This window comes from Hemitrygon akajei, chromosome 29, assembly GCF_048418815.1.
Source record: "Hemitrygon akajei chromosome 29, sHemAka1.3, whole genome shotgun sequence".
NCBI classification, from domain to species: Eukaryota; Metazoa; Chordata; class Chondrichthyes; order Myliobatiformes; family Dasyatidae; genus Hemitrygon; species Hemitrygon akajei.
Genome location: NC_133152.1, coordinates 16,191,367 through 16,263,455, shown reverse-complemented (window position 1 = coordinate 16,263,455; position 72,089 = coordinate 16,191,367). Strand labels below are relative to the sequence as shown.

General features: G+C 40.0%; 1 protein-coding gene across 3 annotated transcripts; it reads right to left on the bottom strand.

Moving 5' to 3' along the window:
• Positions 1–35,067: 35,067 nt before the first annotated feature.
• cdc42 (cell division cycle 42) lies at positions 35,068–66,820 on the bottom strand. 3 transcript variants are annotated; one of them, XM_073031749.1, is made up of 6 exons: positions 66,707–66,820; positions 45,752–45,911; positions 44,369–44,441; positions 43,358–43,467; positions 41,185–41,382; positions 35,068–37,321 (listed from the first exon to the last, which is right to left on the bottom strand). In XM_073031749.1, exons 2-6 carry the CDS (start codon positions 45,854–45,856, stop codon positions 37,229–37,231), a joined length of 579 nt encoding a protein of 192 aa, XP_072887850.1. In that variant the 5' UTR covers positions 45,857–45,911; positions 66,707–66,820; the 3' UTR covers positions 35,068–37,228. The 3 variants fall into 3 exon arrangements, with proteins under 3 accessions (XP_072887850.1, XP_072887851.1, XP_072887852.1); XM_073031750.1 differs by lacking the exon at positions 66,707–66,820 and adding an exon at positions 66,566–66,675; XM_073031751.1 differs by lacking the exon at positions 35,068–37,321 and adding an exon at positions 38,671–39,028.
• Between the last annotated feature and the right edge of the window lie 5,269 nt (positions 66,821–72,089).

Here is a 72,089-nt window from a genome sequence, read left to right as displayed (position 1 = left end):
GAATCTGAGGAAGTTACAGGAATATGTCAGGAGAATAAACTGGGATTTCTGTGGGACTGCTCTGAGCGGGCGCTTTGGAAATGGAATTGGAACTGGTTTATTATTGTCGCATGGACTGAGATACAGTGGAAAGCTTGTCTTGCATACTGCTCGTTCAGATCTGTGGCGAGATCTGTGGACTGTGGTGAAACAAGGTTCAACAATAACAACACAGAATAAAGGGCAACAGCTCCAGAATTATTCTAAGAGATGGAGAATATAGATATAAAAGAGAAAGTTCATTACAATAGATGTAATAGGAGGAGCAGCTCAAACAAAAGAAAATTCGCAGATGCTGGAAACCTGAGCAACGCACACAAAATGCTGGAGGAACTCGGCAGGCCAGGCAGCACCTATGGAAACGAGTACAGTCGATGTTTCAGGCCAAAACGTCGACTGTACTCTTTTCATTAGATGCTGCCTGGCCTGCTGAGTTCCTCCAGCATTTTGAGAGGGAGCAGCTTGCAAGTGCGGCTCCAGCAGCCACCTTGCAGCTCTAGCCTTGGTAGTCGGTGCAGATTCTGTGGGCCAAAGGGCCAATTTACATTCTGCAAATAATCACAGCCCTACTTCTTCAGTATCGGCACGAGCACATGGCCACAATCATCATGAGGCAACGTTGTAGATGGATTGGCCACATGATGAGAAGTCAGGCCAACTCCATCACCAAGGCAGCATGCCATTGGACCCCTGAAGGGCAGAGGAAATGCAGGAGTCCAAAGACAACTTGGCACCAGGCCTGAACCACACCTGGGACACCACAGAGAAGGTGGCCAAGGACAGACAAAGAGGAGGGCCTTTATGGCTGCCCTAAATGCCAGTGGTGTAATGGGCAATAATTAACTAACTAACTTAATGTACCCTGTGTATCACTCTACACTTCTGATTCCAGAATTGAAAGGCTTATCATATGAGGAGCATTTGATAGCTCTGGGCCTGTACCCACTGTAATTCAAATGAATGAAGTGGGGGATCTCATTGAAACCCATCTGATGTTGACAGGCCTTGATACAGTGGATGTGGAGAGGATGTTTCCTATGGTGGGGGAGTCTAAGAGCTGAGAACACAGCCTCAGAATAGAGGGATATCCATTCAGAATGGAGATGAGGAAGAATGGCTTTAGCCAGAGGGTGGCAAATCTGTGGAATTCATTGCCACAGGCAGCTGTGGAGGTGAAGTCATTGGGTATATTGAAAGAAGAGGTTGATAGATTTTTGACTAGTCAAGACATTAAGGGATATGGGGAGACGGCAGGGGATTGGGGCTGTGAGGGAAATGGATCAGCCATGATGAAATGGTGGAGCAGACTCGATGGGCTGAGTGGCCGAATTCTGCCCCTGCATCTTATGGTCCTGTAAAACATGGCTGGTGGTGAGAATCAGAGAAGGTTGAGCACATACAGTGTAGCTAACTGCAAAGGGTTTATGACACAAGGGACATGTAGTGAAGATGCAGATAGACTGGTGGCATGACTTTTGAGGTAATATCAAAATCTGCTTCAAAGATGAAGGAAGTTTCCATCTTCTCCTTGTGATACCCAGATTTACCTCCACATATCCAAAGATGTGTTAGTTGGTAGGTAAATTGGTGACTAAAAGCTACCCCTTTGTACAGCAGAATGAAGTTAATGGGAATGTGAGAGGGAATAAGCTGCAGTAAAATGATTGTGAGAATGGGATTGAGGGAATTTCTTCGGGCCAGCATTGACCTGGACAGGCTAATGTCATAATGAATTTCTATGTCATAAGGAAATCTGAAATATAGAAATGGCATCTTAATGTTCCTCATTACTGATAGTTTAAGGCAATAAATAAAGGATAGACATCAGAAAGTCTGAGGCAGCATCGACGGAAATGAATAAGCCTTTGACGTTTCGGCAGAAACCCTTCTTCAGGGCTGAGAAGGAAGAAGGAAAACACCAGAATAAAGAGGTGGGGGGAAAGAGGATAGCTAAAAGATGATAGGTGATGCCAGGTGGGTGGGAAAGGTCAAATGCTGGAGAAGGAGGAATATGATAGGTGAGTGGAATAGACCATAGGAGAAAGGGAAGGAGGAGGCGACCAAAGAGGAAGTGATAGGCAGGTGAGAAGAGGTAAAAGTTCAGAGTGGGGAATAGAATAAGAGGACAGAGGGACATATTTATACAGCGGAAGGTTGGAAAGTGCCCAGGCGGAATATAACGTGTTGCTACTCCACCCTGAGGGTGGCCTCATCTTGGCACAAGAGGAGACCATGGACCGACATGATGGAATGGGAATGGGAATAGGAATTAAAAGTTTGGCCACTGGAAGGATCTGCTTGTGGCGATGGAGTGGAGGTGCTCGATGAAGCGGTCCACCAATTCATGTCGGGTGTCACAATTCATGTTGGGTCTCACCAATATAGAAGAGGCCACATCAGGAGCACCGGACACAATATATAAATGAGATGGTAAAATTGGTTAAAAGAAGACAAACACATCAATTAGAATGGATATGATGAAAGATCATCAAAATTATCTATATGAATTGAACTAAAGAGACTGAGAAATGGTGAAATGTATGTTACATCACCAAAATGTCTAAGGAGCTGGAATCACAAATTTTTGTCAAGTGCAAAAAGACTAGTGAAGTAATAGAGAGATTTTTGTTCACCTTAATAATACCAATGTTGTAGACAGTACAGAACCCCTAACTTGCATTCTGGACAAGATTTTTAGCCAATATGTAGCCAGGTCAACAAGAAGAGATGACAATGCTGGATTTGGCTTTAAGCATGATACTGGACACTTGGTAGGAATATCATTGGAAGAGGAGTTTTTGTAGCTCAAATGTCATCTACAAATTTTCTGACAACACAACTATTGTTGGCAGAATTTCAGATGGTGACGAGGTGGTGTACAGGAGTGAGATATATCAGCTAGTTGAGTGGTATCACAGCAACAACCTTGTATTCAATGTCAGTAAAACCAAAAATTTGATTATGAACTTCAGAAAGGGTAAGATGGGAACACACGCCTGTCCTCATAGAGGGATCAAAAGTAGAATTATAAGTTCATAGGTGTCAACATCTCTGAGGATCTATCCTGGGCCCAATATATCAATGCAGTTATAAAGAAGGCATGACAACAGCTGTATTTCATTCAGATTTCCCACAATACATCGGAAATTTCTGCAGAGGTATTGTGGAAAACATTCAAATCAGTTGCATCACAGTCTGGTGTGGGGGAGGGGGGCACTGGGTGGTAATAAGAACTCAGTCAGCTCCATCATGGGCAATAGCTTGCCGAGCATCCAGGATATCTTCAAGGAGAAATACCTCAAAAAGGCAGCATGTTAAGGACTCCCATCACCCAGGACATGCCCTCTACTCATTGCTACCATAAGGGAGGAGATACAGGAGCTTGAAGGAACACACTTAATGATTCAGGAACAGCTTCTTCCCTTTTGGAATCAGATTTATGAATGGACATTGAACCCACGAACACCACCTCACTACGTTTTATTCTCTTTTTGTACTCCTTATTTAATTTAACTTTGCTTCTTTCTGTACTTTGTGATGCATCGGGCAGCAACCTTGCCATTTCTTTAGCAATTTGTCTATTTTTTATGAGGCCGAGTTGCTAACTCAATGCTCAACGCAGCAGGGATGGAAAGCTTTCAAGGAGCCAGGAAGGTTCAAAGCCAGGATGACTCTTTTCAGCGTCTGGTGTGGATGCCAGTGATATTAATCCTGATTATGATAATCATTCAGTTAGATGTAACATAATTATGGAAAGTGAAAATGAATAAATTAGGGCTAAAGGTTCTAAATTAGGGCAAGACCAATTTTGCTAAGAAGTGATTCAACGGAAAGAGGTTGGAAATAGCAATGGGAGGCATTCAAGAAGATTTAAGGGAGTTAAGGTAAAGATGTCCCCACCAAGAAAAGGGTTGGAACTGCCACAGGTAGAAAGAGACTAACATAACAAAAAGCAAAGGGAGGTTAGACCAGCAGAAAGCCAATAGAAGCTTAGGAAGCAAAAGAGTGAAGTTGAAAGGAAAGCTTAAAAAAAACAAAGAGAAAATGAAGAAAAGCATTGGCAAGAAAAATGTAATGAATTCCAAAGATGTTTGTGAGCATATGAGGAGGAAATGGATAATAAAGGAAGGAGTAGGATCTAAAAAGGACCAAACAGTTCATTTGTAGAGATAAATGATGTGGATCAGGGCATTTAATAAACCTTTTGCAGTTATCTTCACAAAAGAAGTCAATGATTCGGATACTGTGTTTGGGGATGGTGAGTGTGAAATACTGGACAGAATTATCACTGAGAGAGGAAATTTGAGTGGGGTTTAGCAATTTTGAAAGTGGATAAATCACCGGGTCAAGTTGAAATTTATCCTAGGCTGTTCAATGACATTGGAAAGGCATTTACTCTAATTTTCCATTCCTTCCCGGCTACACAAATGGTGCCAGAGAAATTAAGGACATCTACTGTTTGTATTGTTATTTAAAATGGAGAAAAGCAAAAGACCAGAAATTACAGGCTAATGACTTAATCTATGGTGAAAAGCAAATTCAAAAGGATGGTATAAACCTTCATTAGAACGATTCAACTGAGACAATCAGAATTGATTTGTTAAAGGAGGTCCTGTCTAACTAACTTGATTTGTTTTTTTCCCAAAAGTAAATATAATATTAATGAGTGCAGTGCATTAAGTGGAATCCACATAGATTTTAGGAAGGGTTTAATAAAGTCCAAATGAAAAACTAGTCAAAAAAGTCAAAGCCCATGAGGTCCAAGGCAGGGTGACATATTGGATCCAAAACTGGTTTGGTGGCAGGAAACAAAGGGTATTGATTGACAAGTGACAAGTAGGCTATTACTAGTGGGGTTGCACAGGGCTCTCATCACACGTCCTTGCTTTTCTTTTAGTATATATAATTTGAATGCAATGATAAAGATGATACAAACTGAATTATTGAGAATGAAGAGCAAAGAGTTAGACTGGAGAAAGATGCAGATGGGTTTGTCAACTGAGCAGGAAAGTGGCAAACTGGAATTTGCAGAGAGAGATAAAGCTTTGGGAGGTGCAACAGATGAAGGAAATAGTATAGTGCCTATAAAGGTATTCACTCTCCCCCTTTGAAGTTTTCATGTTTTATTGTCTTACATCACTGCATCACAGTGGATTTAATTTGGCTTTTTTTTTTAAACTTTTTTTATTGTGTTTTCAAGTAGTTACAGAATAAAAGTGTATGAAAAAGAAAATGTATGTTATCCATCCCCCCTCCTCTTAACCCCTCCCCCTAACATCCCTGTAGAAAAAAAAAGAAGAAAGAAAGAAAAAAAAAGGAATGCCTGGATATTGGAAGATCCCCACATGCTCCATGGAGTTCGTAATAACTTTAGTATATATATTTATTTCTTTCCCCAAGTAACCAATTATTTCATCTTCGGAGCACCTATATATTTAATCCTATCTTTTGTAAATAAGGGCGCCAAATTTTCAAAAATGTTTCATATTTATCTCTTAAATTATAAGTAATTTTTTCAAGTGGAATACAGAATTTGGGTTTTTTTTTAACACAGATCAACAGAAAAGACTCTTCCGTGTCAAAATGAAAGCAGATCTCTACAAATTAATTACAAAAGTGATCTAAATTAATTACAAATATAAAACACAAAATAATTGAGAGAATATCTATTCACCCCCTTCAAGTCAGTATTCAGTAGATGCACCTTTGGCAGCAATTACAGACTTAAGTCTGTGTGGATAGGTCTCTATCAGCTTTGCACATCTGGACACTGCAATTTTTCCCCATTTTTTTTACAAGACTGCTCAAGGTCTGTCATATTGCATGGGGATCATGAGAAAATAGCCCTTTTCAAGTTCAGCCACAATATTTCAATTGGATTGAGTTCTGGACTCTGACTTGGTCACTCCAGGACATTACCTTTGTCATCCTTAAGCCATTCCCATGTAGCTTTGGCTTTATGCTTGGGATCATTGTCTTACTGGAAAACAAAATCTTCTCCCAAATCGCAGTTCTCTTGCAGACTGCATCAGGTTTTCCTCCAGGATTTCCCTGTATTTTGCTGTAATCATTTTACTCTCTACTTTCACAAACCTTCCAGGGCCTGCTGCAGTGAAGCATCCCCACAGCATGATGCAGCCACCACCATGTGTCACGGTTGCTTACGCCAAACATAGGGTTTAGTCTGATGCCAAAGATCTCAATTTTGGTTTCATCAGATCATAGAACCTTCTTCCAGATGACTTCAAAGTCTCCCACATGCTTTCTGACAAACTCTGGCTGAGATTCCATGTGAGTTTTATTTAATAGGGGCTTTCTCTTTGCCACTCTCCCATAAGGATGTGACTGGTAAAACACCTGGGCAACAGTTGTTGTATGTGCGGACTCTCCCATTTCAGCCACTGAAGCTTGTAACTCCTCCAAAGCTGTCATATGTCTCTTGGTGGGCTCCCTCACTAGTTCCCTTCTTGCACGGTCACTCAGTTTTTGAAGACAGCCTGCTCCAGGAAGACTTACAGCTGTGCCATATTCTTCCCACTTCTTGATGTTTGATTTACCTGGGAGCAAGGGATATTTAGCAGTTTGGAAATTTTCTTGTATCCATCTCCTGACTTGTGCTTTTCAGTAACCTTTTCACAGAGTTGCTTGGAGTGTTCTTTTGTCTTCATGGTGTAGTTTTTGCCAGTGATGCACCATCAATAACTCACTCTGAGACGTAAGAAGCGAGATATCGGCTTTTATCGACTGGAAGAATGAACAACACTACATCCTGGAGAATGAGGCCGGGCTCAGGCCTCAATCACCTTTATACAGGGGTCTGTGGGAGGAGCCACAGGAGCAGTCAGCAGGGGTCTGTGGGAGGAGCCACAGGAGCAGTCCAGACAGGGGTCTGTGGGAGGAGCCACAGGAGCAGTCAGCAGGGGGTCTGTGGGAGGAGTCAGCAGGGGTCTGTGGGAGGAGCCACAGGAGCAGTCAGCAGGGGTCTGTGGGAGGAGCCACAGGAGCAGTCAGCAGGGGTCTGTGGGAGGAGCCACAGGAGCAGTCAGCAGGGGTCTGTGGGAGGAGCCACAGGAGCAGTCCAGACAGGTATATGTAGTTCACCACAGCCAGGATACTGACTGACCTGCAGTTGGACCTTCCAGATACAGGTGCATTTTTACTGCTATCAGTTGAAACACCTTGACTTCACACAGGTATCCAAAAACAGATCTCCATTTAACTAATTATGTTACTTCTAAAACCAATTGCTGCACCAGTGATGATTTTTGTGTGTCATATTAAAGGGGGGTAAATACTTACGCAATCAATTATTTTGTATTTTATAAATGGAATTAATTTAGATCACTTCTTAGAGATCTGTTTTCACTTTGACATGAAAGAATTTTTTTCTGTTGATCTATGTCAAAAAAGACAAATTCATTGTGATTCAATGTTGTAAAATAATCAAACATGGAAACTTCTAAGGAGGGTGAATACTTTTTATAAGCACTGTAACTGACTAGTGTGTAGGAAATAAAAGATCATATAAAGACCATATTTTGTGCATGTAAAAATTATGATATGAATGCATACAGCATTAGCTAGAGTCCCTTGGACAGTTCTGGTCACTGCATTACAGGAAGGTTATAGCTACACTAGTCAGGTCACAGAAGGGGCGTTGCCAGCATTGGAGAAATTTAACCACGAGGAAGGACTGGATAAACCAGATTTGCTTTCTTTTGGACATAGGAGGCTAAGGGGGAGACCAAACTGAGGTATATAAAATTATAAGCGACCAAAATCAAGAACACAGGAATGGCATGTTTCCCTTTGCCGGGCGGTCAAAAATTTGTGAGAAAAATATAACGGTAAGTCTCCATGAAAAGAACAATGGCTGGGAACCTCTGATCTAGAAGGTGGTGAGGTCTGGAACTCACAGAAAGGCTGATAGATGCAGAACCCTCATAAATTATGAAATGGAACTTGCATGTATACTCACGGGGCATGACCTACAAGGCCAAAGACCAATTGCTGTAAGGTAGGTTCGTTCTTAACTGGCACATCTGTGATGGTCTGAATGCCCTCCTTTGGTACTGTAATCGGTTTTGTTCCTATGATGTTAAGCTGGCACATGATTGGATGAGGAAAAATGGCATCTTCTTCAATGCCTAGGTCTTAGAAGCTATGGCATGTGTGCCCAGGGTGGCACATGCAAAAATTTTGTTGGCAAGCAGTGCCTCCTCGCAACGCTTTAAACCCCACCCATAATAAAAAGATACATAAAGATTACTAATACTGCTAAATGAACCAGGAAATTATTTTTTAGAACCAGAGTACAGTGAAACGTTTTCACAGGAAACATCTCATGCCGGCCTTGTGCCAGCCAGATGGTTGCGAGAACATGTGATGTTGGATGGTACATTTTGAAATATTTGCAGAGCTGCTGTACACATCAGTATTTGGACAGTAGGAGTAAACCGACTGATAAAATCAGAGCTAAGTGCATAGCTGTCAAAGTAACCAAATACAATCAGATATATAAAATACTTGTCATCGTCAGTGCAGGAACAAAAGTCTCACTAAGAGTAATGGACGCTTATCTTCCATTCCTTTATCTTTTATGAATATGCACCAAAGTTCATGTTCACATTTCTTATGTTATATATGAGGTATAATAACAATACTGTTTAGAAATAATTTTATTTTTCAAATGTCTTTTTAAAAGATTAATATTAATCATTTTTGCGCAAGTTTTCTAAAAATGCTCCATTTATTTCAATCATTCTCTGCTATCTTTTACTAAGAGCAAAACAATGAAAACAGATAAATAAGCAACAGGACTCATCATTTTTCCCAAAGGTTCCAAATTATTCTTTAATTAACAATAATCTCTGCCCAAAATTACCACGGCATGCCTAAGGATGATTTTGTAGATTATCACCAATTTGGGCACCCATCCTCAAAAAGGTTCACCATCCCTAGCCTAGGAGGTATAGCATTTGGCATCTGTTTACTGGATTTACACTACTACCACCAGTGGAAAGCTGACAAGAGACAATAATGGTATAGAAACAAAAGTCCAAGAAAAAGGCAATTCTTAGAGTGAATACTCCCTGTCAATGATTATCATACCTGCCAGTTAATTAGAACATTTTTACTTGTTTCATTTTAACTGATTTTAGTGATGAAGTTGAAATAGGGAAATGCATAAACAGGATCAATCTCCTTTAAGTATATTGATTATTCCAGGAATGTTTCATAAAAGCTAACATTTTCAAGAGCCCAAAATTCATAAGGTCAGTATTTGAAAAAAATCTAGAAATATCCAATCCAGATAATGTGGGATTTGTATTGTTTATTTAGATCATACTTGGAATTAGGATTGGAAGCTTCTAAAGTTTTTTGAAACATCATTCTACTGTATGTGTCATGTGCTTGAAATGCAGGATAGGTCTGTTGTTTCAATAAATGTTTTAGAACTTTTCAGGGAGGGAAAGTGGAACTGTTATAAAAAAATGCAGCGGTACGCAAAATCAGCAAAAATCCAGACATTTTGTAAATAAAGAAAGATGAAAAAAAACAGAAGGATGTGCAAGGGAAGAGGAGGGCCAATTAGAGACAATGTGTGGAGACAGAGGATGTGAGTAAGGATCTTAATGAACATTTTTTGGCTGCCTTCACCAAAGAGAGGATGTTGGTAATGTTGTGGTTAAAGGGGAAAATTGTGAAATATTGAAATGAACAAAAGTGGAACTTAACGGAGTTCTAAAGGGCAACCATTGCTGATCGGCTCATGAGAGTGTGGGAGGGAAGAGGGACCAGATCAAATATATCACGAAGCAAAGAGGAAATTGCCATTATTTTTCAATCCCCTGGCTACAGGGGAGGTAAGGGAGGCTTTGGTGACAACAGATGTTTAAAATGAGAACAGATATGCTAAATAATAACACATTGTCTGCTAGTTACAAATTCCCAGCTTATGGATGCCCGTGTGAAAAAGCGCACAAAATATTAAATTCAAATATCCGATGTACGTACATATATTTGTTCCTAACACCAGTAGAATGAATTTCCTTTCTCTTTCTCTGTGCTTTCAGTAGCTTGTCTTTATTATCAGTCTTATATGGTTTTGATGCCATCCATCACAATACTGGACAAACGGTGACCATATCCAGTGACTTCCATGTATTTTATGACTTCTGTACAAAATCAGCTGAAGGAACCTGTTCCTATCCCAGGGATGCCCTGTACTTAGTTTAACATTTATGGTGGGTATTCCATTCTGAGTCAGAAGCTTGCCAGCTTGATTTCTGCTCCGGCTACAAGCACACAAATCGAAGCTCAAGCACCATTCTCAGAGAGGTCAGCACAGGAAGGGTTTTGCACTGTTCGCAGTTCTATTTTTTGAATAAGCTGTTAAAATGAAACTGCGTCAGCTCTTACAGTAGCCATTAAATGACCCTAAATGGTAACTGATCATTTCCCTTCACAGATACTGCCTCATCTGCTGACTTCCTCCAGCACTTTTTTTTTGCAGGCTCGTATCTCCAAGCTATTGCTCTATTTCTGTTAACGAAACAATCAGTGAAGAGCCAGTCCACTGAAGGACAATAGCAGAGTTTAATAGAAGGCAGAGTGAACTGAGGTGAGAACACCAGGATGAAATCATCTCAAATTCAAGGGAAAGAACAAAGACGTTAACAGATTTGATGATTACCTCCTTCCTTCTCTCTATCACCCACAACCACTCTCCTTGGCTCCATCTATCTGAAGAACGACTGCTGGCATGACAGGGCAGCAGTGTTTCCTCATCTTGGTTACCAACTTCCCTTCCACCGATTGGTATGTGTGCCATCTGTCCCACCAGCAGGTGTACTGAAACAGTGCCTCGTGCACAATTGGATCTTTGATTTCCTCTCTTGCAGACCCCAGTCAGTTGGGATTGGCAACAACATCTCCTACGCAAACTCCATCGGCGCAGGTGCACCAAATGACTGGGTGCTTAGCCCCCTGCTCGACAAGTGTGTGGCTAAGCACAGCTCCAATGCCATATTCGAGTTTGCTGATGACACCATTGTCGTAGGCCAGATCAAGAGTGGTAACGAATCAGCATATAGGATGGGGACTGAAAATCTGGCTGGGTGGTGCAATAGCAAGAAACTCTTCTTCAATGCTAGCAAGACCAAGGATCGGATTATCGACTTCAGGAGGAAGAAACCAGAACTCCATGAGCCATCCTCATTGGAGCATCGGAGGTGGAGAGGAACACAACTTTAAACTCCTCCATGTTATTATTTCAGAGGACCTGTCCTGGGCCCAGCACATAAATGCAATTACAAAGAAAGCATTGCAGTGCCTCTACTTCCTTAGGGGTTTGCAAGGGTTTGGCATGACATCTAAAACCTTGACAAACTTCAAAAGATGTGTAGTGGGGAGCATATTGTCCAGCTGCATCATAGCCTTGTATGGAAACACCAATGCTCTTCACCAGAATATCCTACAAAACCTAGTGGATTCAGCCCAGTATATCACGGGCAAAGCCCTCCCCTCCATTGAACACATCTATATGAACTGTTGTTGCAGGAAAGCAGCATCCATCTTCAGGGGACCCCACCACTAAGGACATGCTTTCTTCTTGCTGTTGCCATCAGGGAGGTGGTACAGGAGCCTCAAGAATCACACCACCAGGTTCGGGAATAGTTATTATCCCTCAACCACCAGGCTCTTGAACCAAAGATAGTAACTTCACTGCATCGTTGAAATGTTCAACCTATGGACTCTCTTTCAAGGTCTCTTCATTTCATGGTCTAGATATGTACTGCATATTGATTTATTATTATTGCTATTTGCTTCTATTTGTACTTGTGTAGTTTGTTGTCTTTTCCACACTGGTTAAACACCCAAGCTGGCGCGATCTCTCATTGATTCTGTTATGGTTATTATTATTATGGATTTACTGAGTATGTCCACAAGAAAATGAATTTGGTGGTTGTATATGGTGACATATACTGTGTGTACTTTGGTAATAAACTTTGAACTTCCATACTCATCTAGAAGGTCCGTTCTCGTTCATCTCCTTCGAGAACATAAAGCTTTATGAGCCTGTTTGATGAGGAAAAACACTGACAGACAACATGACCAAAGTAGGTGTAACTAAACAGAGAATTATTGTGATAGATGGAAGGTTCTGGAAGACAATTAGAGGATAGAAATGAGAACAAGAGCTTCATAGCATAATTCCTCAAGGTACCATGTGACAGACCTTTATAAAGACATGTACCAGAATATACACTCAGTAATACTAATGATTATACATTAAAATATGTGATAAGCTCAAAATAGCAAAGTGATTGCACTTACAATTAGACTTTAAGAGTGATAGAGCATGGAAGCAGGCTATTCAGCCAATCAAGTCTACACGGACAAGTAAGCACCATTTAAAGAAAGGCTAAGTTACCTACTTGAACCTGAGGTTCACTGATTAGATGTATCACAAGCATCCTTCATAGAATGGAAATGAATACTTAAAAAGGGATTTGGAAATGAACAGGGGAATGCCTATTAGGCAACAGATTTTCTTTACATCTGGACCCAGGAAGGTGCTGTGATTTGGACTTTATGCCAAATCCTGAAGCAAAGGCAGTATCACCTGATCCACGACTGGGAAACCTATCAGTTGTACAAAGGATTCAATCCTGAAATTAGCACTCCAAATTAAAAATACGCCAATCCTCTTTTACCCAAAATAAAATATAAAAAAACGCTGAACATATTCAGCGAGTTAGGCAGCACCTCTGGAGAGAGGAATAGAGTTCTGCTTCAAGTTCCGGTTTAAGATGGCGCCGGTGAATCTCAGTGACTTTTGCCTGCTGGGCACGGAAACAAAGAAAACTAAATACATTATTAATCCCTCTTCTGCTGGTAAATGATCATCGCAAACAATAGCCTGCAACTTCCCTTTGGAATTTGAGGCAATTTGATGAGGCAGAACTGAGGCGAGGTGAGGCAGTAGGCCTGCCGCCGAGAGCAAGAGTAAGAAAGACCCAACGTTTGATCGACTTAAGCACCAGGACAGATTGTAAAGGTCAGTGTGTCGGGGCCTGAGGTGAGGGATGGGCTGCTTCAGCTCAGTGCTCTACTCTGTGCTGAATTAAGGTTCTGCGGACAGATTCTCTTTGCGGACCAGTTGAGAACGCCATTTAATTGTGTTTATTGCTTGCCTGGGCTGTTTTTGATTTGTTTTTTTTCCCTCTCTGCACATTGGGTGTTTCACAGTTTTATTTTTAAATGAGTTCTTTTCGGTTTCTTTGTTTTGTGGCTGCTTGTTAGGAAAAGGATCTCAAGGTTGTATGATGTTACATACTTTGATAACAGTTGCACTTCAAACTTTTGAATTTGAGGTCAATGAGTTTACATCAGAACTAAGCTAATTTAGACCACAAATCTGCTTTTAAGTTGCAGTCACGGAGCAAGGGTGGTGAGAACAGAGGGAATGGAGCCCAAGAGATACCGCAATACGTTCAACAGTGGTACCAAATGAGTGCCACTGACAGCTTGGTCACTATGGCTGATCTCGGAGGAGGAGTAAATGGGAGGTGGTAACTGAGGACAAAGCAGAGGAAGAAAAAACAAAGCAGGTACCATGTCATGCAGAAGGGGAAGTCGAGGGAACACATACCAGTCCTCAATGAGGGTGAGCAGTTTCGAGTTCTTGGGTGTCAACACTGATGAAGAGTTTTCCTGGATCCAACATACTGATGCAATTACAAAGACTCTGTCACTGTATAACACTGGAGTACAGCACTTATGGGTGCAGTTCTATCACTAAATATGTCCAGTGCTATTGTGGGTAAAGGTCAGTCACTGTATAGGAACTGGCTGGACCATTGTTGGTCCAATTTGTCTCTGTTATAACACAGAGGGACATTACTGTCTACTATATAAAAATGGGAAAACAATACAGGGTGCACTGGTCCACTGCGGTACAGTATTGGTGGGTACTGGCCTGTTGCTGTAGTACACTGCGTTACAGTACAGCTTGCAGGGACCTACTTGATATAACTGGACGAAAGGCTTGTCATTGAATCCGGGGTAGAGTATTGGAGGATGGGGGGAAAAGATTGTTCTGAAACAAGCTCAGCGCTGCAGGGTGCAGAGCAATAGTTGGGTAGAAAAAGGTCACTATAGAACAGTCTTGATGCCTACTGTGTCAAAATATAATGCCAAGAAACAGTACTGTCTAAATCTACAGTATTACAGTAGAAGATCAGGATTGAATATGGGTTGTCATACATCTATACAACATTGGCACTGTACTAATGACTACAGAGGAACACTACAGGGGGTATGAGTCATTCAAAATTGATTGGTACACATCACTGTAATGTAGGTACAATACTGATGATTGTTGCTTCATAGTTGAGACAGGACTATGGCTGGGAAATGTGAGTTTCCGCTATTAGTGCTTACCCATCACTTTAAAACAATTAACAATGCATGGCTACTGGTCAGTTGCTTGCCAATTCAGCTCCAATGAGATGGAACAGACCATTATAGGTGTGGTGAACAGACTGGAACAGGGAGGAAGCATTAAGAGGCAGAACAGCACTGAGTGGACCAGACCAAACAGCAAGAGAGCAGCGACCAGATCACTGAGGTGACGGTGAAGCTTTATCTCTGGAATGGAACATTGAAGTAGTGAGTGGAACGGGAAGAAAATGGAGAGGGAGTAACAAGACCTACAGCACTTGTGACTTTTGACAAGGGGGAAGTGGAGCAGCAAGGCAGTTCTCCACGGCATACTCATGGTTGGGGGACATTCAAAAGTCATGAAAGAGAAAGAATGGAAAATCTTCTTCCAATGACAGAAGACTTGCATAAACAAAAGAAAGTCTGCAAATGCTGGAAATCCAAAGCAATACACACAAAATGCTGGAGGAATTATTGTAAGGCAGCATCCATGAAAAGAATGAACAGTCAAAGTTTAGGGCCAAGACCTTCTTCAGAACTAAGGAAGGAGAAAGATGCCAGAATAAAAAAGGGGAGGGGAAAGAGCCCAGCTGGAAGGTGATAAGTGAAGCCAGGTAAGTGGGAAAGGTCAAGGGCAGGAGAAGAAATAATCTGATAGGAGAGGAGAATGAACCATAGGAGAAAGAGGAGGAGGAGAGGACCCAGGGGGAAGTTATAGGCAAGTGAGAAGGAGTAAAAGTTCAGAAGTGGGAAGGAAATGGTGGGGGGAAAAGGGTGAGTTTACTTACCGGAAGGAGAAATTGATATTTATGCCACCAGGTTGGAGGGTATACAGACAAAATATCAGATGTTGCTCCTCCACCCTGAGAGTGACCTCGTCATGGCACAAGAACAGGCCAAGGACAAACACATTGGAACGGGAATGGGAATCTGAATCGGAATTAAAGTGCTTGGCCACTGGGAAGTCCCGCTTGTGGTAGATGTTGTGGAGGTGCTCAGCAAAGCAGACGCCTAATTTATGATGGGCCCCAAGAATTTGGAGAAGACCCACATCGGGAGTACTGGACACAGTGGATGACACCAGCTGATTCACAGGTGAAGTGTTGGCTCGTCTGAAAGGACTGTTTGGGCCCTGAATGGAGGTGAGGGAGGTGGTGCATGGGCAGGTATGGCACTTTGGCCGCTTGCAGGGATAAGTGTCTGGAGGGAGATTAGTGGGGAGGGACGAATGGACAAGGGAATCATGGAAGGAGCAATCCCTGTGGATAACATAGGTGGGAGGGGAGTGATAAAGATAAGTTTATGGAGATGGCAGAAGTTGCGGAATATAATGTACTGGATGTGGAGGTTGATAGGATGGTAGATAAGGACAGAGGGATCTACCACTATTAAGGCCGTGGGAAGATGGAAAGAGCTCAGATGTTTGGGAAATGGAGGAGATACGGATGAAGGCAGCATCTCCTCCATTTAGTACTTACTAAACACAGGACTCACTCAGTGATTAAACAGAGGGATGTGATCTGGAACGTACAACCTAAAGAGGTAGCACACGCAAATCTAACATTCACATTCAAGAAGGATAAACAAAATTTTGCAGAAGCTTATCAAAAGGTTAGAGAAATGGGTCCAATTGAATCCCTCTTATAGAAGCTGGCAAAGGTCCAGTGGGACAAATGGTCTCCCTCTGTTCAGTTTATTTCATTTGTAAGCTAACAAAGTGTAGAAGTTATGAGCTGCATGAAAAACTCTACCTGTTAGCTGAAGCTGATGAAGAAGATATCAAAGGAGTTCTGTTTTCAGTACAGGAAAAGACCCTGCAAAAGGCATTGCTCGCCTGACTTGGCCTAAATGTTAGGCTTTGCTAACATGCCAGAAAAGATAGTCTGTTTCCTATCAGCTCTTCAAAGTCTGAGCCATCATGACAGGAAAAGTACTATTTTCACTTAATAAATTCCTCCATTTATTAGATTTTAGGGCCAAAATAAGCAATAACAACTTTTCTTAACAAACAAGTGAGACATTTTTATTACTTTCAGTAGACATCAAGCAATAACTTCATCCTTTCAAGTTTAGGTTGAAAGATAAAAGGTGTTTTTTCTTGACCAACAAATGCGCTGAAAATAGCACACACAGCTTTAGAAGAATCCACATAAATATATACCTGAAATATTTATTACCAAGAGAAAAATTGCAATTTTTGCTGCTCTTCTGTACTCAGTCCAGTTCCTCTATAACAAAAAGTTGTTTATCATTTCTTAGTTTAGTCCAAAGTAAATAGTGGTACATGCTTATTGAAAACACTTAATAGATGGAGGTGGTGGAATGGTGCCAATGTTGATGTATCTTTGGCCCGAGGTTGCTCTCCTCTTCTTGATCCATGGACTCGTACACTGTTTCAAGTTTGCTCTGGTCCCCAGCTCTTCATCCAAATGTTAACCTTCTTACTAGTGAAGGTTGAGGAGTATTTGACATGAACAGGAGGAGGGGAAATTGGGTGTGCAGTGGAACATATCAATCTAGTTCATTTTAGCCTTTTGTACTCAACAGTTCTACAGCAGAATCATCATTGGAGCAATGCAACGGGTTAAATTTTATACAGCATCGCAAATGCAAGGTGTCTTACGAAGCTTGTACTTGTGTCATTTACCACAGAAAAAGGCCATGCACCAACGAGCAAACATCAGTTTTACACTAATCCTGTACTGTGTTCATTTTATTTTCATCCCCTTGCCCAGACTCTACAACTCAGCTATACACTAGGGCTAATTTAGACTGCCAGCTATAACACACGTTTGAGATTATGGGACAAAATGCAAATAGTCACAGGAGGAAAATGCAAGCTTCACACAAACAGCACCAGAGGCCAGGATCAAACCCTGGTCACTGGAACTGTGAGGCCACAGCTTATACCAGCCACTGTGATGCACAGAGCCACGAGTGTGTGCTCAAATAGGACTACTTTATAGAGCATTAAGACTGCAAAGGAGAGAGGGCAGAGTGATGGGGGGGGTAGTGAGGGGGTTGTGCTGTAGTGCGGGGCGGGGGAGGAGGGAGAGTGGGCAGATCAAATCTTAGGCATCTCTGTTCAAAGTGACTCCAGCAGTTCACTTACACAATGTGTAACATTATCAATTCCAGCAATCGTTTGCATTTAATCACACTGGTGACTCATCACATGCTGTTGTAGGGGTTGTGCAATTTTAGAATCTCTAGCTGAATTTTATTGATCTAACCTCACATTGATTCTTGAAGAAAACACAAATATCAGGAACGCAAACAAGGGAAAATCTGCAGATGCTGGAGATCCAAGGCAACAGACTCAGCATGCTGGAAGAACTCAGAAGGCCAGGCAGCATCTACGGAAAAGAGTAAGCAGTCTACGTTTCAGCCCAAGACCCTTCATCAGGACTGGAAAGGAACGTGATAAGTCAGCATAAGAAAGTTGGGGGAAGGGAGGAAGTGGTACAAGGTAGCAGGTGATAGGTGAAACTGGGAGGGGAGACGGGGTGAAGAGCTGGGAAATTGATTGGGGAAAGAAATAAAGGACTGGAGGAAGGGGAATCCGATAGTGATAGAAGAGGATCGTAGGCCAAGGAAGAAAAAGAAAGGGGAGGAGCACCAGAGGGAGATGATGGGCGGGTAGGGAGATAAGGCAAGGGAAGATAATGGGAATGAGAAATGGTGACGGGGGCAGGGTCAAATAACCAGAAGTTCGAGAAATTGATGTTCATGCCATCAGGTTGGAGGCTACTCAGGCGGAAGACAAGTTGTACCAATACTCTTCCAACCTGAGTGTGGCCTCATCGTGGCAGTAGAGCAGGATTCACATGTCGGAATGGGAATTGAAGTGGGTGGCTACAGGGAGATCCCGCTGGTGGGCAGAGTGTCGGTGCTCGATTCACCGACATACAGGAGGCCGCAACAGGAGCGCCAGATAGGAATTCAACACCGGACTCAGTTCAGAGGAAATGTGGAGGATTAAATCATGTTTTCAAGAGCAAACTGGATAGACACTCAAGGAAACATAATTTGCTGGACCTTGGGGATGAGCAGGGCAGTGCAACCATGTGATTTTTTGACAAGCTTAAGCTCGACCTGAGTGCGGAAAACAAATCTGTGTTCAGCCCCACGACTCCTTGTCAGCCACGATCCCCCATCAGTGCCTGTCTCATCTGCTTGTGTTTGACCCACTTCTCTCTCTTCTCCCTACCACCATCGGGTGGAAGATACAGGGGGTCTGGGTCGCATGCCACCAGGTTCAGCAATTGTGGCCCTACAGCCATCGGGCTCACGGGCCAGTCGCCTTCGCCTCAGTGCTGAACTGACTCTGCAGCCTGTGGACTCACTTTCGGGGATTCTGCAACTCATCATCTCAGAGCTGTTTGTTCACTTTTATTATTTGCATGATTTGTCCTCTTTTATGCATTGGATATTTATTGCTCTTTGGCTTTATTCGGTTGCATTTCTTTGCTTTCTTGTAGGTTCCTACAAGGAAATGAATTGTGTATATGGTATACATACTTAGATAATAAATTTAATTTGATGGCCTGAATGATGTCCTACAGTCCATTAGGATTCTATGATTTTACTTTGAAAACCAGTAAATATTGAAGTTGACAAATTGATACGTTCATGATATGTACAGCAGTTGCAGGTAAAGAAACTGAAATTCTAGCAGGCTCTACCAGACACTTAGCAGAAAACCATCAGAAACATGGCCACCTGTGAGTGAGTGAGTGAGTGAGTGAGTGAAAGGGTTCAAACACTAGGAGGCACTAACTGAGGCAACTGGTGGAGAATTCAGAGCAGTACTTCTCTCAAAAGATCATAGATACTTTAAAATACTGAGTCTGGGATATTAATAGGTTCAAGAAACAATGAGAAACTAGTCAGTGAGCTCAAGATGCACATAAAGGGAGCAATAGATCAGAATTCCAGTTACACGCCATACTCATTCACCAACCCATGAAATCAAGGGGAAATCATCAATGGCAACACTGCAAACTTCACTTTAGATGAGTTTATAGACAAACAAGGAACTAAGCAACAGGAAGGGATGGGTAATTTATCCACAAGGATTTAAGTGTGAATCACAGAATCTTTTCCTGTTTCTAAAAATTCTTAAGTGCTTAATATGGCAGTGTCCAGTCAGACTAAATTCACGCCGACTTTCTTCCTAATTTTTTGTTTAAAAAGTGTTTCATGATGAGATCATTGGGAGGATATGGTTGGAATGAGTTGTTAGGCTCAAGGGTGTTTATTTCTGAAGTCTCTTAAACTTTTCTTTGGAATAGTTTCTTTAAGTGGCAAAGGCTAATTAATGCCAAGCAGTGGGGTATGAAGCAGGGACTGAAATGCCAATATGCGAGGGGTGCATGACGCTGACCCCCAGCCCAGCTCAAACAAATGTCCTGTTGAATTACTTCAGTGAATCTCTGCCTTGGCTCCAGTCCCTCAACCCCCAATCGCCCCACCACTGGTACCTATAGCTAAATGTGGAATCAAGCCTTAATGACCTGTATTTTTAATTGATTTTTTTTTTTTGGAATACGAGTTTCACTGGCAAGGCCAGTATTTATGGAACATCACTATCAGCTTGAGAAGGTAGTGGTGAATCAGGTTCTGGAACTATTATAGTTTGTAACATTAGAAACAGATGCCATTCAATAAGGTCTTTTACCTGCTCCAATCACATTATCTCTTGATTATCTCAATGCCCAAAGGTATATCAATCTCAACATTCAAGTGAAGGTATTCCTACAGGCCAAATGATGAAGATACAGCTAAGTATTTCCAAGTCATGATCTTGTGCAATTTGGAAGGAAAGCCATAGGATGAGGTATTCACTTGCACCTGCTGTATGTCATTCTTGGTGGTGGATAATCATGGATTTGGGACTAAACACCATACATTCTGTCATCTCTACACACTGTAGAAAGCAGTGCAGGTGGTGAACGCTTTAGATCATGGACAGGCTGTCGATCTTCTGAGTGGTGTTGAAGCTCCTCTCATTCAGGTAAAAGGGGAGTATTCCATCACATACCCAACTTGCGCCTAGTCAATGAGCGTTAGAAACGTACACAGCCTCTGTCCTACTCTCGTCAGCATGGTATTTGTGTAGTTGGTCCATTTGAGTTCTGGCCAATGATAGTCGTAGGATGTTGAAAGTGGGGGACTTGGTGACATTATTGCTATTATGTAACAAAGGTGAGTAGTTAAGACTTCCTTTCATGGAAGATCACTGGCTAACACTTGTAGCGTAAATGTTACTTGTTACTTGCCTGACCCAGCAGCTGTTGTCTAGGACCTGCATGCAAAGTGAATTGTAAATTGACCAATAACCACCAAACATTCTCACACCTGACCCAACCATGGAGGTAATTGATAAAACAGCCAAAGATTGCTAGGCCCGGAAGAATCCCCTGAGAAAGTCCAGCAGTTATGGCTGTAATACAACAAACACCTACATTTGGGTCAGGTATATCTCCAACCTCAAGCATATTTTCCCTTTGATCTCAGGTTTTACCAGGTCTCTTTGGTGTCTGCAATGCCCTCAGTCTATTTCTGCCAGGCCACTCTCACCTTCGCTTGGGACTAGTCAAAACTGTGTTGAGATCTGGAGCTAAATGGTCTGGATGAAATGCAGCTGGGTATCAGTAAGCACATAATTGGAGAATGCTAATAAGTGCTGCTTGTACAAAAAACCATAATAACCAATACTTTACATTACTGATCAGCATCTTATTTAGAACAGGAAAACTATAAGTAAACTATAATGAGGAAGGAATATAAATCAACCAAGATTTCTGCTCTTGACTGTTTCACGTTGATTCAAATTGAATATAGCATTCCCACACATATACTGGATGGTGACTGCAGTATTTTGGGCTGTCAGCCCCCTCCAGCTTTGAAACATTCAGTATCCTAAGATCATACTTGAAACACATGCACTTTAAGGCAGAGGATATCTGGTAATATTTTGGGGTCATTTAACTCAGCAGGTAACACTGTTTTCTGGAGGAGAGAAATGGGGTTGGAGTGATTCTCCTAGGACCCATGCTCCCTTCCCCAAGAAATTAAGAACCATGATTTATGCAAGATTAGTCAATGCCTGGGTTTTAAAATCATACAAGATTGAAGAGCTACCAGGAAAGAAAAAAGAAAAAGATGAAAAAAAATGTAGCAAATTCTCAGTATTTTCCAAACCGCAGCTGTTATTGTTTGGCAGATAAACATGACAGCCAGTTGGAATGCAGCACAGTCCAATTAATAGTAAATGCATAAAAGATCAGTTAATTGGTCTGATTAAGTCTTGGATGAGAGATAGAGAACACCAGAACACTCAGCTCTTTCCTTGAAAGAAAGCCATGAAAATGTAATTAAGCTTACAAATGGGCTGTGCCTAGGCCAAGTCACAATCTTTTCATAAGTTTAATCATTCTCTGTGGCATTTTTTCCAACAGCAGGGAAATCTCCAGGTGGTATCTTCAATATTATTAAGAATATGTTTAGCTTTTGTTAACAATAAATATTTTACCAAAGTACAAGTGCGCTACATTTGAAATTCATACAATTTGTAAACTTGTTCTCCATACAACTGTTGCAATAATTTCTCAATCCATTCAGCAGAAGAATTTACCATTACCTGACATACAAGACCCATAAAATATAGGAGCATAATTCGGCCATTCAACCCACTGTCTGCTCCGCCATTCTATCATGGCTGATATTTCTTCTATCCTATTTTCCTGCCTTCTCCCCACAACCCCTAATCCCCTTACAATCAAGAACCTTTCAATTTCTGCCTTAAAATATAGCTTATGACTTGACCTCCACAGCCAACTATGGCCCATATTCCAGATTTTAACCCACTGGCAGAATAAATTCTGCGATATCTCAGTTCTAAAGGGGTATCCCTTTATTCTGAGACTATGCCTCAACTTCTAAACTCTCCCACTAATGGAAACATCTTCTCCACAACCATTCAACTCAGGGTTTTCAGCATTCAGATTTCAATGAGATCCCCCCTCATCTAGTGCAGCAACCACAATGTGAACATTTCACTTTACACATTGGCCAATGATTAAAAGCAACAACTGAAAAACTGCAGATGCTAGAACCCCAAAATAAACAGAGAATGCTGCAGCCATTCTGCAGGTTAGACAGCATCTGTAAACGGAGTAAAAGAGTGTTCATGTCAATGGCTGCTCAGAGATGAAGAAGTGAGAAAACATGTTTGTTGCATTGTAGGGAAGAAGATGGGGAAAGAAGAAACGACATACCCATGTTGGGATAGAGACTGAATACATCCAGGTGAGAAAATTCTTAGTCTTTTTAGTCATTGGCCCACACTCAATAAAGAACACAGTGGTGTTGATGCAGAGAAAGAGGAATGCAGTCAAGTGAATGGACAATGAGGGACAGTAAATCCTGAAGATGGCAGTAATGCAACAGTGTGGATGCCAACTGCCATAAAAACTCAAGGAAGGAGAAAGGAATATTGGTAGTTGATAGAAACAAATATGTTGGAAAGATGCCACTAAACTGGGGGGAAAAAATCAGATGAAATGCATGAAGATGGTGCTGGGACTGTTGGAACTGAGTTTATTGAAAGAGGTTAAGCTGGCTGAGAGTTAATTCATTGGAGAGCAGGAAACTAAGGGATGATCTTAAAGAAGTGTTTAAGATCATAAATAGTATATTTTACTCATATAACATAGAACAGTAAGGGTGAAAGGGGAAAAATTTAATGGGAACCAGAGAGGCAACTTGATTTACCCAGCTGTCAAAACTGTTGAAAGTTTTGAATACAACTGAATTTCTCTAGTATTCAAAAAAAATTGAATACAAGCTACTTGAAAAATGGAAATGACATTATTATCCTTTTGCTTACCTACCTTCCTCTCCATTCAGGTGAAGAGAGATGCTGCTTTTGCACAAGATCCAACACATTCCTTATTTTTTCACCAAATGGAACAAGATTTGCAGGTGCTACTTGCCATATTTCACACATTATACCTACTAGTACTTTTGATGACAGGTGTTAAGTGCTTTGAGTAATGTAAGATTTGTGAAAGGTAGTTTACTAATTCTTATGTTTAATGACTTCATGTTAATTTTACTGGAATGGGTTGAGCCAGGCCAAAGATGCAGGGTAAATGGAATCCTGCATCTAAGACAGATGGGAGTTTAACTGCCAATAAAGTGGGATCCCATTTTTAGTTCGGCAGAGAAAAGCACTTTAATCTTTTAGTTCTAATCTTCTGTAGTGAGGGGCGGGGGTGGAATCACTGAATCTGTAGAGCAGCCAAGTTAATGTAACAGGTGACAGCGTTATAAATAATTGGATGATGGGATGAAAGAAATAAGGCAATAACTCATTGTCTGTATCAAGTCATATTAACAACTAATGAATTTTTAGGAGATGGGGCCAGAGTACTTCAGGGAACTAAAATTGAATTAGATCACCAAACCACAAGCAAGGAGTCAGAGCACTAAATCACTGGTGTGGGAGTGTGTTCAATACCTCAGTATCTACTGACATCTAGTGGATACTTTGTCCAATGCATTTTCACCAATTAAAAATGGTGAACTGCATTATCTACATTTTGCATGGCTTGATGTTGACGCTCTCAGTAAAGTTTGCCTACAACTATCGCTGTTGACTTATCTCAGTGTGGGATACTTTAACTGGCCTCTATTCCGTCTAGTGACACCACGTCACAATTTCAAAGTATTTTGAGGCGCCAAGGTTGTTAAAATCCTAAAGGTTCTTTCTTTCAACGTCCCTGAACTCTGGATCCTGTAGACAGATGTAACTGGCCAGTGACAACAAAATCTGAAGTTTCAGTGGCATGAAAAGGCACCAAGCTGACATAGAGGACTAAATACACTAGCTTCTAATGCAAATCACCTCAGGCAGTTGCTCTGATGACTTGTTTCCAATCCAGTTTTGTGGGGTCTGCAGTAGCTAGTGATGCCGACATGAGAACCAGATTCTTCCTCAGATGGAGTGGGAGATTCCTGAAGAGACAGGTGTGTAGTTTGCAAAGTGATGCACTCCTTCTGTCACTAAAGCTCTGCGGGCTCTTGATGCACTGACATAAGATTCTCAATATGATCCCTAATTTGTTATGCCTGCTTTGTACTACTGCCACAAAACAAACTTCATGATTAACATCAATGATAATACACCCAATTCTGATTGTGCATCAATGCTCCATTATGACTTTTAAGAATTGTGATCTGAAGACTTAAATAGGGGGTGATGCTATTTTTTTTCCTCAAATACCCTTGAATGTGTGTTTCTTTCCAGTAATCACACCCCATAACACATTCCATTTTGAGCACCGACTCATGAATGATTGACGTTTCTTCAGGTATCCACTGCTGTGTTGTTGAAAACTGCGTTTGGTGCCAGATGTTTTCTTGACCCTCAAATACCCTTAGCATAGCAGTTAGTGAGATGCTATCACAGCTGGGGACGTCAAAAGTTCAGTTCAATTCAGGCAACCTCCAAGAAAATTTGCATATTCTTACCAGGTACACATATGGGATTCCTCTGAGGCTTTGGTTTCCTCCCATGGTCCAAAGTTGCATCATTCGTAGGTTAATTGGTTATTGTAAATTATCCTTTGATTAGGCCAAGTTTAAATCAATGGGTTGCTGGGCAGTGCAGCTCAGTGGGCCTGTATCTCTCCATAAATACCCTTTTCAACATGTGTAAGCACATTGATGACGATGGCACATTTCAGTCAGGAGTATACAACATGGAAACAGGCTCTCCTCATCCATGTTGATCAAGTTGTCTTTCTGAGCTACTCCTTTGGTCAGTATTTAGCTGATATCCCAACTAACATTTCTTATCCATGTACCCATCCAAATGGCTTTTTTTTTTAAAGCAATGTTATTATAACCGGACTCTACTACCTCATCTGGCAAGTTATTGCAGTTATGCACCACATTGAGTCAGAAACATGCCTCTTAGGTTTCCTTTAAACTCCTTCCCCTCAACTTGAACCCATGCCCTCAAGTTTTGAACTCCATTGCCCTGGGAAGACTATAATCATCTAGTATCTATGCCATTCATGATTCTATAAACCTCTATGAGATAACCCTCAGGCTTCTTCACACCAGAAGTAGCATGCAAAAGTTTGGTCAAAATTTCTGTTGTTGTGAATAGCTAAGTGAGTAAAAGATTACCTGATTTCCAAACGGCATAAAGTTAAAGATGACATTCCTTTAATATTTTAAGCAAGATTACTTTTATTTCCCTTTTACAGTTTCAAAATGACAAAAAAGGAAAAGGGCCCAAAGCAAAAGTATAGGCACCCTGCATAGTCAGTATTTAGTAACAACCCCCCCCCCCCTCCCCCCCTTGGCAAGTATCACAGCTTGTAAACACTTTCTGTAGCCAGCTGAGTGTCTTTCAATTCTTGTTTGGGAGATTTTCACCCATTCTTCCTTGCAAAAGGCTTCTAGTTCTGTGAGATTCTTGGACTGTCCTGCATGCACTGCTCTTTTGAGGTCTATCCACAGATTTTCGATGATGTTTAGGTCAGGGGACTGTGAGGGCCATGGCAAAACCTTCAGCTTGCGCCTCTTAAGGTAGTCCATTGTGGATTTTGAGGTGTGTTTAGGATCATTATACTGTTGCAGAAGCCATCCTCTTTTCATCTACAGCTCTTTTTTTAAACAGACGGTGTGATGTTTGCTTCCAGAATTTGCTGGTATTTAACTGAATTCATTCTTCCCTCTACCAGTGAAATGTTCCCTGTGCCACTGGCTGCAACACAAGCATGATCGATCCACCCTTGTGCTTAACAGTTAGAGAGGTGTTCTTTTCATGAAATTCTGTCCTCCAAACATACCTTTGCTCATTGCGGCCAAAAAGTTCTATTTTAACTTCATCAGTCCACAGGACTTGTTTCCAAAATGCATCAGGCTTGTTTAGATGTTCCTTTGCAAACTTCTAACGCTGAATGTTGTGGTGAGGACACAGGAAAGGTTTTCTTCTGATGACTCTTCCATGAAAGCCGTATTTGTGCATGGTTCGCTACACAGTAGAACAGTGCACAACCACTCCAGAGTCTGCTAAATCTTCCTGAAGGTCTTTTGCAGTCAAACAGGGGTTTTGATTTGCCTTTCTAGCAATCCTGCGAACAGTTCTCTCCGTAAGTTTTCTTGGTCTTCCAGACCTCAACCGTTCCTGTTAACTGCCAGGAACTGAGGAAATGGCTACCTGAAAACACTTTGCCATCTTCTTGTAGCCTTCTCCTGCTTTGTGGGCATCATTTATTTTAATTTTCAGAGTGCTAGGTAGCTGCTAGAGAAGCCCATGGCTCTGATTGTTGGGACAAGGTTTGAGTCAGGGTATTCATAAAGCTTTGAAATGGAATCACCTGGCCTTTCCTAATGACGACTGTGAACAAGCCATAGCCCTAGCAAGCTAATTAAGGTAAAAGTTATCTGACAGCTCAAATCTTATGGGGTGCCCAAACTTTTGCATTGTGCTCCTTTCCTCCCCCCCCCCCACTCTAAAATTGTACAAAACAAAAATAATACACAAATCTTGCTTAAAATGTTGAAAAGGATAGTTCATCTTTAACTTTATGACTTCTGGAGATCAGTTCATCTTCTACTCACTTAACTATTCACAGTAACAGAAATTTTGACCGGGGTGCCCAAACTTCTGCATGCCACTGTAGATCACATACAGGAAGAAGAGATTGTTTGGAGCAGACGTTGTGGTTGCAAGGGTTCATTCCTGTACTGTACTGTACTATTCAATGTTCTACAATGAGAAGGTCCTGGAGAAAGAGTTTAGTGAAAAATGAATGAGGGATTACATCCACAGTAAAAGTGAATTCCTTAGAGTTTTAATCATTGCCAGTTAATCATGAATACTCAAGGGTATAGAAGGGACAGGAAATACAGTATTATACAGTACTAAATGAGCTACAATGTCAGTAAAGTAGGGTGTCAGTACTGCAGAAACTTAAAATCAACTTTCAATTAACTTATTGCTAGTGTTGTATAAATTTTCCACTTATTACTACACTACAGTGCTCGATAATGTTTGCACCTTGCTTCTAGACATGAACAACATGAGCAGTTGATGTTGACATAGAATATGATACATAATGGAGAAATACAGCAAGTTTTTTCATGTCTGACTAAGCTGCCTTTTCATAAATCTGCTGTAAACAATACGCTTGTACAGTGGAACAGAATTAAAATTCTCAATGTGATGAATTAGGTTTAATATCACTAACACAAGTCATGAAATTTGTTGTTTTGCAGCAGCACATTACAATACATAATGAAAACTAAATTAGAAATAGTATATATAAAAAACAATAAGTAACAGTAAAAGAGAAAAAAAATCCAGCATTTGCCTGCGATATGCTTGGCTGGTTAAATTTGACATTGCGTTCCACAATCTTCAGTTGATGCCATGGCTTGCTCAGAAATAACATTAACTGATAACCAAACCTTCCCAAAACACCTTAAGTGACTTCAGCATCAGAGTTTGTATTCAGATTTTCCAAATTTTTCCTCCAACTTCAGTGAGTTAGCTTGGGCTTCAGTGTGCTTGAAAACATCATACTTTTCACTAATTGGCTTCATATGGTTCCTTTGAAACCTTTAAACTTTTCTTCAGGAATAAAGTATTCTCCAACATAATGGACAATATGACTTCAAGTCCTCCTCAAATTTTAACTTCCTACAGAATTCCGGCAACATGTTAAATTGATCTTTGATAGCATTTAAAAATAAATAAATAGACCTACATAGTTCAGCAACTTCCCAATGGAATCCTTCCCTGGACCTTTTTCCTATTTTGGAGCATTTCTTTAACCAAGTTACATCAATTGGGAGGCAATTATGGAAACCTTCTCAAATACAATGTCCAATGCTAAAGGGTGTTTACACAGAGAACAAGAAATTGATTCTTATTCCTTCCCTCAAATATTTATTAATAGCACCAATATCCATTAATGGCACAACAAACATGATAAAACCAATACAAGAACATTTCCCCATCCATCCGGGTATCAAGTTTATTATTCCACTAGTAGTATACAATGCCCTTGGAAGGTACTTACTTTTGTATTTTACCAGTACTTTACCTGGTGCCTGTTATATTGGCATTTCCAAGGACAGCAAGATAATCCTCACTTTACTTACAACCTTATTGGCGTTTCCTCATCTGGACCTGCAAACATAACTCTGGAGGACAATACCATTGATGGTCGATTTGTTTGAGGAACAAACCATGCTCTAACATGAAAGAAACTTGATCAAGATTTTTGTTTCCTTCCACCTCCCCCCGCCACCCCCCATGCCACAAAATTCTTTTGGATATCATCACCAAAGCTGGAAACAAGAGACCTGATCATCCAATAACTTCCTGGTCCCATTATTTATCTTCATGAGATGGAAATGATAAATTTTCGCCTTTGAATAGCACAGATCTAAAAATTGTTGCAATTTATAAACATTTCAAATAAACCACTTGCACAAAACCTTGTTCAAGGGCTACTTTCAGTTTTGAAGAAAATAGCCAATTGTGAGAGCCTTGCTCATATTCACAGCGGCAACAGCAAAAACTCCATTAAAGCCATGAGCTTTTATAGCAGGGTACAATTTGAACTCCTTCATCAGGGTATTCTTATTTTCACCTTTCACTGGTTTTAGCTCCAATTTCTGGTCACGTAGAAGCACAACACTTCCATTTTTATCCACCACCCCCTCCCCATGAAGCCATGTCAGATGGGGGGGGGGGGGGAAGAGAAGAACAGTGAAAATGTACACAGATGGATTTGGAAATTTTCAGAAAGTGAAGGATAAAGCAGTTTTGCCATTTTGAGTGCTCTGGTTAAATGGAAACTAGATAGCAAAACTTTTGCTATAAGATTAAACAAGAGACACTGGGGACATGTTGTCTGAAGCAAAAGAGGTTAAAACCAAGTTTGATAGGAGCACAGAAGAGCATAACTAGCTTAGATAGCTAAAGAGAAAATCTGATCCCACCAGCAGCCAGTTAAAGAACCAGGAATATATATTTAAAATGTTAGCTTCTAATACCTCCATTATCTTTGTCATGGGGAAAAAAAACAATTGCTTAACACCATTTTCCTAGAAAACTTGCTTTCAGATGTACAATTTGAACTTGATGCTGTGTCATGTTAAATGCAAAAGCAATTTCCTTTTATAAAAATCAGACTCAATGTAGAAGTGTTTTCCCAACCTTTTAGCGATATTAAGCAATTAGGTTTTTTTTTTAGAGCTATGGGGATACAAGTTGGAGTTGGTAATGGATAGGCAAGAGCTTTGAGACCTAAACCAAGCATTATGTGTAAGATCCCCAGAAAGTCTTTACAACTACTGAAGCTATTCCAAATGATTATTACTGTTACAATGTTACAAATGAAACAACTTGTCTCCATACAAGATGACTGGGAAGAAGTATCAGCCAGAATACCAGGCTCTTCTTCAAAGAATCTGACCCATTTTCAATGGGGTAGAAAGGCTACCTTATCCCACATGCAATTAAAAAAATGTCAAAGTTATTAATGCAGTTCTCTACTCCTAATCACTGCCTAAGCTGTTGTGCAGTTTTTAAATCTGTTTACTGAACTCCAACAGTCATGTTTTTTTTTTAAATATGCAAGTTTACATTACTCCAAAGATACTACAAATGCCTGCTGCAATCAGAGGCCCAAGCTGAATTCACCACCAAGTGCCAAGGTGTGAAAATCCATGCAGGAAGATATTATTTTGCCTTCTGCTAATACAACAACTTGTTCTGGAATTACACTGATGTACACAATAGATGCCATATTCAGAAAAATACCCCACAAAGGTTAACTCAATGTAATCAGGGTAGATCACCAGCCTTTCCTGTTATCACTCAGTAAAGTTATAGCCTATTTTTCACTTCAGTGCCACATTCTTGATATGCATTAATTGCATATCCCTCTATTCTACTGAATAAACCAAAAGGCTCAAGTTTGAATCTACTAGCAACTATTGTTTAAAATCTCCAGAGAGTAGACCATTTCAAAGATAGAACTTTCTGGATGAAGAATTTTCTCCCCAGAAACATCCTACACTTCGTGATGAGAACTAACGTTCAGACTCCCATCCAAGTAAATTATTAACCCCTATCTATCCTATCAAGCCATGTAAGAATTCTTCACCAGAATCCTGCATTCTTCTCAACTCGTGGCCAATTCTGCTTAATCTTCTCTGAAGGCAAACCCACCATAGAAATCATTCTGAGAAACTACTTTTACTCTCCTGCATCACTTTGATAATCCACTGGTTGTCTGGTTCCTATATAATTCCGATAAGGTACATTCATTCTTCCACTATTTCAGGATTCAAGGTTAGTTTAACTCGTTACCTTCATCACTTTAGCAAAGTTAACAAGAGTAACTTGATAACAGATACCTAGGCCCCTCTGAAAACCACCAGAGCATTTCAAATTTGTTTAAAAACTACTTTTCTATACTTTCGCTGAAGTTAAAAAACAGAAAAGTATTCCTTCCCATACTTATTTTACGTCACCAAAACTGGCTGATTGAAGAGCTGGAACCCCAAATTCCCAGAGGACTGACCAATTTTCAGCCTGTTAATCAATCCTGAAGTTTTTCCTCAATCCTCTGCTATAATTTTGCTTGTTTATCACATCCACTAATACACTCTTCTGCTAGTTACAACTCCAACATTTCTCAAACTATTCCCCTTTTATAAATCCAGTCCAACGTTGCCTAATCCAATTATTTTCCAAGCAACACACAATGCTGGAGAAACCAGGTTAGGCAGCATCTATGGAGTGAAATAAACAGCTAACATTTTGAGCCAAGCTTTCATCAGGACTAAAAGTTAAAGGGCAGGAGCCAGAATAAAGGTGGGAAAAACACAAGCTGGCAGGTGGTAAGAGAACCTAGGTCAAGAGGAAAAAAAAAGTGAGAAGCTGAGAGGAAGAGGCAAAGGGATGTAGGAAGTGGAAATCCAATAGCAGAAGATGACTATAGAATAAAGAAAAGGTGGGGAACCAAAAGGAGAAAGGTGATTATGGCAGAGGGGAAAGAGCAAGGGTATAAAGGTACCCAAGGGATAAGAGAAAACAAGAGGTGGAAAGAGGGGATTGGTTACTGAAAGTTACAGAACTATATGGTGATGCTGACAGCCTGGAGATAGCCAAGATGGAATGTGAGGTGTTGGTCTTCCAATCTGCATACCTATCCTCAACATGGCAGTAGAGAAGGCAGTGGACAGACATGTCAATGTGGGAATAGGAAATGGAATTAGAATGGCTGGCCACTGAGGTGGCTGTAGCAAAAGTGCCGCACGTAGCCATCCCCTGATCCACACCGGGTTTCACCAATGCAGAGAATGACATACTGGGAGTACTGGATGCAATTAGTGACATTGATAGATTCACATGCAAAGTGCTGCCTCCTGAAAGAACTGTTTGGTGATGAGGGAGAGAGGGAGGTGCATCTAACACTTGGCACAGTTACAGGGTTAAGTACCTGAAAGGGGATTGGCAGTAACTGATGAGCAGACAAGGGAGTCTTAGAGAGCCATCCCTGTAGAAAGTGGAGGGAGAAGATGTGCCTGGTGGTGGGATCCAACTGGAGATGGAAGTTACCATCTCCGAGGTTCTAGCATTTTCCATATGCCCAAATGCTCAGTTTTAATTATAGCTTAAGTATCCTTACACTACATTACTTAGGCTACATTTTTAAATATTTTGTTAAAATAAGTCCAGTTTATTTTTCCCCAAAATGACATGAAATAGCTTCAAGAGCACTTCTAAGAGTGAACATTTAATGCATGACTAAGTTGCAGATTCAGGCTTGTTGGTTCATCCTGACGTTGGGGACCTAGCACTTGTTTAGACGTGGCTAGGGTTGGCTGCACATTTACATCAACTTTGTTGCACTTGTTAAAGTTCCAAGTGTAATTCGAATTGTGTGCAGTCTTGCCTGCAAGCTGCTTATGGTTTGAACAGGATGCTTTTATTTTGCACACAACTGAAAACTGAGCTGCATCACAGCAATCAGGCTAGCCACATTGGTAAGTTCTAAAGAACTGATGATTGGGACTTGGCACCCGTGGTGTGCCAAATGTAGCAAGGGTATCATACCAAAAATGGGAATAGGGTGCAAGGTACAAGGTTAAAAAGCACAAAACTTCTACATATCAGGGTTCAAAAAAAAATGGAAGAAATGCAAGCTGCTCCTGCCAATGGAGTTGGTAGCTTATCTTTTCCTCCATTGCACCAGGGAAAGAAAAGCCAACCTGTAAGCAGTTTGGAACCTTTGTCAATCCTTTAACTTCTCAGCAACAAGTATGTCTGCAATCAGGCATTTTACACTAAACCCTTAGAAACATACCAGGTTGTGACTGGAGCAGAGCAAACTATTTCCAGCTGTCTTTGTGGCTTTATAGAACCCAGGTAACTAAGGGCTTGTGGGCAGGCTAGAGCTACGGCCAGACCCAATAGACAGTATTGAGGGGAATAAAGTGAAAGTTGTGCCCAATTACATGTTGGAAAGGACATTTATAAATCAGATGCAAGAAACTATTTGTACATCAGTTTAAGCAGTATGGTATTGATTTCAACTAACCTTTTGGGGTTGTGCACAATACTTGCATCTAAATCTGTCACCCTCCTGCAACAGACAAAATGCTGGAGGAACTTAGCAGATCAGGCAGCGTCTATGGAAATGAAAAAACGGTCGATGTTCTGGACCACGATCCTTCTTCAGGACTGGAAAGGAAGGGGGAAGACCCTCCTGTTAAATCTATCCATATCTACCTGTCACTTAGGCACAATAGTGCATATGATTCACTGTAGGAAATCCTGAAGTCTTGTTGTTTGCAATAATACAAAATACTATGGGAGACGAAATAGAACTTCATATTTATCCACCGATAACTGGAGAAAAGTAATTAAATGGTACTCCTTATTTCACTAGTGGACTCTGCTGTTCCAGTTCCCAAGGACTAGAAACAAGATTTAGAAATATTTATTGAAGAACCATTAAAGTGGCTTGGCAAGTAGAACTGCTGCCTTAGCTTCAAACACTGATTCAATCCTAACTCTGCTGCTGTGTACTATGGGGTGGGGAGGAAGGATCAACCCAGAAAGAGCCAACAGCTGGTTGAGGATTTAAACAAGGCCAAAGCAAATAATGGAGTGTGTTGTGTTTTTTTTAAAAAAGGTAGAAAATGTTGAGGTAAATGTAGCTACCTCAAAAGCAGATTTTATGGTAAATAGTGCCCTGCTTGCCAAAATACCAGTGTTCTGGTCTAATTTTGGGCTCCTAATGTAATTGGATTCATCAATTTGACATCTACTCACCATGTAAATATGGCTCAAGAAAAATATTTGAACTCAGTCATGGTAAGGGCTAATGAACATAGAGGTGGCTGCAGTTTTAGCATCTAGGATGCAAATAGTAGTGGAGAACATTATAAAATGAACCAGTTCCATGAACTTTCCCCATTGAGAATGATGGCAGGTCCCAGCAAATAAATGCTATAGATTAAACCTTCACAATCATGTTCAGCCTGGATAACATAATGATCCATCTCAAACACAAAATACTCTGCAGATGCTGGGGTCAAAGCAACATGTACAACACGCTGGAGGAACTCAGCAGGTCAGCCCAAAACATTTGACTGTTCATTTCCACGGATGCTGCCCGACCTGCTGAGTTCCTCCAGCATGTTGTGCGTGTTACAATGATCCAACTGCTTTGCCCCAAATTTCTAGTCCACAGCCAAATCAATTAACTCCACAACATCAAGAGAGATTTGAGGTTTAAGTCTATGGGAGTAGACAACAATCTAGTCAGTAGTGCCGAAGACATACTGCATCTCTAGTCTAATTAGTACAAGTAATATAGCTACATTATAGATCTACCAGTACAGAAAAACTACCATATACCCAACATTGGAAAAATTGAAGACAGACTGTTGAAACTAATCTGCAGCAACAAGTAGTGCTGGAAGAACTCCGGTCAGGTTACATCTATTGAGGGAAATGCATAATTGATTATTCTGGTCACGAACCTCAGCAGCTTCATCCTGTTAAATGTCCACCATTACATCCGAGATGCTGTAGACACCAGCCATCCAGATATTCATTAACGTTGACCATGACTGCATTTCCCCTACCACTCGTCATATTATAGAATGGGGAGTAGATATTAAATAGACAAATCCAGATAACTGGTCTCAACCCGGACATTTTTCAAAGACTGACTCTTTAAAGATTCTGGCTCAACCAAGCCAGCAGTTCCAAAGAATTTTTTTCCTCGAGCTATCATTTTGACATGGAGGGGAGGAGAAAATGAGACTAGAAAAGCAAATGGATGCACTCGATGGTTGACACTGAAGCATCTTCAACAGCACTCTAATAATACGGGCAACTTTATTCATTTATACATTCTCAGCAGAAAAAGTGAAGGCAATATCCTCCACACACCTACCGGAGTCTGATTAAATCCGAATGAATGGATGCAAAATACCAAAAACATAGTAATAAGACAGAAGAAAATTAAAATGTACCATTTTAATGTTGAGTAGGAAAAATACATACTTACATGCTACATTTTAAGACTAGAATTAATCACTATGCTTCATGACAACTTTTTTTCGTACAGATACCTTAAAGCTAGAATTTCCAATCTATTTCACTAGAGCTACTCAAGAGTTACAGAAACTGTCAGGTTAGGCTTGAGTGAAATTACCATGCCTTTCAATATTTTTCTATTTTGCAAGTGTTACAGATTCAAATGACACATTGTGGTCCTGACAACTGCGAGAGTCCATGATCAAAGTGTAGTATGCAAGCATAACTACCACACTAAAATCCAAGTGAATGCACCACAATTTATCAATCTAATGAAGATACATACAATGTAATTATCAATTGATATTGTAAAACAAATGCAAAGGGATAAAAAGTGGTGACTGACCCCCATCTGTTCAAAGAAAGTTGCCACTTGCACACCATTATATGGAATATTGTGCTAATAAATGGACAGTTTAAAAATAAATACATCACAAGGCAACTTGGAAATGTTAAAGGCCTTCCAACTTTCCATATGCAGTTTACACATCTTGCAGCTTGCTGACCATTATTCTTGGGTCTCTTGCAACCCCAGTTCACCAATTCAGAATATTTACCTGCTTTAAATGCAACCTTTTTTCCTCCAGGCAGTCCATCCTAGAAATACATATGTCATGGCACACTGGTTTTGCTTTGAAGATTGCATGATTATTGCTACAATAGAAGAGACCAATGCACATGATGTCCTAAATGAACATATCCAAATTTTCCTGAAGTTACAAACTGCTGTGTGCAATCACTACTTAAATAGATTTTACCAAGTGGGCTAATTACAATAATTACTGGAGTTTTGCATAACGTTTTATTGTTGCCCAAATTTCATTCAGTATATTCTTTTAATAATAGCAAGTAACTTTGAGCCACTTTCGGTAGCATTGTTAAATACAGTACAAGTTGTGAGCTACCCAAAAATGAACAGAATGTACAATTTATTCAGATTTAGGGATTGATGTCTGGATTAAGATCATTAAGATTTCACAAAAAAAACGTGAGGAAACCAAGATGATCTGTAAGAAAGCTTGCTGGTAATTTCATTTACACATAGCCAGTGCAGCAGCAGATACAGGGAAAAAGCCAATATCATTAAATTTCAAATCTGATACAGGATTGGTTTTAGGAAAGGGTGGGAAAAACCAAACTGGCAATCAATCTCAATTCATCAATAAAGAAAGACAATTAAAGGTACAAGTTTAATATTTTGAAAAAGCATATACAAATAACTCAACATGAAATAAAAGCTCATTATAAACCAAAGTTACCAGGATAATGAAACACAATTCAAAAATGGTAAATCAAAATTTTGGTCAGATTTTAACACTGAACTCTACGAGATCCTTAGCATCCCCCACAGGAATCCAGTCTGCACGTGTATAAGTATCTCCTACATCACTCCCAAGTGCAATAAACCATCACCAGCATCTTGAAACAACCCATAATGAGCATCTTAACAGCCCAATCATTGACCAACATCCCCTTCAGATCCAATACCCAGCTTGTGCTCAGAATTTCTTGTGCCAACATCAGCACCTGTTACATTTTCATACCTTTCCTTGAAGTGTAATTGATGTAGTTTAGGCCTTTCAAAAATTAGATTACTAATGGAAAACAGTAACAAAACTTATTGCAAGTGGCAAATGTCAGAATTTAGCCAAAAACAGTCCCCATTAAGGGATCCAATTGCAATTCTTAAAGCCTCGTGACAAGACTAAATTTAGATTGTGATACAATGTGAACCAGAGATGCTAGGTTGATGGATGTAGCATTTGGGAGTGTGGCAATATCTTACAAAAAGCCATTAGTTCATTAAACAGAAGCAATACTGTGCAAGTTTTGTGCCTGTGGCAAAGAATTTTAACAGCAGATTAAAATCTAGTTATGGGCAAATATCCAGTGGAAAATAAACTGAACAGGAAATTTATTATGTCTACTTAAATGTTACATTAGAAGGGGGGACAAATTTACCATTGGCTATTCTATTCCTCCCATCATCGCCCTCCTGGTTGTGTGCAGGGTGTTATTGCAGGATGATTTAATATTTTTTTTAAAAAAACAAATGCTTCAATGTCAGCCTGCAGACACTGCTCATAACAGTGAACAGGGACGCCGTTTCTTCTTAGGTTCTGGTGGCTCCAGGGCTGCCAATATTGCTTCGTCAAATACATTCTTTAGTCCTTTCTGAAAAGTGGGAGAGAAAGGTGGGGTCTTATGGTTACAGATTCCAAAAAAATACAAGAACCAAACAAACAGCTGGGCAAATCTTGTTGATATAAATACCAAGATGCACAGTTCAAACTGAATTATAAAAACGTTTATCCTGATGACATTTGTTAATATATTTATGTTCCTTTAATAGCAAAATTTAAAGATTCAAGTGTGTATAAATCAAAACAGGTGAACTGGGACTGACGGAACCCTTTCCTCATTCCCTTTACTAATAATACAGTAACCCTGACTGCTCTTCTATTCTCTTTAGAAGATTGGAACTGAAGCAGCTCCAAAAGTACAGCAAAAGCTTTAGGAGAAAAAGGCCTCATCCACAATTACTAAGAAACAATTATGAACAGTCCTGGAAGTTTATGGAATCACTTTTGGCAAGAAATTGCTTAATCGACTAAGCCAGAAGGGTCTTCGCCATCATTAACTTCCCAAACGGCAGCACTAGAGTTAGTTAGACATGCATTTCCCTTGCACATATGAAACAGTAATACAATTTTAAAACTTGCATCTGGGATGTTGGCACTAACATGCTGATTTTATTGTACACAACTCTATAAAACTTACTACACAATACAACTACCACTAACATCCTTGATCCTAGCCAAAAGGATCTACAGCTAAAATGGTTTGCAACTGTCAGTTTTCATGAATATAGATTTAAAAGCTGGTATTGACAGTGGTTTGGATTCCTTGTAGTATCTAGAACAGACAACATTCACAATTTTTGACAATGTAGGAATAAGTAGATATAGAGCACCTAACGTTAAAGACATCAGAACTATGTTGATTCAATTTATACAGCAGCTAAAGAGAGCTCATTTACCCTAATTTAGTAGCAGCTAGGTTTTACTATTTAAGCACACCACTGCACTCCTGTTGCAATATTACTCAAAGATCTGCCTCTAGTTATTTTGCCAACTACACAAATTGAGCAAATCAGATCTGCAGCATTGAAATTTATAATTCAGAATATTTTGCAATGAAATACTGACAATGCAAAAGGTGGTGCAGAGGAGAAAACTATGCAGTTGAAACAAAAGTGGGAGGGGAGGGGAAGAGAGAAAGGTGGCATTTGAAGTTACTGATGGATTGAATTCTTTAACTACTGCCATGGGACTAAAGATCTGACATTACAACGCTGGCACGGAAGTTATAGCAGAGGCGGGAGCAATACTGCAAAGTCACCATTAAGTGGCACTATTCAGTTGAAATAATTTTGTCAGTGACAGTTACACAGAAGGTGCCCCTTTGTTACTTTGCCATATTTGCAAAGGATAAAGCAAGTAAAGACAAGGACCCACACAGAATGCCATCAGCTCCATTTACACAGCTCTCCATTATGGTGAACCAAAACACATTTGAGTCAATTTTATTTCAACCAAATTAACACCCACAAAAAGGTGCAACTGTACAATACCTAGATGTACATCACAATTACAGAGTTTAAAAACTTTGGAAAGGTCCAAAAATGGCATCCAGCAACTTTTACTTATCCATATGGAGAAAAGGAAACCATTTAAAAGGATTCATTTGAACAGCATCTCTATTGAACTGGATACAGAAAAACAGGGACACTTAAAATATACAGCATTTCCGCTTCCTTTGAGTTTCCGGTGGCTCGAGAGCAGCTAGGATAGCCTCATCAAAAACATTCTTCAGACCTCTCTACAAGACAAGGTATGGGGAGAAAAGAGAAGGGTGGGAGTGGAAAAATAGCATGAAGTTAGAGGAGAGATTTGGGTTAGAAAGACAGTTTTAACAACATCCATTTAACCTGGGATTAAAATATCCAACATGCACAACTGAACAAACAAGCAGATCAGGACTGATGCCAACAATGGCAATGCACCTCAATGGACAAAGATGACTGCTGAAGAGTCTTACAGAAAGTAACTTCCTACATGGATCCCAACTAACTTAGCATTGAAGTGTGACTCAGGTATAAGGGCAAGACATTAAAGTTTTGCATCCTATTGACTTATGTTCATTTGTAGTTTTGGATTATTTTGGGAATACTTCATATTCCCAAAATGATTTATTAATAATTTTAAATTTAATCTACCCATCAACCCTGTTTGCCCACCCACTGATTTGCAAAGCTTAGTACTGAAGGCCAACATCAGAAAGCTCAATTTTTCTTTTTTTATATATAAGAATTGTGTGTACATGCTGACAGGATGCTATTAGAAACATGGCTGTCTAGTTGCTGGAAGTTTGACCAAATTTATTTGTTCAAAAAATTAAGTTCAATAATTACATAGCATTTCATTTGGGAATTTTTGAAATTTAGATTTACTACTCTAGCCAATGTATCATATTTAAACAGGATCTTCTAACGAAGGTGATTCTACAATTCAGACTCAAACTTGTCTTTGTTCCAGATGTACCAAAATTGACAACAACTGAATCTGCTAAACTAGTTAGAGGTTCTTTTCCAGAAGACTACAAAGCATAAACATGAATCAGGTCCAGATTCTCCCACACTGAAATAGAGGAAGGAAGGAAGGGAAGAGTAAAAAAATGATTGTAGAGGACATGGCAACACTTGCCAGTGAACAATACAAGTCCTGGTTTGAATACTTAATGCTACATTTACTCACTCAACTGCCTCAGGTTGCCAGTACAATTGAATGCTTAAAACTTAACCAACTCTTCAAACTCTTCAAACTTATCAACTGATGCAGTCTCCACATCCACGAGAAAAATCAGCATCTATTCTCTTTGCAACAGTTTACCAGGGCCAGGAAAGCTGCATTAACCCCATGCATACTCCAAAAAAGTTAGCAACCATGTCAAGGCATAAAAGTTAAACAATAGAGAACCAACAGGCTGAAGAATTCTCCAACATTTCAAAGGGTCACTTTCAGCAGCTGAACCTTAATGCCTTTCCCTACCACCCCAAATAAAAGCCAAGATGTGCATCATTTTCCCTGCTTCCTCCCACTCTGAAACTGTCATGCTCATTTATCAATTATTTCTTGCCTAGAAAAACATTACAAAGTAGAGATCCAAAAACAGGCCAGTTATGGAATTGTTCCAAGGTCTAGAAGGAATGGTTTGGCACTACGGGATGGAGAAGAACAAAGGCTTCATCCAAATCTCATTCTGAAAAGTCTAACTGGGGAAAAAATACCTGATTGCACCCAGACCCCCCTTTTCTGAGTTCAAGACACAAGTTTTACAACCACCAAAATGAAATTTGGATATCGTATTTTAAAATGAAAACTTGTTAATTCAGACTGCTAATCTGGCCAAATTCAATTGCCAATTGTATAGATATTTCGCTGAAGTCTAGGTCAGGTATCTTATTTTGTATTCCACAACCGTTTAAACTATTCAGGTGATATCGACAATTGAAATTCTCAACTTTAATGTTTGTAATTTTAGATGACAGCCACTGAGCACTGACAAAAGTTCAACACCCAAAAGTATCTGCCTGGCCAGCTTATGGTGTGTTCATACAACTTCTACCAAAAGATAGAGACATCAAGTTTTTTTTTTTGGGGGGGGGGGGCAGAGGAGGAAGAGAGGGAAGAAAATAGAGTGTATAGAGCAACTAGGCTTAATTCATTAGTAATGCAATAGTGCAAAGCAAGGGTAAGTGCTAGCAGGGTATAACAGCAAATAACTGCTAATTGAAAACTAGGATGCTTTGAAGACTTTATAGCACACAGTCTGCTTATGTTGAACCTTGTAATGTCTGTTATACAAAGATACAGATGAGGACATTTTACCCAAAAGGTACATTAAAATCATGCTTCTTTTGGGAGGTTTTATTGATTAAGCAATTATAGAGCAGAGGGACAATTTGGAAGACTTACTTGTGTCAAGGCAGAACACTCCACATATTTCACTGCTTTCAGGTCCTTGGCCAACTTTTCAGCATTATCCAGGATGATAGGCTTCTGTTTGTTCTTTGCGAGTTTTTCAATGGTCGAGGAATCATCCCTTAGATCAATTTGAGTCCCAACCAGCAAGAATGGAGTCTTTGGACAATGATGAGTTATCTCAGGTACCCACTATATTGACAATCAGGGGAAAAGTGAACAATGTTCAGCATGATTCAGATAACACACCTATTAGCAGACTTCATTTTGATAAAGGCAGAGTACACATTTTAGAATTAGTTAACTGTAATCACCTCGTGTACAAACCCAAGATTTAACAATTCATGAAAAAACTATCCTTGTACCAGTAATCCAGAGCACACCATTCACCCACATTTTGCAAGACCACGTCACACCCACACAAAGGACCAACTACAATCTAGTAGTAGCATTCAATGTTATGAAATGTCCAGACTTTCCATGTCTGCAAGACTATTAGTACTTTAAAGGTTCATGTACCACAGTTGAAATTCAATTGAAGTCCCAAAAGGACATGGCACTCCAAGTTACAGATATCACTGTTCTGGAGATTATGACAAGATTAAAGTTTAGATGTTATGCAGATTTGCCAAGAACAGAACTGCAAGTAGTAGTTAGTGATCCCTTTGCAATTGACTGGTTTTCTGCATTAATTACTCATAAAATGTGGTCTGATCTTCATCTAAGTCACCAATATAGTATGCCTAAACTAATAAACAATTGTACTTCTCATCAATACTAAGTACACCATTTAAACAATTACAGTCTAGATCCAGAAAAGTGAACCTCTGGAGTAATGTCTTCTACAAAAGCTATTTGGAGACAGGCGTTTCAATCAATGAAATAAGTTTGGAGGTATGGGTTGTGCCCTGCCCTATATTTAAAAAAAAAGACACACAAAGTCAGGTCACTGACAGAGCCTGCTCTTCAAGATAGATCCGCTTATGTGCGCCATTCCTCAATCAAAATAACTTTCAGAGGACCTTAGAAGAATTGTAGAGACGCCTGAAGCTGGAAAACCTACAAAAGCATTTCTAAAGACCAAGAGCACAACATACAATGCTGAAGGAGGTGAAAAGGAACCCAAGGTTAACAGCAAAAGACATGCAGAAATCTCTAGAACTTGCTAAAGTTCCTATTCTTGAGTCCCACTATAAAAACACTGAACAAGAATAGTGTTCATGGAAGGGCACCCAGGAAACCACTGCTCTTAAGAAAAAACAAACACAACATTGCTGCATGTCTTAATGTTGCAAAAGACCATCTGGATATTCCACAACACATCTGAGAACGTTGTGTGGACAGGCGAGACAAAAATTGAACTTTGTGGAAGAAATGCAAACCACTATGTTTGGAGGGAAAAGGGCACTGCACACCAACACCAAAATCTCATCCCAACTGTGAAGCATAGTGGAAGGAGCAGCATGGTTTGGGGCTGCTTTGCTGCCTCAGGACCGGTACAGCTTGCAATCATTGAGGGAACAATGAAATCAACAAAATTGTATCAACATTTTACAGGAGAGTGTCAGGGTAGCAAGGTACCTGGTGCTTAGTAGAAATTGCATGATGCAACAAGACAATGGTCCAAATCACAAGAGTAAGTGAACAAAAGAATGGTTTTAACAGAAAATTCATGTTTTGCAATGACCAAGTCAGAGTCCAGACCTTAACCCATTTGAGATGCTGTGGCATGAGCTGAAGGTGGCTGCTCATGCAGGGGATCCCAGACATATTGATGAACTGAAACACTTGTAGAGGAATGGCCTAAAATACCTCATCATCGTGAAGTCTGATCAGCAGCTCCAGGAAACATTTGGTGCTGGTTATTGATGCTAAAGAGGGTTCTACCAATTATTAAATACAAGGGATCACATACTTTTTCTGATCTGGACTGTGAATGATTAAACATGTTCAATAAAAACATGAAAATTGCAATTATTTGTATTACAAATTTAGGAAGATTATATTTGTCTATTATTGTGACAGATGCATATTAGAGTACATTTTGATAATTAATGCAGAAGACCAATTAATTTCTTGCAACTACACAGGACAAGTTTCTGAAAATCTGAGTTTCAGCATGGAACTGCGCCAAGTAGAACTTAAATCAAGACTGAAGTATACAAACCTTTTCTTTAACGTTTTCAAATGATGATGGTGACACAACAGAAAAGCACACAAGGAAAACATCGGTCTGTGGATAACTCAGTGGTCGTAATCGGTCATAATCTTCCTGACCTGGAGACAAATTTAGATTGCCAGTCAAAACCTGAGAAAATGCCCAGACATTGCATTCAATCAAGTTAGCAAATCCCAGTGTCTGTGCAAATATCATTTAACTGCAGTCTAGCCGCTCAACAAAATTGAATGATTTTCTCCAATCTTCCTGGTTCTAGGGGAACTGACAGTTCAATACCATGGAGATACTGGAATGCACATCACCCATTACTATAAATGGTAGCAATAGTTTGTTCATTATCAAACATGGTCTATTTACTACTTGAAAATATTACAAGCTTCTTTCTTCACAAGCATAGATATGCCCAAGTAACTTTTGGCAGCAACATTTGTAATTCTTTGATGGGGAACAACTTTAATTTAACTTTAAAACTAGTCGCTTCTGGCATATGGGGCTCGTCACCTGCGGTTGGCTGCTCATCTAGGAGAAAGAAAACTGATTTCAAATTTCCACTGCCTTGCAGCTATACCCACTCATGGGGAAGGTTTGTGGAGTAAGCCCAGAGGAAATACCTAGAGCTGGAGTCCCCAAGGCAGTCCTACGTTGAGTTCAACATTGACTGTCAATTCCTGCGATGTCACTGGTGCCAAACTGTGCTGGTTTCTGCCATTCCATTGGATTCATCAGCTCCGTGGAGAGAAGCCTGCAACATGTGCAACAGCTTGCTCTCCATATCATAATGCCCTGGCTAGCATATCATGTAGACAGCTAGAAGGACACAACATCCAAGGTCAACTGAAACCAATGGAGTGCCTTAGCTAAAGTTAAGCGATTTCACATTTCATTCTTAGGATGAAAAAAGGATGCAAAACTATTTTTTGCAAAGGACATCAAAATTAAAGAAACAATACACAATTTGACCCCATTCTTTAAAAAGAAAAAGGAGGCCACCTTACTTACCTGCAGTGTCAAACAGTCCTAAGGTATATGGTTCACCTCCAATCATAACCGTCACAGCATAGTTATCAAATACCTGCAAAACAGTTCAAGGTTCACAAATTACCTGTTTTTCAACTCCTCCATAAATAAAATTTACACAAGTCAAATTTATATCATCAAATTGTACAAGATAGAATTATCTGCTTTCAAAGAGCAATGCTCTGTAATAGTAATCAATTCATGTTGTACCTCCCAAATGGAGAACAAAGCAAAACTTATGCTGAAATCTCTTACTACATATTTCAGGCAGGGTAAAATTGCCAAGTCATTATTCTATGTAGTCACAATCCCAATGCCAAGATTACTAGAATGATTGACTCCTTTAGAGTAATCACAATTTAATAAAATCAGCATGCCAGCTCACCTTAAGTCCTAATGACATGCTCTTGATTCACAAACACCAGTTTCAACAGCACTACCAGTTTTATGAATCTATGAAACAATCTTTAGTATTTTCATTTAAAAGGTTATCTCACATTCTCATGTAAAAGAACAAAAAGTTGTTCCTGCTCACCTGGCTGAGACCAACTACTTTGCTCCCATCTTATTGAGGAAAGCAGCAGATTTAATAGGACTGCAAATTTAAATAAGCAATTGCCTTCAGCTATAAAAATGTACCTTACTAGTACTCAGAACACAAATTGCCTTAGGACAATGTAATGCTTTCACATTCAAATAAAAAAAATTGCTGAGACAATTGATGGCGATGACTGCCAAATACTACAATATACTTAGGGATATGGTACTTGAAACATCATCCTGTAAAAAGGTGAAGGGAGAGGGTAGAGATGAGCAGGATAAACTACTACAGTACATACAATTTATTCAAGATTAACATTTATCCAAATGGCTATTTTGCCCTGTGATACAAACTAGGCATGTTTAATTAAGTCTCAGCCATAACCCTTACAGATATTAATTAACACACTGAAGTTACATTTGATCCATTAACAAACATTTGTGCCAATTTTAGTTATCAGTTAAAATGAAACAATACTAAACAGCTAAGTTTGCTTGCATGATTTAGACAATTAGAGGGAAACCTAGCATCTAAACTCCAGCAGCTATAAAACATTCACAGAAATACCAGTCTTGAAGATCAACTCTCCTTCAAACAAAAAGATTCTAAGTGATCTATTAGACAAATTCCCAACCTAGCATGCCATAAGACAAAACTGCAGTGCAAATACCACACAAGAGGCAAGTGGGATGTTTACCTATTACAAGGCCACACCTGCTACTTATATTGGGTGTGCAAGCAGTTGTCATGTATGACTCCAATTGTTGTGCATTAAATTTTGATGCTTGACACCGTGTCAGTTACAATTTAATTATTATACTTACCGTAGGAACATATTCTGATGGAAATTTGTTTGTTGTGTAAGAGATTAAGAGACATGTTTTACCAACAGCACCATCACCAACTACAACACATTTAATAGTCTGCATAGCTGTAGGTCACTTTCAAGTCTCCACTTTTATTATATTGAAAATATTGCTGTATCTGGAAAAGAGAGAGAATATATTAAAGCTAACAAATCCATGCAGTCTGAAATTAAATTCTTTAGAAAGGTAGTAATATTGGCAAGATATCATTAACTACACAAAATAAGGACTGAAAGGAGTATTCATTCAAGCTCTGCCATTCAACAAGATAAAGGCCGCCTTCTACTTGTCACTTCTCACCATTTATCCCTTTAACATCCAAAGAACAATTGATTTTGGATCACTACAAAAGTTGAAGCACCAAAGCCCTCTGGGGTAGAGAACTGCAAAGGTCCCCACTCTCTGAAGAAACTCTACCTATCTACCTCTTTTCAGAAAGTATGCTGATATCTTTTACTACTTAGCCAGGGAAAACAAGCCTTCCCACATCTTTTATGTAAAACCTTTTAAGTTTAAAAGAAGGTTGTATGCTTTGATGAGACTACTTTTCTTAATATTAGGAAACAGTCTCCACTTATATAAAAGGCTACTTCCAAAAGCATGAAAGTTCTCTAAGTATATCCTCATTGGGAATTTTCTCCCAAACAGCATGGACAAGATTCACTCAAGTTGCTTTCAAGGAGAGTGAGCAAATACTTTGAATAGTGCATGTCACTCAATTTGCAAGCCAAAAGCAATTCAGATCACCATTACAAAAGCTAGTAGCTTTTTTTCCAAAAAACTTGCAGGATTGTTTAAAACTGTTTTTAGTGAAGCAATGTGGCCCACCAAAATGCTACATGCCATTTGAAACTACTCAGCCACACCAATAGTAAGCAGGTCAAATTAAAGTGCTGCAGAAATTGAAACAATTGGATTATATGAATGATTATGAATTTTAAAAGATTATGTGCAATATCGCCAACTCTAGGTAAGCAACCAATCAGCAAATATTAAAGATCAAGGAAATATCAAGCACATGAAATGAAGCACAATACAGATGTCATGCCACAATTAGTTGAACAACAAATTTTATATTCACAGTGGCTGACGATCAATACCACGTGCAGGAAAGATAGCAATGAATAGGTCCATCACTTAATATTAAGTTATGGAACCCTCTCAAACAGGCATCAAGACAGATCCATTCTTCAGAATCAAATTCCAACATTCTCTTCCAGTATTCTAAACAATGTTGGCTGATCTACCAACTACAAGATAAGCAGAAATGGCTGTTTGGCTATCAAGTTTGCCCCACCATTTGATCCTGGCTGATTTAATTCTCTCAACCTCATTCTCCTGCTTTCTCCCAACAACCCTTGGGACACTCCTGCTAATCAAGAATGTATCAAACTCCACTTTAAATAAACCCAAAGATTCTATAGCTGTTTGCAGCAATGAATCCCAGATTCACCATCCTCTGGCTAAAGAAATTCCACATTTCTGTTCTAAAGGGATCTTCATCTGCTCCGAAGCTGTGCCTTATACTACAAATACCGTAGATTCCGGATTATAAGCCGCTACTTTTTTCCCACATTTTGAACAGCTTTGAACTCTGCGGCCTATAATCCAGAGCGGCTAATACATGGTTTTTTTTCATGCCGCCTCGTAAACATTTTGCCTCGTAACAGTAGACCAATAAAATTGATGAGTAGTTCACAGAGGTCCAATGAAATTGTACGATAAATCAAGCGCACTTTCACAATTAAATTATTGTAAATCAGTCATTTGTACTCACCCTCATCAACATGGAAAATACTCGAAGAAAAGCAAGACCCGAGCGCGTCAGACCCGATTAGACCCGATCGTGTTACGCAAGCGCGTCAGACCCGATTGGACCCGATCGCGTTACGCAAGCGCGTCAGACCCGATTGGACCCGATCGCGTACGCAAGCGCGTCAGACCCGATTGGACCCGATCGCGTACGCAAGCGCGTCAGACCCGATTGGACCCGATCGCGTACGCAAGCGCGTCAGACCCGATTGGACCCGATCGCGTTACGCAAGCGCGTCAGACCCGATTGGACCCGATCGCGTTACGCAAGCGCGTCAGACCCGATTGGACCCGATCGCGTTGTGCAAGCGCGTCAGACCCGATTAGACCCGATCGCGTTGCGCAAGCGCGTCAGACCCGATTAGACCCGATCGCGTTGCGCAAGCGCGTCAGACCCGATTAGACCCGAGCGAAAACGCTGCTTTTAAGTTAAAGTCGATCAATAACTTTTCCTGGTAGGCTGCAGTATATATATTTTTACCAGTCGCTAGGAGATATTGGAATGTTGTTCGTGCTGTTCAGTAAAAAAGTATATGCAACGTAATTTGTGTTACCGATACGTATGTATATTTAAAAGTAGCGGTGCGGCCTAAAATCCGGTGCGGCCTTTACAATTAAAAAATTGATTTTATTTCTAAAATTAGAGCCTGCGGCTTTTAATCAGGTGCGCTCTGTAGTCCGGAATCTACGGTACTCTAAATCAGAATCAGCTTGTATCACGAAATGTGTTAATTTAGCAGCAACAGTACCATGCAATACATGATAAATGTAGAATTTAAATATACACACATATTAAATAGTTAAATAGTAGTGCAAAAATAGAAATAATGAAGTGAGGGAGTGTTTATGGGTTCAATATCCATTTGGAAATCAGATGACAGAGGGGAAGAAGCTGTTCCCAAAATCACTGAATGTGCCTTCAGCCTTCCTGATCGCAGCAATGAGAAGAGGGCATGTCCTGGGTAACAGAGGTCCATAATAATGGATGTCGCCTTTCTGAGGCGCCACTCTTTGAAGGTATCTTAGTACTAAAGAATACCCTAGTTTTACAACTTTCTGAAGCTTCTTTCAATCCTGCACAGTAGCCTCTCCTCCCCATACCAGACAGTGATGCAGTCTGTCAGAATGCTCACCACAGTACATTTGTAGAAGTTATCCACTTTCAACAGGCCTTCCAATGTTCATAAACCATTCTAAAATCCGGTAAATGTGTTCCAGAATCAAATGTGTGGGTCTTTAAGCTCTTGTACCTCCTCCCTCATGATATTAATAAGAGTGCATGCCTCAGGGAGTGAAGATCTATCAATAGAGTACTGTTGAGGCTAGTAGTAAAATTATTTTTGTAATTCTGTCTAGATCCTAGTGATGACTTATGATTTTTAGTGAAAATAGATATCCATCCTGCAACTAGGGTGAGGCTGAAATTCTTTTTATTTGGAGAGAAATCCTGGCACCAATGATAAAGAAATTTTTAGGATTAAAAGAGGTCAGATGGCAAGTAGAATATGCAGTGTCAAATGGAAATCTGTGTAGACTTGATTGGTAGTGTATGTACATCTGCAATTTTAGACCAATTCGAACTCATATCCAATTGTTTAGTTGGTTTGAAACAATGCAAATACATGTCTTTGTGTGCATTTGCAGTTGTATAGAAGTATGCAGTTGAAACAAATGTTTATTTTTTTCAGTTGAGCACTTAAATTGGATCCAAACTGACCTGTACAGCCTAAATTAGTGAAGCATACAGATGAGGATTAGCTACACCAAATCCAAAGCTCTAACAAAGAACCAAGTTCCATTTTGGTATTTTAACTGGAATTTGGTCATCAAGATCTTGAAATTCAGTAGTCTGCACTGATGCCTGTTGATTACGATCTTGGTTTGCATGCTAAAAGCAAATGTTAAGACAACTACACAGGGCTTTGATCCGAAAATAACCTTTGCACATTTTCTCTGCTTTAAACTTGACAGTAATTTCTTAGCTGCAAATTACAATCTTATTTGTGTATGGGAAACTAGAGCGTCCAGAAACCCAAATACAGAACAATTCATTTACTGGCAGGCTACATCTTCAACCACCAGCTTTGAAATAAAAGATCTTTTAATGAATTCATATGAACTCTGTTCAATGCTATTTCCCTAGTGCCCTTCCCCAAAAGCTTGTTCAAAAAACACTGGTAAGTAAGGTAGCAAAAGTTGGGATTGCACAGTTGATGTGAATTTGTGAAGGTATGCTTCAACTCCAAATTATTTGATGTTTGAGGATGCTAAATGACAAGCTGACTGGTCTCTGGTTCTACTTTTTCCTCTCATTCTGTTAACAGTAGAGTTAACTTGCTACCTCTCAATTTGAGAGTGTTATTCTAGCACCCTTGGAAATGTTCTCACCAGCCTAGGAAAGTTATTAGGCAAGAATACTACCAGCACTCAAGCTGATCTTTAACTAGCATCAAACAATACCATTTTCCATTACATCCCTTGTCACTTGTTCAACAGGTCACTGCAGTGTTTCATTTTGAGAAGTACCATTTACTATCTAGAACCATCCCTCTTCCCCCACCCACTTCAAGCATCAATATGTCCAAACTCAAACTCCAGAACTAAAGTTTAAGTTGCAGACACTCTCTCAAGTCAGTCCGAGCATAGCCTGTTTCTAGGTGTGAAAAGTGCAAGTTCTTCTAACAGAGTAGAACTTGACAGAAAAGTGTTAGACCAATATTGCAGTACCTAACTGAAGATCAGGTTTTGCTGTTGAATTATAAAGAGGATGTAATGCTGAGGCTTTGATCAGACCACATTTTTGGAGTACTGTGAGCAGTTATGGGTCCTCATTATCCAAAGTTAGATGCACTGGCATTGGAAGTTTACAAGAATGATCCTGATGTATGAGCAGTGTTTGATGATTTTAGGCCTGTACTTGTTGGGACTTCTGAAGAACGGGGAGGGGGAAAATAGCATTGAAATCCACTGAGTATTGACAGGCCTAGATGTGGAGGTGGTGTCTCTATTAATGGGAGAGTCCAGAACCAAAGAGCATCTTTTAAACAGGAATTTCTTTAACTGGAGGATAGTGAATCTGTAGAATTCACTGCCACAGATGATTGTGGAGGATAAGCCATTGGGTATTTTTAAAGCAGAGGTTGATAAATTCTTGTCTAGTAAGGACGTGAAAGATTATGGGGAGAAGGCAGAATAGCAGGGTTGAGGGAGAAACAAATCAATATTCAAATGGAGCAAACTTGATAAGCCATTTTGTCCATTCTGTTATCTCTTACAGTCTTTAGTAGATTCTGTCTGCATGTCTGACCATGGACTTTCACACTCCACCCCTCTCCCATCCTTCAAACTGCTCACATTCCCCAAATAAGCACCGTTTTTCTTGTTCCTCAGCTCACTTACCTTTTTTCTCTAAGCCAAATCTCCAGCTACTCTTTTTCAAGAGGCTACTTTTAAACTACATCCTGCCTTCTGCAGGCCTGCTTCCCACTGCCAATCTCACCTAAAGCTGGCACGCTAACCCAAGGTTACCCTAATAGTTTACCATTGTTTGGTTCTAAACTTTTAGTTCTTGAATTCACCAATAGCAGTCTCAAGTTTGAACTAGTAATCATCATTGCATTAATGATTGACTCAAAAAAAATTAAAGTGCATATGGTGATGAGGATATTAGGACTGTAACAGAATATTGAATGGGCAAAGGAGTGTAATAAGACCATAAGATATAGGAGCAGAAGTAGGCCATTTGGCCCATCGAGTCTACTCTGCCATTCAATCATGGGCTGATCCAATTCCTCCAGTCATCCCCACTCTCATTTTCACCCTATACGTTTTAATGCCCTGGCTAATCAAGAACCTATCTCTGCCTTAAATAAACCCAATGACTTGGCCTCCACAGCCACTTGTGGCAACAAATTCCACAGATTTACCAACGTCTAACTAAAGTAATTTCTCCCCATCTCAGTTCTAAAAGGATGTCCTTCAATCCTGAAGTCATGCCCTTTTGTGCTAGAGTCCCCCACCATGGGAAATAACTTTGCCATATCTAATCTGTTCAGGCATTTTAACATTCTGAATGATTCTATGAGATCACCCCTTATTCTCCTTAACTCCAGGGAATACAGCCCAAGATCTGCCAGACATTCCTCATATGGTAACCCTTTCATTCCTGGAATCAATCTCTTGAATCTTCTCTGAACCCTCTCCAATGTCAGTAATGAGGAGTGAAGCTATTCACTTTAAATCTGAAGGCATGATAGCCAAAATGGAAAAAATGAAGGATATTCTATATTAAATTGAGATTATTCATGTTGAAATGCAAGATACTAAGGAGGCACAGCAGGGTAAATGTTCACTCTTCCACTTGTGGAATTCCTCAAGGAAGGGAGTGGGGAGAAATTGTTTAAATGTGGTGGTGCGTCTGAGAGTGAATCTCTGGAATACTCTATTGTAGAAAGTTGTGGAAGCTAAATCACTGGGATATTTGGAACAAAAATTAAAATCTTAAAGTTGTAGAAGATTGGCCATGATATTTAACAGCAGGGACAGCTTAAAGGACTGAGTGCCTTGCTCCTATTTTGTGTTCCTTCATTAACTGGCTGCACGTATGTTGATTTGAAGCTTGTTATCAATAAAGCAGTGTTAATGCATTTTAAAGGAGCAAAAAAAAGAGAATAGCTCACTGATCGACCCCTCCTCATCCGAATCCACTTACTGCCAGCTTTTATTCCACCACGTTTTATATTGCCCATTTCCTCACTACTTTGTCTAGAAGTTGAAGGGCCTCAACTCAACCTCTTCCAGACGCTACCTGACCTGTTGAGTTTCTCCAGTGTAGCTTTTTCACTACTCCATATTCTAGCATCCGAAAACTTGCGACTCTAGTGCTTTTATTTTCAGCTATAGATTTCAGAGTGCTGAAAATCGTTTAATAAACACTGAAACCTAATTGCTGTAGGAATTGGATTGCAACATCTGGTGAATGCAGAACTGAAATATATGCCCTGACGCTTTTTGGAATTGTAGAATGCTGCTTATTGATCATGACCCCTCCTGCACTCAGTGAAGGTTGTTTTTTTTATTATCATTGGCAACTTGAAGATCGTCTATAAAAATCAAACTGTACAGTTACATTGCATCAACCCAGCTTCAAAATTTAATAGGTCTTGTCAGATAGCTTCTTTTGAATTTCGTGGTATAGCAGTTAACGCAATGCTTTAATGTCACTGGTCACTGTTTGGGGTTCAATTCCTACTGTTGTCTGCAAGGAGTTTGTACCCTGTGACCACATGGGCTTCTTGCATTCCAAGGTGCATAGGTTAGGCCTAGTAAGTTGTGGACATCCTGTGTTGGTGCTGGAAGCATGATGATACGGGCGAGATTCTGATTGGTCATTGATGCGAAGTAACACATTTCGCTTTGATGTACATATGACATTACTAATCTTTAATCTCTTTGTAACCTGGTATCATTTTTAATTTTTATTTGCAGGTACAGTGCAGAATAGAGCCTTCCGGCTCAACAAACTACACCATCCAGCAACCCACCTAATTAACATAGCCTAATCACAGGACAATTTAGAATGACCAGTTAACCTACTAATCAGTAGGTCATTCACTTGTTGGAAGGGAAATCAGAGCACCCAGAGGAAACCCATGCATTCATGAGGAGAACATGCTTATGTACAGGGGCAGGAATCAAACCCCAATTGATGATTGCTGGCCTTGTAAAGCATTGCGTTAACTGCTACACTACCATGCCACCCTTGGAAATTGAGAATAAACTATCCAATCTGGGTATACTTGTATTAAATTTTGAAGCTGATATGGTTTAAAGAGCTGAAATTTTAAGGGCCTTAGCTGCAGAAATGTAGTCTACTCCCAAATTGGTCTGCAAATTGCTTAAGTTTTAACTTAAAATAGTTCTTGGATTTGAAAATACTTCCAAGGCCCCTGCATTGGCTGTCTCTAAGCTTTACCTGTTTCATCTTTATAAACAAATATGTTCCTCCAAACTGTTCCCTGTACATGCTGTTTGTTTGTCAACCAACAATAAAGGTTATTAGTATGAAAACACCCAATTTGAAAATTATAAATGCTTTGAGCAATAGCTATTAAAACTAGCAAGAGCTGCATTTAAGCTGCCTTATGAGATAACTTGCAGTATCATTAATGTGCTATAATATGTGCAGAGCTTCAGCATTTCTACTTGTTCTTAGACTAGAATGTTTGCATTCAAGAAAAACAGTAGTTAAAGGCCTTGGGGCTGAATTGTAAGTAATTGGCTCACTACTGAAATATGCTGCTTCAACTATACAGAATTTGGTTGAACACAAGTCAGCCAATATCTGATATTATTGGTGATGAACCACCTGGTGAATTCTAGACTGATTACATTTGTACTGAAAATTGGTATTTCAAGTTTGATCACGTTTAAGTACTACATAACATTTCTCACCCCATCTTTCCACCCCCTTAACAGTGAAGGAGTTCTTCTTGTCCTTGTCACCACCCCAAAAGCTTCCACATCCAACACATTATTCTCCACAACTTCCACCATATTCAATGGGATCCTACCACCAAACATGTCTTTTACCTCCCCAACTCCCATTCACTTTCTGCAGCTATCACTCCCCTCCATGATTCCCTGTCCATTTGTCCTTCCCTACTAATATTCCTCTCAGTACTTAACCCTGCAAGTGGTTAAAGTGCTAGAACTGTCCATTCGCCACCTCCTTCACTTCCATTCAGGGCCTCAAACAGTCCTTCCAGGTGAGGCAACATTTCACCTGCAATTCTGCGGTCATCAATTATGTCTGCTGCTCCTGATGCAGCCTCTTTGTTGGTGAGGCCCATTATCAATTAGGGTACCGCTTGTCGAGCATCTCTGCTCCATCTGTCAAAAGTGGATCTTATTGGTGGCCAAACATTTTAATTCCCATTCTGAATCGTCAGTCCATGGCCTCCTCTTGTGCCACAATGAGGCCACCCTCAGTGGAAGAGCAACACCTTGTATTCTGTCAGGGTAGTAAGCCAATGGCATGAAAATCAATTTCTTCTTGCGGTTTAAAAGAAATTTCATTCCCTCTTCTATCCCCCACTGTCCCCTTACCTCTTCTCACTTTCCCTAGATGCTCCTCCTTTCCTTTCTCCTCTGGTCCATCTTCCTCTCCTATCCTTTACTTTTCTCACCCACCTGGCTTTACCCATCATACAGCTATCCACCTTTCCCTCCATCCACTTCTTATTCAGGCGCTATGCCCCCTCTTTTTCCAGTCCTGAAGGGTCTTGGCTTGAAACGGTGACTGTTCATTCGTTTCACCTGCAATTCTACGGTCATCAATTATGTCTGCTGCTCCTGATGCAGCCTCTTTGTTGGTGAGGCCCATTATGAATTAGGGTACCGCTTGTCGAGCATCTCTGCTCCATCTGTCAAAAGTGGATCTTACTGGTGGCCTGACCTGTAAGATCAGGCCTGACCTTACTGACCGGCTGAGTTCCTCCACCATTGTATGCTGCATAATATTTCTGCTTGTTTAACTTCCACCTCTTACTCCACATTTTCTTAGTGTACAAATGCAGTGACCTATTTTAACAGTGGATGTTTTCATTAAGTTAGTGCACTTTACCATTTCTGCTATCTTACAGAGATTGTAGAGAAAACTTGCAATTCTACAGTTGCTACCGGTACTAGTTTGTGGGTGGAACTGTAATATGAAGCTAGTAGCAGTTGTACCTTACCATCTCTTAAGATGCCTTCAGGTTATTGCCTGTCAACTAACACTAGCTCTTAGTATTATGCTTGAAGCTTTATATCAGTGGTGTACTTTTGTCACTGAATTGAAGGTATCTGATGCAGTTACTGATGATTTTAAACTTATTGTGCCTCCATGCTGCAGTGTTGAGTGAACTTTGCTTCCTTTTCCCATAGTATTTGCACAAGACAGCTGTTTGTACATTTACTTTTGGGCAAGATGGGATGTTTACAGGAATGGTATGCAAAGCATGTTTCATGTTTGTGCCTTTTTCAGTTGATGTTTACAGTGGGATATCCAATTCCTTGCAACCTAACTAGTTTGCACCGAAGCTTGTCAACTAGCATCACCAGCTTCAACAAATATTTGCCAGAGTGCACCATAGCAGAGACAAGATAGTGACCCGAGATCTATCTTTTTGTTTTGTGTACTTGGCCAGAGATACAGATATCAAACACTATTTACATTAAACCAGATACTTGACTACTTTGGCTCTGTCTAATAATATTATCATGTTTTAATGATAATAAAAACCATGATATGCATTTCAGAACAAGTTGTGCTTGACTTTTTAATATTTAAAAAGGATGATTGTATAGAACCTGGGGTTTCAAAGAGCACTATGCCATTGACTGTGCAGCACTTCAAACTATCACAAAGGTGAATAGTAGGCATTAATATTTTGCACACAGTATTGAACAGTATTCTAACGGGATCATTGGGACCCAAGTTTGTAATTTGCAGTCTTATTTGACTGTAAGCTTCTTATTAATTCCAGTGTCATTAAATAAGATGGAAAACTTGAAGTAAGTCTACTTGATCACTTCAATTTAGATGCACAAATGGAGAAAGTCAATTTTGATGTTGCTCAAGGTCATTTGGTTAGAAAGAATAAGGCAGTTTATTCAATAAAAAATATTAAACCCAAATTTTAATTGCCTGGTAGTTTTAATACATTCCAATAGAGTGGCAGGATAAACATTGGGGTAATTCTTAATTCTTGGTATATTTTACTAAATCAACTCCATGAAAACCTGCAGACCATCAGGAAAATGACCTTGTATGTTTAATGTAGCAACAGGAATTAATGCTGTACACAAATTTCAACCCACTGATCTATTAAATGCTCCTCCAAAAGGAATTTTTCCAGCTTATAATAGATCTATGCAAATTATCTGTAGCTCCAGGAAATAAAATCCAGAGACGAGTTGAAGGCAAGGTATAACCAACATGACTACTTGAAGCTGTATTTTTATAAAGTATCTAGTAGAATGAAGATGCAATCAAGAATTACTGTTATCCTAATTAAGCATCCAACTAATGCTACAAAGTAGAAAGTTGCCCAAGCTTGTTATACAGAAACTAATATCCAAATGCTATTTTAAATATCTTTGGTTTTCTACAATATTTGAACTTCCATTTTTGCTTACTGTGTTAATTTCATACACACATAGAGATGCTCATCTGAACTAATGAATAGTACAAATGTAATAACAAGATGTAGCGAGTACTGCTAGACCAGGGTTTCTTAACTTGGGTTCTGCAAAAGGTTGTGATATATAAAACACATTTTTTTGAGCTTCACGCTACTCGAAATGCTACTGCTTGCAGTGGTGGGCAGTAACTGAACAGCCCCATTAGCGAACTCATTAGAGGACTCTCAACTCAGCATGGCAGTGCACAGTAAGACCGTGTTTTTTTGGTGAGTCCATTCTCAGTTTTTGACACGAGATGGGGAGGCCATTGATGATTGATGAGCGCTGTACTGCACACAGGGGAGGATGGTAGGCTGATGAGGAGCATTCAGTGTGTTTTCCGATCGTTAAATGGACTCTCCCAACTTGGGCTGTGACATCAGTCTAACCCTCCCAAATTACCTCCCATAACTTCCCCTTTCATCATATGAACCAGTTGAACAAGTCTCTGCAAGGCCCTGGAGAAAATGTTTTGACTTCAAGTGACAAGATTCTTGGATTTAAAAGAAACTGAATCTTTGGGGGGGGGGGAACACGTTGTAGGAAATCCTGAAATGTTTCCACTGCTGCTTGGGTTGAGAGTGAAGGAGGATATCAAAAAGTCTTGTATCTTATTGAAAACCAGCTGGAAGAAATACAGTACAAAATTGAATAGCATTTTTCCTCTCTTTCAACACAAGTGTATGACTGGATGGGGGACCCTGTCTCCAAATTTTCTGCTCAGCCCGAGACCTTCCCTTTGAGAGAAGAGAGGAAACTTTGAGCTGCAGTCTCAGCGTGCACTCAAGATGAGATTTACTGACCTACTCATGGACAAATCGTGGATTTCTGTGAGAATATCCTGCCATTCATAGGAAAGTAATGCTGCAGTTTTCAACTTCATGTGTGAGCAAGCTTTTTCTTGTTCAACAAGCATAAGAGCAAGGACAGAAATAGTCTCATTTCAGTTGAAGGTGAAATCTGTGAGAGCTCATCTCAAGTTCGACCCAGAATTGAGAACTTGTGCAGCAAAGAAAAAAGCACAGGTTTTATAAGCTAGGCCTATATTTGAGCCTGATCATGTTACTTAGTAAATGTTTTTCCCTCCAAGGTCTTGAATAAAAATGTATCTTGCTATATTCTTATTCATATAACTTTGTCCCCAAAAAAACATAAGCCAATATCAATAAAATCTTCATGTTGTAAATAGTGTTAATTATATCAATTTACAATCTTTATTCAAAGCAAATCTACCAAGCCTACCTTCAGAAAAATTAAATCCCATTTTGGCTTAAGCCAGTTATTTAACAGAAATTTATTATGTTTGCTAAAGGAGTTCTCTAAAATTTATGAAAGGGAAAATTTTCTAGGTAAGCAAAGCTTGACTACCTGTTTCCACCCCGCCCCCCCACACCAAGAAAGGTTGGCTAAAAATTCATTCTCTACTCAAGAGCATTGACAATTGTTTTTGGAACTTACTGATCACACTAATATACTGCGAGCTGTTGATAAAATAATTTTTACACTGGAGCTCCCCGAGACCTGAAAATTATTTTACAGGTTCCTCCAGGGCAAAAAGGTTGAGAAAGGCTGTGCAAGACTTAACTTGCTCGTTTTGAAGGTCAAAGCACAGAGGAACCATCACAAACTCCCCCAGCTCCCAATGATCCTGTGCTTTCAGTGAAGCCAATGTGTGAATATCTTTTGTGGGGGGGGTGAACCCACAAAAAGAATTTGCCCATCTGCGCAACAGCAAATGGCATTTCATTGGCTCTTCACTCAACCCTGGAGCATCTGGACAGCAAACACACATACATCAGGATGCTCTTTATTGACTACAGCTTGGTGTTCAAAACCATCAACCCCTCAAGACTCAACAACAAGCTTCAAGAGCTTGACCTCAATACCACCTCACTTGCAAATCCCAATCAGTTTGGATTGGCCACATCATCATCTTCACAATCTCCAACAGCACAGGTGCACCAGAAGGCCATGTGCTTAGCCCCAGGCTCTACACTAAGCAGAACTCCAATACCATATTCAAGTGCACGGATAACACCATTGTCATAGGCCAAATCAAAGGTGGTGATGAATTAGCATAGGAGATTGAAAATCTCACTGAGTGGTGCCACAACAACATCTCACTCAATAAGATGAAGGAACTGATTTTTGACTTCATTAGGAAACCAGGAGGTCCATGAGTCAGTTCTCATTGGAAAAGTCAGCAGAGAAAAGGGTCAGCAACTTTAAAATCCTCAATGTTATCATTCCAGAGGACTTGTCCTGGGCCCAGGAATTATGAAGAAAGCATGGCAGCATCTCAACTTCCTTAGGATTCGACATGCCACCTTGATATAAGCTCTATGTAAGTGTGGAGGATAGTACATTTATTGGATGCATCACGGCCTGGTACGGAAACACCTTTAACAGAAAAATCTTACAAAAAGTAGTGGACACCGCCCAGTCTATCACGGGTAAAGCTCTCGCCACCATTGAGCATATCTACACATAGCATTCTTGTAAGAGAGCAACATCCATTATCAGGGACACCCACTAACCTGGCCGTGCTCTCTTCTCACTGCTGCCATCAGGAAGGTGGTAGGAGCCTCAGGACTCAGACTACCAGGTTCAGAAACCGTTACTACCCCTCAACCATCAGGCTCTTGAACTAATGGGGATAACTTCACTTGCCCACTGTTGAAATATTCCCACAACCTATCAACTCACTTTCAAGGACTTTTTTCAATCTCATGTTCAATATTTATTGCTTATTTATTTAATATTGTTATTTCTTCATTCTTTGCATTTGCAGTTTATCGTCTTTTACACACTGGCTCTTTGCCCAGTTGGCACAGTCATTATTGGGTTTACTAAATATGCCTGCAAAAAAATGAACCTCAGGGCTACATGTTGTCATATGTACTTGATAATAAATTTACTTTAAACTTGACACTTTTAGCATTTGTAGCTACAACTACATTTGGTTATGTATTGTGTCCACAAGCAACAACAGATATCAAATTATTGAAAGCTTTGGTTAAAAAAAATTGCAGTTCAAACAATGCATGTCCTTACTAGAACAGCCAAACATGGCATTCCTTGGAGTAGTATGTATAGCTGCAATCTATTAAATTGCATCAAAAGTGCAATTTCCTCCAAAGTGCATTGCCTCTGACAATAACAAATGCTCCAACACAATTACTCATTGTTGTTAGTGCAAAACTTCCTACTTGCATACTTAATTTCTCTAATCTACTCAAAACTGATTAAATATTTGATTGTTTACCTAAAGGAACTATGTCTGGTAAAGTAGTCAATGACAAAAGCATGCATAAATTAAGCATGTAGTTTCACCTAAACCTAGTAATTCAGCAATTTACTTTAATCTCCACGTAACAATTCACTCAGTATAAAAATCACAGTAAAAGGGCTTGAATTATTTTTTTAAATGATACTAAGAACATCAGTATAATGCCTCACTAAGTACAACTATGTAACATGCATATCAACACAGTAAATACCAAGATACAGGTTATCAATTCACAGAACAGATGGCAGGACTCTGGTCAATTATGATTCAGTACATGAAAGCCACAGGCTTTCACTACTGGTGTACTATAGTGATCGTCAACCCACCTTAAAAAACCCACCCATGCAATCCAATAACAGTTCTGCAGTACAACCTTTATTCAAATCAGAAATAGTGACTTCTTTTAAAAAAGCATTGCAACTTACCCCCAAGGTCATAGCCCTCCTCTGAAAGCCTGCGATTCCAGGTACAGAACAAACCTCTACACACCCAACCCCCAAGTTTCATCCCCCTTCCACTTACTCCATGTGTCCACTCTCTCCCTGCTCCTCCCCAATACTCCCCAATGCCATTAGGCTTTACAATTCTACCGCCAGGACTTAAGAACTTTTTAAAAGCTATTATTAATGCTTTTTGAGATAGTGATTTAGATGCATATCATATTTTTTACTGAGTTAAGTATTGTATGTAATTAGTTTTGCTACAACAAGTGTATGGGACATTGGAAAAAAAGTTGAATTTCCCCATGGGGATGAATAAAGTATCTATCTATCTATCTATCCAATGCTCCCATTTGTCAACCCCACCTCTTTTACTAAATTTAATCAGCCAGCATGTTATTATTTCCCCTATTCCCTCCTCTATGTTCTAATTCATCATTCCTCACGTGGATACACCTATCAATTTCCAGCCATTGCCTATCTCTTAACTTTAGACTGGTCATTACCCCTATTCTTTCAATGTAAATGAAGGTACTCAACAAAACCTTGAATGTCCATTTCCTGTACAGATGCTGCCTGATCTAATTTCATCCAGCAGCCAATTTTTTGATAAAGATTCCAACACCTACAATCTCTTGCATCTAATAATCTTAGATTTCCTTTTAGATTTCACTTCCACGCCTTCTAACCAATTCTAATGTTCTTAATATCTGTTACACTTTCCATCATCTCCTGAACTAGTCACTGAGGTTTCACATTTGGTAGTCCCATTTATTTGACAAAAATGTTCATTGTGAACCACTTATTGCTTCAATATTATCTTGCCATCCAGTATCTGGTACAAGTTCACTTGCTGAAAAAAAAAACAAAAATTGAACTTTACTCCAGTCCTCTGCATTAACACTAGAATTAACTGCTAATTTGATGGTGACAATTGTTCCCCCACTGAACCACATTTCATCTTCCCATTTCATACACACATACAATCCAGAACCATCCTCACCCATATCCCACCACCACTACTGTTGTTGCTTCCTCACCCAACATGATGGGTTTGGTATAACAAAACTAGAGCTGCAAATGCACTCCCAGTGCAGAACAATTGGCCAAATAATTCACACATGCGTATTTTAATAGCCACATAGCCTCAGTTGACAATTCCATTTCTTCGCAGTTAGAATAGTTCATAAGCAGGATAGAAGACGATACAAGTATGAAGGAACAGATAGTGGACTTGAACATCCAAGTCACCTGAAAAGGGCGAGACAGGAAGTCACAGACTGCATTATCAGATAACAAGAGCAGAGAAGCTTTCACCAGGTACTTGCACATCTACAGCAAGCATAATAATGTCCAGTTCTGGTCACATTATAGGAATGATGCGATTTCACTGTAAAGAGAGGACAACGGTGTACTGCCTGGAAATTTTAGCCAAATTCAGATTAGGTCAGAACTGCTTTCTTTGGAATGCAGACAGTAGCTGAAGGAATAATATAAACTGGCCAATAAAATGGGTACAGCCTATTTCACTCACATAGATCAAAAACCAGGTGAGAATTTTTTTATTTTTTTTAATGCAGTACAATAACATTTAAGCCAGCAGGTTGATAAAGAATGGAACTCTGCTTGTAAAGAATGGCAGATCCAGAAACTTCCACATTTACATGTACTTGAAGCACTGTGCCTATGGGACAGTGAATAAAATGCCAGAGGCTGGACCAGATCCAACAGATTTCCCAGGTAATTGCAATGGCCAGAGTATTTTACTGTTTTTATAATTTCACCCCTCCTAAAGAAACATTAATCCAGGGGATCAAGGCCCAGAGGATGTGTGGATCCAATGGGCTAAAAAAAAATGTAGTACAGCTAGCTGAACCACTGCCTCCCATCCCAACCTGGGGTGCTGTGTCCATGGAGCTTTTGCATTTGCCCAATGACCACTCAAAATCCCTTCCACTTTTACAGTAGAGTGGTAGAATCTGAGAGGGTTGGAAAATGCTTTTTTTTAAAAAAAACTTTGCCCCATGATTAGTGCAAAATCTATGGTTTTGGGCTGAAAAAAACCATTTCATGCAGTACCTTTTCATGAAGAATTAACAGCAAGTGCAATTCTTCAGCTTACAATCACCCAGACAGCAGAGTCAGAAATTACATTCTTCAATTGGGATAGGGCTTCCATTTTGGTGGGTAATGACGCAGAATTGCTGAGGCAAGCTAGATCAGCACTTTCCCACTAGCGCGCAAAGACAAAGTGGCACAAATATCAGAAACCAGGTCAATTCCTTTTAAATTTCTACTCCTATTCTCTCCAACCTAAACAATTGCCTGTGATAATTTTAAACATTAATCCTTCAGACACCACATGTACATGTTCAAAGCAAGATCATACAAATTGATTAATCACAGTACAAGCCTCAAAAAGAACCATTTAACAAGACCTACTGAACTGTCCAGATGAAACTTACTCAAGGTGTGCACCCTATTTAGATTTTTTCCTTAAATGCAATCATATAATACACCTCAGTAATTGGACTACATGTTAAAGGGAATTGGGAAAATACAAAATTAGTCCAGAAGAGTAACCCAAGAGATGAATAATTAATGGAGAGGTGCAGCAGTTAGGGAGCCCAATGGCCTCCTGCTGTTATTATTTCTCATTCCAATTTTGCACATTTCTTGTAAACTTCATAATTTCCCATTCATGAAAGTATTGCACCAAAATTTGCTAAGGCAGACAAAAAAAACAGCACTCAAATGCAAAATAGCTGATGGACGAGCAGGAGAAGGGTCACTGCAGTCAATAAAAACATTTATGGAGCAAAAAGGCTTCATGAAACTCACATCTGTTTAACACTGTAGGCCTCAATATCAAAATTGTCTGTGATGAGGTTACGTGTAAAGTACGAATAAAAAAAAGGTTGTATCTAGACAAACTTGCAGCCTCAGTGTACATAAGGCAACTAGACAAAAGTCTATGGATTTCAATTCCAAATGTAATGGTAAAGGCAATTTTACATTATGTCAAATTAGTCATAAACACAAGAGATTTTGAAAATGCCAGTAAAGTAGAACAGTATACAGAAAATGCTGGAGGAACTCAGTCATATTCGTTGTGGTCCAAGATCACCAGGCTGTTGTATTCAGCAAGGGTCACAAATATGACAATTCCTTCTCTTGGAAAAAAGTTTATATTGCATGGCAAACTTGGCCATAATCATTGCTTTGAAGAGTGCAGTAGCTGTAAAACAAGATTTTTTTTTAATATTACTGAAAGGTAACAGAATTTACCTGTAATTTTAAGCAGTATTGCTGTTAGTAACTGAAAACCAGTTTGAAAAATAACTACACACTGCAACAATAGAGGTGGTGCAGAACTTGTATTATGGTCCAAAACCCAGCCAGTGATCCAAGAAACGCTGATGCAACTTTATAACTAGTCACACTGAAGGTTACTAACCACAGCATCAAGTGCAAAGTTTCCTCACAGGAAGTTGAGACTTTAAAGAACAAGCAACAACGTTGCATTTTTCTTTCATATTTTATGAAATGCATTGGAACCAATTGGGCACATTGCACTGTTCACCCAGCTAGAACAATTATAAATGTTCTCATCTTCTATTGGCCCTGAAGATTCACAAGCCAAAGCCTTCACCTTCAAAATAGACACACTGAATAAAGCACTTTAGTGTACACCACAACTTAATAACTTTAAAGGGAAGTTATGAATTGAACAAACTTGTTCTTGGGAAGTGAACTATCTGAGAGATTAAAGACCTTACATAGGTTCAAACCAATTAAACAACTCCCCTTAATATTCTGCCTTAGAAAACGATAGTTATTACATATGACATACAAGAATTTAGCACAGTACAGCAACAGGTATTTTCAGCACTATGACAACAAACAAATTTCACTTATCTGCGCAGGATCTATGGTCTATTCCCTTCACATTCATGCCTCTTAAAAATGCCACTGTCATGATTACTTCCACCACTATCCTGGCAGCATGTTCCAGGCATCTACCACTCAAAAAACCTTCCCCCTTGGTCACCCTCAAATCCATGACTTCTACTACCTGACATTGAGAAAAAGATTCTCAACTCCTGTCAGGCTTTCCCTCAGCCTCAAACACTCCAGAGAAAATGTGTCCAACTTCGTACAGCTAATACTCCCTAATAAAAGCAGCTTTCTAGTTAACCTCAACCACCCTCTCCAAAGCCTCAACATTCTTTCTGTAGTGAGGCAACCTGAACTGAACATAGTACACCAAATGATCGACTTCAAGGAGGATTTAAGTGTTAGCTAAAATGCATTGACAAATCCTGAAAAATTGGCAAATCACTGAAAAAGCAAGTCCACCTCTTTAGAGTCTCAACATCAGTGTTTAAAATTTATGCCCTTCAAAGATTATTGACCACATTCACGTCATAAGCGATAAAATATTGAATTCTAATTAGATGAAGTGTTACCATTAGATTTTAAAATTTCCAAACTTGACCGATGTTTATACAACCAGCAAAACAAAAAAATCCCTCCTATACTTAACTTCCCAAAGTGAAAGCACCTAGAAATTCATGTAATGGAAGCAAGATACTCTGATGCCAATTGGATCTTCCATATGAAAATTTAAAAACTAAAGACATTAAAACTAAGCCAATTAAGTTTCAGAAACCCTTAAACAAGACTAACTTGCAAAGCATTCTACTAACTTCCTGTGACTGCAATACAACCCATATCTACGACTCATTACCAAATCCAAGATGAGTCCCATATAGGTCACAAAAGCAAACAAAAACATGGGCCCTGTATGATTCAAATCATAATCAAAAGACAGGAATGAAGATAGTTCAATAGCACTGATTACGTACAAAAATTGACAGATTTATGCCTTCCTGACAATGTCATACAATCCTTAAAGATTCTTAATCAGTAAATTGGAAAAACTAAACTCCATTTAAATACGTTTCCTACTGTAGGAATTCAACAAGGGGGAAGAAAAAACACAATCCATCAAGTAGATACTGTTCATCATACATCAATACTGGAAGTGGACACAGAATCCACTTTGAAAACTGCCATATTAAATTGATCAAGATGACTTTCATACTAAAAATTAGAATCACAACTTAGCAAAAACGTGTTTAAATGCCAGCCTTTGAAAAAAATGGCCTACTGAAATCTTCCAACAATAGAATCAGTATTTTTATATACCTTGCAAGTCGATTGAAATTCTGATTATCCTACCCATTTTACAAAACTAAGGTTTCAATCTCAAAGACAAGTGCCATTTTCATCTCAAAAACGCTGATTTGCTCAAAACCCTGTCCAAATATGATTGCACTCCAGTTTGCAAACCCTTTAACCCAAAATGACAAAATAGCACCCAGTTGCATCGCTCTAACTTCCTCTTCGATTCCTTGTAATGCGAGAGCAACCTTAAAACAGGAAACCCTTTTATAAAATGACAGCGGCTTTAAATGCAGTTAAATTGTCCACAACTAGAGATGTTGCTAGTGTCAGCTGGAATTAAGGAGGAAGACGCCTACAAACTGCGGCATTTAGCGAGATGCGAATAAATAAAATGCAGCAAACACACCCCTCCCCCTTTGCACTGAATATAAAGCAGTTTGCCGAATCTCCGCTGCCGCAATAAGGCCGAAAGAGCGCACCGCCCCACCCAGTCAACTCTCTGCCGTATCCGGGCTCCGTTCGGGAGGGAGCGTTATGTTTGGGGAGGGGAGGCGTAAAGAGACAGTCGAGGCAATGTCCCCAAGCCGGGTGACAAGACAGGAACCGGGCAGAGGAGCCGCCGAACCTCCAGGCACCGACCTTCATCCCTCCTTCAATACACTGAGAATAGGGGGGAAAGGCCCGGAGAGGCAAGCTGAGCTTCGGCCGGCCGACGCCCAACGTCTCCCGGCGTGTACCGAAACCAGAACGGGGCCAGGAAGCGAGGGCCCAGGCGTTGTGTGGAGCCGCGGTGGCAGCCCTGCCGCTGCCGCCTACCTGCTTCCCTCGCTCGCCTCATCCCCCTAGGCCGAGCCTTCAGCTCACCATCCCCGATACCACAGTTTAGACAGCGGGACGAGGGGCCCACAACGGCGATAGGAACCGAAGCTAGTCCCGTACCCCCAGCCTGTCACTTACCCCAACAAGATACCGACTGCACCGGGCGTTGGCAACTGCACGGGGTTTCCTGCACTGCTTTAAACCGCTGCAGGGGCACGCCACGATGACCTCATCGCGCTGCCTCTTCAAGGCAACCGGAACGTCACTGTGCGTCATCACGCTGCCATTCTAAAGTTTCCTGTGTCTGCAACATGCCTCGGGGATTGATACCATCCTTGAGGCACCGACTCTGAAATGGCTTGTGTGAAGCACTTGTCATTACCTACCATGCATGACACCCAAGGTAGTGCACACTATCCGTATATTCCAGGCATTAACCGCCCCCTTTTTTTTAGTGATGAGAGTTTTTCCACACTTCACAAGAAAATGCTAAACCAGGAGTAAGGCACCTACTCCACTGTTCAATAACATCCTACTAATCTTCCAGAGCATCATTTTCCTATTCTGTATATATATCCCTGATTCCTAAAATATACAAAAATGTATCCCAATCTGCTTTCAATATGATAAATGTCTGACCCCCCTCCCACAAAACTCTTTGAGAGAATTCCAAATATTTACCCCTGTTGTTAAAGAAATTCCTCGTCTCTTTATTCCTCAATCACCTCCTCCTTTTCTCAAGACTGTAAACCCTAGCTACCATCTATCCTGTTGAGTCGTACAAGCATTTTATTCTTTCAATCTAGTCACTACTGAAATACGGGCTCATCCTGCTCAATCCCACCTCTTATAGTAGAAATGCCTTCAGGAAAAATCTTGGCATACCTTTGCCAAACTCCCTGAATAGCAAATGCATCATTTCTTTCTTAAAGAGATTGAAACTGAACACCTATCAAAATGTTGTAAGACAGATTCAACCTTGCATGTATATCCTCTTAAAATAAAGACAAATTACTGTTTATCTCCGAAAATACTTGTTACACCTGCATATTCTACCCATCAAGATCCCTTTGTGCATCTCAACATTGACAAAATATTTGAAGGAAATATTTCTATTTCCTTCCAATAAAGTGGCAACCAGTTTTGATATGGATACTGCACTGCAGCGGCCTGGAAGGTTCTACAACGGGCTGGTGCCAGTGATGCCCAATGCACCACCTGCACCAGCCTACCTGCCATCAAGGACACGAATACAGAAAGGTGCCAGAAAAAGGTCAGCAGTAGCATGAAGGATCCTACCCACCCTGATCATGGACCCAACAGGGAGGAGGCCACATTGCAAACACAGCAGCACCACCAGGCTCAAAAACCGTTACGTTCCCTAAGCAGTAAGTCTGATTAACACTTCCACCCACTAACCCACCCCTCCATAACCCCCACCAGCACCACTTTATCATTTCCCAACAAGAGTCACCATATGTACAGGCGTTTCTGTGCCTAGTGTCACTTTATGACATACCATCAATCTATGTACATAAATACCAATGAATTTATATTTATTGTTTTTTATATTGCTGTGTTTTTTGTGCAGTATTGGATCCGGAGTAGCAATTAATTTGTTCTCCTTTACACTTGTGTACTAGAAATGGCATGAAACAATCTTGAATCTTAACATTTTCCACACTATATTCTATGAGTTGTGTTGTTGCCAACTTACCTGGCCTGTCCATATTATCTTGGAGCTTCTTTGCATCTTCGTCACTGTTCATGTTCCCATGCACAATTGACCAACAACTATCCAAAGTAATGGAGGGAGGTATGTGTTCATGGGTGTTAAAACAAATGTTTACATTAGCCTAAGTGTTATATTTGCTTTGCTGATAGCTGAGGACAGCTGTCATTGATCCATAGACAGACAACCAAGAAAATAAACAAGGGATGTTGCCCGTGTCCAGTCATCAACAGAGCAAGTGGTTTAATGTAAAAAACTATGTATTTATATAACACTGCCATGGGATGTTGCCCATGTCCAGTCATCAACTGAGCAAGTGGTTTAATGTAAAGAACTATGTATTTATATAAGACTGCCATATCTCCCTTGAGACATTCCAAAATCAGAGTTCAGGTTTATTATCACTTGCGTATGTCGTGAAATTTGTTGTTTAGCAGCTGCAGTAAAGTGCAAGATGTGAAAATTACTGTAAATGACAAAACTAAATCATGCAAAATACGAATTAACAAGGAAGGTGTTCATGGGTGCATGGACTGTTCAAAAATCAGATGGTAGGGGGAAAGAACCTGTTCCTTAAACATTAAATCTGGGTCTTCAGACTCCTGTACTTCCTTTCCAATGGTCGTAAAACAAAGAGGGGATGTCCCGGATGGTAAGGATCCTTAATAATCCATATCCCCTTCTTGAAACAATGCCTCCTTAAGATGTCCTTGTTGGTGGGAGGGTTACGCCTGGCTGAGTCCACAATGCTCTGCATCCTCTTGTGATCCTGTACACTGCAGCCTCCACACCGGTCTGTCATTCGACCAGTCAGAATGGTCTCCACATTACATCTGTATACATTCGATAAAATGTTTGGTGACATACCAAATCTCTTCAAACTCTTAATGAAGTAGAGCTACCGCCGTGCTTTCTTCATAGTTGCATCAATGTGTTGGGTTCAGGACAGATCTCTGCGTCATTGACACACTGGAACTTGAAGATGCTTACTCTTTCCGCTCAGCCCTCAATGGGGGGGGGGGGTGTTTTCTCTTTCTGAAGTCCACAATCAATTCCTTTGTCTTGCTGACACTGAAAATTGTTGAGACATCAGTCAACCAACCAATCTATCTCACTCCTGTACCCCTCATTACCATCTGAGATTCTGCCAACAACGGTGGTGTCATTAGCAAATTTAAATGGTATTTTAACTGTGCCTAGCCATGCAGTCACGAGCGTAGAGAGAGTAGAGGAGTGGGCTAAGCACACATCCTAGAAGTACAACCGTGTTGACTGTCAGCGAGGAGATGTTAATACTGATCCACACTGACCATGGTTTCCTAATAAGTCGAGGATCCAGTAGTAGAGGAAGATACAATGGCCCAGGTTTAGAAGTTAGTTGCTTTTAGCCAATGAAATACTTTTAAAATTCATTTTCTGTTGTGGTAAGAAATGTGGGAACTAATTTATTCACAACAGTTCCCATATGTATTAATTAAATAATAGCAGGATCTTCTAATTAGGAGGAATGAATAGTCATCAAGCTACTAAAAATAATGGGACTTTCTTATATAGAACAATGCCATGAAAGCTCTTGTGCGCAACTGAGAGAGCAGAAAGGATCTTAGATTTATGTTTTGTCAAATAGTCTACTGTATTTCTGATGCTATACTACCCCCACAGTAATACACAGTGGCGTTAACCTGGATTTGTTGTGTTTGGGTCTCTGGAGTGCCACAACATTCTGACTCAGACCAGAGGCCTACCAACAGAGCCACACCTAATTCATTCATTCTGGTATCGTGGTATGTTTGGAAATGCTTCCAAGCTTTCAGGTATGAGAAAGGCTGGTTTCCATCCTAAAGAACATGAATAATGTGGAATGATATCATTCCCAATGCACCCCACCACCTCCCTGCTACTTCAAAGATATTTCTCAGTTTTCCAGTTCAGATGAAATGTTATCAGTCCACAACTTTCACAAATGCTACCTGATTTGCTGAGTACCCATGGCATTTTCTGTTTTTATTTCGGATTTACAGCAACTTCAGTATTCAAGTTCAAGTTTATTGTCACTCATTCAACTGTATACATGTGTAGTGTCCAATGAGACAACCTTCCTCTGGACCAAGGTACACAACGCAGTACATATAACTCACGCACATTAAGTAATATCACCACAAATAATAAGGTGCATAAACAAGCTAAAAAGTAAACAGTATAACACTACTGACACTTCATACGTAATGAAACCTGGGTGTGGCAGGCAGTTCAGTAGTCTTAGAGCCTGGGGGAAGAAGCTGTTTCCATCCTAACAGTTTTTGTCCTAATGCTATGGTACAGTACTTTCTGCCTGATAACAGGGGGTCAAAAAGGTTGTTGAGCTTTTGCTTTCTACCCTCAATCACATATGGTAGTTGAGAGAGTAGAATCAGAGTTGATATGTCCCCTCCCTGGGGTGTCCGGGACCAGGAACACAGCAGTGGTCTGGCCAGTTAGGATAGAGATAGAAGTTTGTCCTAGGCAGTAAATCTTTGGAACTCTCTACTAAACGGGAGGTACTATGACCATAACCCAAAACAACCCATCCCCCCCATCTGCCACTTCAACAAGCTACTGACTGCACTGAACTTTGGCAACTGTATGGGGTTTACTGCACACTTTTAAACTGCTAGACCACGATGAAATTATCATGGGAACTTCCACTGGAGCTGAACGTGCTCAGCATTTTGCTCTGCATCATCGAGCTGAGTGATCTATAATAAATAACAAAATCATTAATAAAAAGTGAAGCATCAAAATGTGAAAAGGCATAAATAATAAAATCGTGAAATAAAACCAAAAATCTAATAATGCAGAGTAGCTATATCAGCACTGAAAAGAATGTGTTTTAGTAACATTCATCAAGACATTATAACTAAAATGTCATTCTATATAATTTTAAACCTTGATGCCTTAAAATGCACAGACCAAAAGACACCAAATCTAATTTGCATAGGTCTGGTCAGTGGTGTGGGGGGGGGGGGGAGGGGAACGTGCAGAGGATTGAAATAAGCTGCAGAAAGTTGTAAACTCAGTCAGCTCCATCATGGGCACTAGCTTCCACAGTATCCAGGACATCTTCAAGGAGCGATACCTCAAAAAGACAGCATCTATCATTAAGGACCTCTATCACCCAGGCATGCCTTGTTCTCATTGTTACCATCAGGGAGGAGGTACAGGAGTCTGAAGATACACACTCAATGATTTAGGAGCAGCTTTCTCCCATCTGCCATCTGTGATTTTTGAATGGACATTGAACCCATGAAAACTACCTCACTACTTTTTGTGCACAGCTCATTTAGTGTAACTTTTTAACATATATATTTCTTACTGTGATTCACAGTTGTTATTATGTATTGCAATGTCCTTCTGCCACGTGACAACAAATTTCATGACATATGCAAGTGATAGTAAACCTGATTCTGATATTTACAACAATCTGTTCATTTTCTAATATCAAATAACAGATAAACAAGAACAGGTCATCACTCAACATCAGAAAAGTACAAAAGCAACTGGTTATCTTCAGCCCAGGATTGCATGTTCCATCCCAATCCTCATACACATTTCTGGAACATTCAACAGTATAGCACAGAAACAGGCTGTCAGCCCTCCATGTCTGTCCACCCCTTGATGCCAATCTAAACTAATTCCAGTTGCCTGCACATGATCTACATCCCTCCATCCCCTTGCTGTTCACATGCCTGTCCAAACACCTCAAAAACATTACTATTGTATTTGTTTCCACCACTTTGCCTGGCAGAGTGT

Excerpts from the sequence above, each read along its gene's own strand:
- cdc42 (XM_073031749.1), bottom strand. The coding sequence starts at position 45,856 with ATGCAGACTATTAAATGTGTTGTAGTTGGTGATGGTGCTGTTGGTAAA. Across the intron at positions 43,468-44,368 it reads AGGACTGTTTGACACTGCAG|GTCAGGAAGATTATGACCGA; the intron begins GTAAGTAAGGTG and ends ATTTGTCTCCAG. Across the intron at positions 41,383-43,357 it reads TTGAAAACGTTAAAGAAAAG|TGGGTACCTGAGATAACTCA; the intron begins GTTTGTATACTT and ends TTGTCAATATAG.